General features: G+C 31.8%; 1 protein-coding gene across 1 annotated transcript; it reads right to left on the bottom strand.

The window, feature by feature from the left end:
- Positions 1-15,767: 15,767 nt before the first annotated feature.
- LOC127701865 (neuronal acetylcholine receptor subunit alpha-2-like) lies at positions 15,768-30,193 on the bottom strand. The gene is made up of 5 exons (XM_052205838.1): positions 30,017-30,193; positions 27,474-27,518; positions 20,165-20,274; positions 17,930-18,474; positions 15,768-16,219 (listed from the first exon to the last, which is right to left on the bottom strand). Exons 1-5 carry the CDS (start codon positions 30,191-30,193, stop codon positions 15,768-15,770), a joined length of 1,329 nt encoding a protein of 442 aa, XP_052061798.1.
- Positions 30,194-72,089: the final 41,896 nt, after the last annotated feature.

Below are 72,089 nucleotides of genomic sequence, written 5' to 3'. Positions count from 1 at the left end.
CATCTGATGCTTTAAATAACAACACTAAACATTTATATATCGACCAAAGCCATACATGAATTTTCATCACCAGTTTTGATAGACTTCCTATGTTTGTTTTAGTTCTAACGTTGATTAAGGTTAATTGATTGTGCTATGATTACATTTATAGTCATGAATACTAACAAGAATTGCTAACCTCGTACTAAATGATTGTCTAAGTCATTGAATTAATTTATCATTCCTGTCATATTAAATGCGTCGAAAAACTACAAAATGAAATAAGTTGAGAAAGTTGCTACTGAAGTATAAATTAGACATGCAAACTCGTTATTGAATAAAAAAAATTATATAACATAATGAGACGTAGTACGATTGCCATTGAGACAACTATCTCACAGAGTTCAATTGAAGCAGATTTAAACAATTATAGTCTGCAACAATGAGCAAAACCCATACCGTATAGTCAACTGTATAAAATGTGAAACAATTCACACGAAAAAACAACCGACTTGATTTATGATAATACAATAAATGAAAAACAAACCAACGACAACTAATGAATTATAGGTTCCTGATTTAGGACGGGCACAAATAGAATGAGACGGGTTCATTTCTAGAATGTTTGACATTGTGAGCCATTGATAGCTGCATTATACTTCTATATCATTCTGTTAAAATTATCATTTTTTTAAAAATTTCTCTCATAAGAAATAACCGCTTTACACTATAACATATACTATTATTCTTGTAAAAAATAATAGTTTATGAGGACAAATATTGAAATAACCCCCGAATGATATATTCTGTAAACTGTATATTATGTAAATATTCGTCTAGAATGGAATTATAATAAACAATAGATCAGCCGATTTACTCGTATATTTTCATTTAACAAGACTGGATTATCTGTCGTTAAATTGTCTTACAAGTCAAAGTACCCTGACCTGAAAGTTTCGTTATACTCGACCGCCACTGTACATCTTGTACTGTGATACAGAGCTTACTAAAGGGTTATTTAGCAAATGGTCATCATTATTTTATGCCACAGGGTTTGATACATGAATTATCTTCTTCATATCGTATGAATATGCCCTTATATAAGCGCAAGATTTTAGGTGAATGTCGATTCGATGAACCAAAGTCAACAGGTATGATGCCATAAAGTTCAGTTCTATTAGTAATTGCATTCAAAATGTTCTTAACTAGAGGGAAAGTATCCATGAAGAGCTCGAGGTTTGTTTTAATCATAAGAATGAATTGAAGAATTTTAATGAAGATGATTCCTTAATAATCATATCAGTACAGAGGAACATTATATAGGATGAATGACAAATATATATATATATTTTTTTGGGATAACAGCATACAAAGTAGATGGTATGTTTTGGGTATAAAATGATTCAGGGTGGGTGGTATATTTCGGGGATAAGATTTCATAAATTAGTGTATAGGAATAATTCTATAATATTTGATCGATTTGTGGTCAACATTTATTTCCAAAGTAACCGAAGTATCCTCGACTAGGCTCAACCAATTCAATAGTTTGAAATAGCAAACACTGAATACTACCATAAAATTGAGAATGGAAATGGGGAATGTGTCAAAGAGACAACAACCCGACCAAAGAGCAGAAAACAGCCGAAGGCCACCAATGGGTCTTCAATACAGCGAGAAAATCCCGCACCCGGAAGCGGGCCTCAGCTGGCCCCTAAAAAAAACTGTATACTAGTTCAATGAAAATGAACGTCACACTAAACTCCAAAATATATAAATGAACTAAAATTAAAAAAACATACAAGATTAACAAAGGCCATAGGATCCTGACTTGGGACAGGCGCAAAAATGCGGTTGGGTTAAACATGTTTTGTGAGATTTCAACCCTCCCCTATACCTCTAGCCAATGTAGAATAAACAAACACACAGCAAAACGCACAATAAAACTCAGTTTAAAAGAAGACCGAGCCTAATGTCAGAATAGGTAACAAAAGAAACTAAGCAAAATGACAATGATACATAAATTAACAAAGGACTACTAGCAGTTACTGACATGCCAGCTCCAGACCTCAATTAAACTGATCGAAAGATTATGTCTTCATTATATGAAAATCAAGCACAATCCCTCCCGTTTTAGTATCATACCATCATAAAATATATGAGAAGAACATAACCCGTATCATGCCAACAACTGGTTTTAGAATAAATGTGTTTATTTCCGATGCAAAGACCCTATGAGTGAATCAATATTAATACCAAAAAATGTCATCTTTAATAATCTGACAACAGTATCGTAACTATATCCCTTCTGAATAAGTCTGTTTAAAGGTTTGGTTAACTTTTGAGGTGAATGTCGACATTTTTGTGCTTTGTATAGAATATACCTGAACGTATAAGATGTCTGCATGTTGATTTATATTTACGAATGATGTCCTTCTACCGATGATAAAATTTAGTAAATGTTTTGACTAGTTTGTGATATCGAAAACCCAAGTGTAATAATTTTTCAGTAATACAGATGTTTCTTTCGTTAAAATCAAATACGTTGTTACATACACGAGCGAATCGAACAAGTTGAGATATATAAACACCAAGATGGTGATAAGGGAACGTCACCATCTAAAAATGGATAATTAACAATAGGAAATGAAAAATCATCTCTTTTATCATAAATTTTGGTATTAAGCTTCCCGTTAAAGATATATATATCAAGATCCAGGAAAGGACAGTGTTCATTGTTAGTATTAGCTTTATTTAAAGTCCGTTCAGCAGGATAAATATCTTAAATGTACACACTGAAGTCGTCGTTATTGAGAGCCAATATATCATCCAAATATCTTAAAGTGTTATTAAAAGTTTGTATCAGATGTTGTTTCGATGGGACTTTGCTGATTTTAGTCATAACACTCATAACAATACATAAACAGGTCCGCAATAAGTGGTGCACAGTAAGTCCCCATTGGAATTCCGATAACTTAACGATATACGGAATCTCCATAGCGAACAAAAATGTTATCTAGTAAAAATTCAAGGGCAGTTATCGTATCAAAGCAGGTCCAATTGACATAGTTCTTTTGTCTGTTGTTACTGAAAAATGACCTAAAAGAGTTAGAACATATATATTCGCATTCTGACTTCTTTTTAAATGTCCATTTAATTGGGTGTGTGAATTTTCTTAATAAGATTATGAGACAAAGTGGTATGTAGGGTAGAAAAATAAAACTTTGAACAGAATCGAAATCACCAATATAAGCATGCAATTTATTAAGTACTTCCAACGAATTTTTGACACTAAAAGTAATTAATTCCACTATTTTCAAAGGCCTTATTTGAACAATTTATTACCAGGTTTTTGATTGTACCAAGTGTACTAGTACGTAGAATAGACAGTTTAGTAGTGGAACAATGGCATGAGGACGAAATAAATCTATATTTGTAAGGTGTTTTGTCCATGTTTGGTAAATTCAAATGATTGAACCTAGTGATATATCTAATGAGTATACTAATTGTTATGAACCATTAATAGAAAACATTGATACATGTTTTAGCTTGCATGTGCTTTTGAAATTACCTTTATCTAGTACTGGATAAAAAAATAAGCATTTAAGTGCATACAACGTTCTTGGATCATTTAACACGAACAGTGTCTAATCTAAACACCACCCAAAATCGTTAAAAATTGACTTTGTTTGAAGCAGTAGCACCTAACTTTTATTGAAATTAAATATTATGAATAACGAGAAGCGCGAAACCACATGCAATATAGAGGTCGCCGTACAGTTTTTAAAAAAAATAACGATATTTTTGAACATTGAAGTTTTCTGTGAAAATAAATATCTTTTATTTCCAAGATTTATTTTGGTTTTCGGTTTTACCAGCTCTCCATCGTTTGTATTAAGTTTTGAATTTTCTGAGGACACATTAATTGTCGAAATACACATCAGATGCAGTGACATTAGTATCGTGAATGTTATTCGTGGTACTCTAGAAGACTAAAACATCAAATTTGATTTAAAGTAAGATAATGAAAATAAACAAAAGAAGTCATTGATGGTTGTGACCTTGGCGGATTTTCTACCTTAGTTTGTTTAAAATACAAAGCAAATCAAAAAGGAAAGGAAAACAAGATAAATAAAAGTGTACAAAGTGATAGCTATTCTTGATATATTACAAATCGTATTAACAAGTAAGTGCTCCAAATAGATAAACAACTTCATCATATTAATAACAAAAGAAGTTATATTGCGTGTAATATGATATTTCTGTAGAAACACATTCATTTTCATACACGGACGAAAATAAATATTGTCATGTTAATCGCTTTACTGCAGTTTAAATTCATTAATTTCTCTGTTACGGTCTGTTTGTAAATCACTTTCTTCTTTCCTACAAAGATCTTGCAATGCAATATAAATGCAATGTTTGTGTGTTACAGTCAGTTGGTTGAATTTATAGACACAAATGAAATGACTTTTTATGTCCTTTGATATACGACCTTTTATCAATGATATATTAATTCAAAGACACAAAGACCCAAAAGACATATAGAAGTCAAAATCCATTCTTCATCAATAGACATATATCTTTCTATAATACATGTACGTCATGCTTAAATATTCCCCATTTCCATTCTCAATTTTATTAATATAGCGTAAGGCTTCAGTCTTACAAACTTACCTGTGAATAAACTTTTCCTTAGACATCTAATATACGCCATTGTATAAATAGTGTACTGCTGTTTGCTCAGTTTGACTTAATATATCAACTGAATCTAGTAATTAACACATAAGACCCTGTTTTACTTTGACCGAAAAATCAAAGCAGTTGTTCTATACTCTCTATCTATATACATATGTGAGGCCAATGTTGAAATAATATAGATACATACTACTGAACATAGTGCTTCACCTCTACCAATTGTAACGCCTACCGACTTTGACTCATTGCCACATTTGAACACTGGGCACTAAGTCGGACTTTGCATGAACACTAGAATGCTTATCCTTCCAAAGCACCTTATATCAATCCCAATACACTATTAGAATGAGTCATACATGTTTTGTCCGCTCATATACTTTTTATATGTCTCTTTCTGGTATTGACATTTTAATCATTTTAAAGAAATTAAAAAAACTTTCAATTGAAAACAATATAGAATGAAGTTGTTCTATTTTCTTTACCTGATTCTTTTTTTTGGAAAAACTGCAGATACATTGTACCAGGCGTATAATTTGGTACTCCAGCAGCGCATTTTGGCTATATGAATACTCGTCAGTGGTCTTCAAATTAACAGTTATATAAAAGGCCAAATCAAATACGAAGCTGAAGAGCATTAAAAACCAAAAAGTCCGAAGTTTTGTGTCATATACAACATAGGCAATCTATGCATGGGTAGAATAGCCTTAATGTTTCAGTGAACAGTTTCATTCATTGTGAATCATTTTTCTAACTTGAGATAATAAGATTATATATTATATGTCTGAATTGTTTCCCATTGCTGAAACAAAGAAGTGCTTGAACTGTTATGATAAAATCATTAATAACAATAGCTCTTTAGAATGACAATAAAGAAACATCATTATGAGCTAAGCAACGCAACATTTATCACTGCTTCGATTAATGAATTTTGATTGTTCCCTCGGTGCTTTCCTATCTTAGCGACATTCCAATTCTATACGCTTATCTATTGTTTTTTTGTATAATTTTATTTATATCAATACAATGTCTATTACTTTCTAAATTGTTGTGTGTTGCTAATAGTTCATCTTCGAACAGGATTCTTTCATTTTCCTATGATTCAAACACATGATAATTGATTTTCTTTTGGAAAATAACAAAAAAATGAAGTTAATCTTTAAATTGAAATATGGGTTTCTGAAAGAAATTTTTGTTTAATTAATATTGTTCCTGTGTATACGATTCCCTTGGAAGTATTTTGGAATTATTTACGGCTTATGTATAAAATAAAAATATTTCATATAACACATTAGACAAAATTATTCAAGTAAGGTGAACAATTGAACCATAAGTTGCAGTACAACCCTTTATTTATTTTCAGGACAATATCAACTTGAAAAAAGTCTTATTTTTAGTAATATTAAGTTCAAGTTTAACGTTATTTATCTCACAGATAAACACATTATTTATATCATAACATTTAAAGGTTACTCACCGATTTCCAGTAAATATTTACTTGATAAAATTTATGTGTATTTTGGAGATAGAGTATAAGAAAAGGTGTAAGTATTCCGATGCAGACCACCTGTGCTCTTTATATATAAAAATAAGAAGATGTGGTATGATTGCCATTGAGTCATCTGAAACCAAATTACGTAGAATTTAGAAACTAATTGTTACCGTAAGGCCTTCAACAATGAGCAAAACCCATACCGAAAAGCAAGCTATAAAAGGTCTAGAAATGACAAATGTAAAACATTTCAAACTAGAAAACTAACAGCCTGATTTATGTCCAAAACAATAAACAAAAACGAAAGTAAACAAAACACATATATGATATACAGCAACAAATGACAACCACAGAATTACAGGCTCCTGATTTGGGACAGACACAAACAGAATGTGGCGGGGTTATACTTGTTCCTTTTACCTTGCCGATTTACATTTTATGGGTTCACCTCCTTTTGTTTAAATGAACAATTCGCTGATCTAGTTTACATTATTGTTTAGGGGCCAGCTGAAGCCCGCCTCCGGGTGCTGGATTTTTTCGCTTCTTTGAGAAGCCATTGTTCTCTGCTCTTTGTTTATGTTGTTGTCTCTTTGACAAATTCCCCGTTTCCATTCTTAATTCTAATCATATCATGGATATTCTCAAACATACATGAAAATATATTTACGACAGTCCAGATATATCTTGATATACAGACAAAATTTATCACACTTGATTTACAAAAAAGTATTAACAAAAATACCGAACTCCGAGACAAATTTAAGAAGGGGAAGTCCATAAAAAATGACAAAAACTATTTAGTTCGTGTTAAGTCTTTAGTTTTCTATGTTGTGTTTTGTAGACTCAGAAGAAGAGAAAAATAGAATTATTTGACTGAATGCAGATACTCCTTGTATTGTAACGTCGTAAATACAATCTTAACACTGAAAAAGGATATATCTGACACCGGGAAAGTTTGTACATCTTTCAACAGCAAGGGCTATACAGGCGTGATATAGTAGATAATTCAATTGAAACAGTTTTTTCTGCAGATGATCTGACGATTTTAAATACTTACTGACCACTCAAAAATACTGCAGATTTCAATAAAATTTTGTGATGAGATTTCACGAAAGCTGTCAGAATTGTTGTATTTGTTTTTGTTTTATTTTCTGGAGCAACAGTATTCAACCAACAGCTGTGGCTACCCTAGCTAGTGTTCTGTAGTAGCGAGCTTCCCCGCCAAGTAATTAATATATTCTGTTGTGCGTTTTTTATTTCCTCGATTAAGGAAGTGGTCATTATGTTGGTAGATGCGTGAAGGTAAGTTTTACTTTTACGTCATATGATCTAGATAGATAACCAAAGTTAGTATTATAAGGCTACTAAGACATTACGTAATTTTAAATGGATTATTGTTATATTAAAGTAAAAATTAATGATGTTATTTTACATCATAAACTAGAAAATTCATATTATATAATAGTTAATTACATCAGATGTAACTATTTTGAAAAATACAAGTAAAATGATACCAAAAGGAGCAATCGAAAAGTTTTTGTCGAAGAAAGAAATTTAACTCATGGCAAAAAAGAAAAAAAAACCAAATAGACAAACAACGCAGTATACAAAGCACTAAACAGAGAACACACTCGGAGTGAATTCAGGTGCTGCAAAATGTTAAGCGCTTCTTGCTCCACTGCGGACCACCGTCGTGTAAAGCATGACAAATATTAACCTGGTGGTAAGTTTCATTGGGTAAAATAGTGAATAATGAAAGGATGACTTAATTAATATGACGAAAAATAAAACATGGCCTATGCCAACCATGATTTAAACGGGTACTCATTGTGCACTTTTTATGTTTTTGTACTCATTAAAAAAAAACAAAATTCACACAGAACCTTTACAAAGTCAAACAGACAAATCATCGGGCAATGTATTTAATTCACATTCAGGTATATTGATGATGTCCTGTCACTCAATAACCCACATTTCAACGAGAGCTCACTTCTCATATATCACAGCTAAAGGACAAAACTGAAAGTAGAATATATGTTTTACGTTTATTGACAAAGATGAACTAGAATCTATGACACAAGAGATGATTTCATTTCTCCACAGTAACATACCCTCCACCCCTTCGTATAAAGCTTACATATCTCTACTTAAAAGTTACGTTCATTCATATTCACACTATATAGACTTTATTGGCAGGGGTGTGCTCCATACACAAAAACTGCGCAAAAAGAGTTATGAGGAAGAACGATTGAATTTGACACTATTTCAGTTTTATGGTCACCATAATAAATTGGTTAACCGATACGATTAGCTTGTGTCTCAACTCACTAGCGACATGTTTTAGTGGTGTTATATATTGGGATACCAGTCGTCTAATCTGTAATGTTACCAATTGCGTTTTATCCCTGTTTATTGCATTTGACCTTCCATGCTGGGTCATGCATGTATACATTTGTAGTGAGGGACACGTACCCTATCGTCGCTAACGTTTTCGCTCTTTTTTTCCCCTTCGGTTTTTGATTGTTTCCTTGATTTGTATCTTCTAAATCGATTAACTACTGTTGCGACAATTTATCTGTGACACACATTCCAGAACGGTTAACCAAATCAATATGACGTCTATAAAACTTTTTGGGCTGTTGTTTAGACGAATTATATATATATATATATATACACAGCTGAATGCAATGTTAGCGGATAATGATATTTTCAATACATTCTTCTTGCAAAGCGCCTGAATTGTATCTACCTAACGAATATAGGAACAAGTCGATGACAATAGGAGCCAATTTTGTTTTGAAATATTGAGTAAGTTGTTTGAAAACAAATTTACCAAACGTAACCGTTACAAATATTGTGTTCACAAATGAAAATCAAATATTATGACGATGTCATTTTGCAGGATTATGTTCCCTCACTTTAACAAGATACATGCTTCTACAATGGTCTTTTTAAGAAACGATTGTGTTGATTCTTGTAGTCAGGATTTAAGTGTAGGATCATGAATACTTATTAAAAAGGTGGACAGTAAAGCTGATTTTTTAACCAATGCTAGCGATAAAAGTATACCAAAAATACCGAACTCTAAGGATAAATTAAAAAAGGACAAGTCCATAAAAACTGACAAAAATCAAAAAAATATCAACCAACAGAACGAGTGGAGAATAACTGTCATATACCTGACTTGGTTAAGGTATTTTCCAACAAAAATTGTGAGTTAAACCTAGCTTTATAGCTAGCTAAATCTCCCACTTGTATGATAGTTGTTTATAGTCACATACATCACAGACATACAACACAACTGACTAATAAATTCGAACAAACATACAAATAAACCTAACGAAGACGCCAATAAAAATGATGTAGTTGATAGTTAATTTGACAATGGCGTCAACAAAAAAGTTTTTTTGTCGTTGGTAGTATATTGACAAAGACACCGAAAAAAAGTTTTTGTAGTTGATAGTACATACCATATATAGTATACACTTTCTTCGTAAAGTACAAAATAAGTAAAATATAAATACAAGGGTGAACAAAATGGAAACAACACTGTAAAAACCTTTTCATCCGAATCACACCCAGGACCCATCTGCACAAGGAACGCCCAAAGTAAAAAACACGATAGCGGGATGCATAAATACCCTATCACGTCAAAAGTTATACGACAAAAAGTAACATTATAGCACAAAGACAAATAAAGGGAAAACTGTAAAGAAAAATAAAAGATGTACAACTTCCGCACCTAGAATCTATAACTCAAGACCATCTTGTATTATTTGTGAAGTAGATACTGTAAAATTATCTATAAGGGCTTGGTACTCTTCGATAAGCTTTTTGAGAAAAAGGACGAGATGTTCTTAGAAAAGCCCCTGGCTCATTAATTTTTATTATGTATTGTAACAGATCTTCGGATCAAAAAATAAATAAATCTTATCGGCATCGCCTGACGAAGGGTGAAACATCACGTTGTTTAATTACCACTATGACTTTGTGATTTTTTTTATGTAATAATGATTATTATCCTAAAATACAATTGAATTTTAAAAACGTACGATACAGTTTTATGCGCGCGCGAAAAGTATTTCTTAAAAATCCTTGGTTCGAGACGAAATGTTTGGAAAAAAAGAATGTTTGTTACATGAACAGAAATAAGACACTAAATATTCAGCTAAACTATTTCAAGGAAAGTTTTGGAAGAGTGATTTGCAAATTCAAATTAGCTATAATAACACAATTTATCAACTGAATATTTAACATTGCAATTGAACAATTTAGTTCATGCAAATCCGATTCAATTTGAATATTTGAGCATTTAAATATTGTTACAGCAGATTAATGATAATGAACGACTGGAATCAACACTAAGCATGATTTACTGTTACTAACACGAATTGGTTGACCGATAAGATGTGTCTGTGTCTCAACCAACGAGAAACGCAGAAAAGTCGTCTGATCTGTAAATTTACCGATTGTTTTCTATTCTCTATCTTGAAAGTTTGAGTTTGGATTCGCATGACGGTTGGTGCATGCGAAGCAGAAGATATTTATTATGTCGACGCACACTATCTGGTTCCTTCTGGAGTTCATGAAATCCCTTCAGTTGTTTTCCATTGTTCTATATATTCAAAAGATTTTTTAATTTCTTAGAAGAAGACAAAAATAAACAAATTTAAATCGCATTAATACTGATATACAACTATAATAATGTAACCTCTGATAAACTAAAGAAAGGAATGCATTTGAATACTTTTATATTTACTTTTGGATTTGTTAAACAAATGCACACGTTAAGATGGTTTCATACAAATGCACACGTTAAGATGGTTTCATACATTTTACTTACTCATAGTTTACATTGTCATTTTGTAATGACGTCATCGAAGTATTTAATGAGGTTTGAATAATTTCTCCTCTAAAATATCAATAGGATATATTTTGATAGTTGTCATTTTATGAAAATCATCATCTTAATTGAAAAGTGATAAATAATATACTTATGAAATATAAATACCTTAATTTGATTTACGGATAAAACCAACTAATTCAATTTTACAAAGTATCTGCATGTGCGCTTTTTACGATCGATATATAAATAAAAGTTATCTAGATAGTGTTTTCGACCTACGCCGTCATTAATGATTCCCAACCTAATAGGTATTTTCAATTTCCAAAGACTTATACAATCTTACATAATCACTATTTCCATAAACGTAATGAGTTCCATCCTTAAACGTTGGATATAACGGTCGTGTATGCCACCGTTATGAATGAATAGTTGTCAGTGTACTATGTCCAGACAACAATCGGAATCAATCATATTGTTTATCAGTAGTTTCGACATGTTATACATTGGAATTTGTTGATGAATTGCACTTCTGGGAATTACTGTATGCATTGAAAGCAAAAGAAAAACCTACACAATTTGAACTTAATTTGTAAACATGGTTCTCTGTAGATGCTACAATAACAACTAAAGAATAAGACTTGGAATAAATGAGAAGCAATAAAATAAAAACCTATCAATAAAAAATATTCTGATCTACTTTTCTAAAATCGTCAATTTCTTGGCACATAGTCATTTCATTACAAACCTGTGAGTTATTGTTTGCTTACAAACCGATTTTGTAATGATGCAGGTTAATAAATTTAAAACACTTATATTTTGAAGTTTTTATTTTCCAAATATGAATTTTGTAAATATTTCTATAAGTAATTAACAGTTTACCTTCGATTGACTTATTGTGAGCATATAATGATGATATACCAAATAAACTCATCATAGATACTAGGAAAAGACCAAAATAACGCTCGATTAAAAAAAGTCGAAAAGGCATAATAAAGTACGAAATTGAAGAGCACTGAGGAACCGAATTCCGAAAGGTTTTGTCCAATACACCTAAGGTAATCTATTCCTTTTTCTGGGCTATAAACGCTCTATATTCTAACTGACTGATCGATTTGACACATATTGACGTTATGAATATTGTCTGCGGTAGGGTTAAATAGATGCTAGTTGAAAACGAGACTTTTGGTATATATTTATGAAGGACCAAACAAGACATTCCATTCTCAATTTGATAACTTTTGGTTAGTCATTCAGTCAATTTTCAAACTTTGTAACTTTTGGATTGTTTTCTCATTGGCAATCATACCACAATTCCTTACTTTTATATATCATAAATTATAGTCTTTGTATAAATTCGACTCTTGGATTTATCGAAACGAAAAAAGTATATCGACTGAGGACGGAGTTCGTTGATATACTTCTTTCGATCGATATTTTATCATTTCATCATGCTGATCTCATGGAAAGGCTATTGTTATATTATTACGCAGGAAATAGAGGAGAAATTCATTTGAATGGTTTTTACGATTGTGTCACAATGTATTGCAGTTTTTATGTTTCTATTTTTAGATGTTTTATAAAAATAACTATGCAATATCACATTAACACAGTAGATGGTAAAATAACTTTATTTACGAAAGATTATTCAAAAGTAAAATATGATTTAACGTCTCCATAATTAAAACATTTGTGAATTTATTCAAGACAACAATCTACCAACATTTAATACAGATTAAATATACACACATGTGAAAAAAAAATACTATGCGATTTTCGCATTAATCTTTAGCTGAAAATTATCATATTTTGATTAATGTTTTATACTAGTTTGGTTGAAAATATACAATATAAATTAAGCATTTTCTACAACAAATGGAAGTCTCGGTGTAGATAAACCGTGCTACACTTAACTTTATTCTATAGATATTGATGAAATAAATCTTATTGTTATAGTCCCGAATATATTGATTTAAAACCTTACCATAACATCATAAAGATCTCATAGATCTCGTTCCGTTTTTTTTTTGTGTGTGTTTTATTTTATTTTCACACAAGCGATATCTTTTCAAACGTAACGGTAGTCTTTTTTTGCCTCCCACAATGTAAGGACCAAAATAGTGATAATATATTTATTGATCAGAAAACGCTCAGTCTATTAGTTATAAATACTGCCAACGGATGCGAAGTGATATACAGAATTATTCAATGTTTCGTATAATTTGTACGGAAAGGATAGAATGACCATCATACAAGGCAAATAAAAACAAGGTAATTGGCAAATGATAAGTTTGGCTATGTATGACTCGGGGAGGCAGCTTCGAAGCGACGAAAAAACGATCGAGGTAAAGATAAGTTTACAACTGTTTTATTTACTATTGTTAGTAACGAATCCTTCATTGCACGAAAGGTACCGACCAATTATATATCCTCCTGAATCAAAAGCAGATGTCAGCAGTGCTACGCATGCTCATATAATTCTTCTCAATTGCTATAGTCACAGATTCGAAGACCTTTGGGTGCAAGTTTCAGGATAAAGACTCACATTAAGAGACTTGATATGTATTTTTTAAAGAACTGAATTTATGTTATTGTATAGGACCTATTGTCAGTATTCCAGATAACGCTACTTGGTTTTAAAAATAATTTTGCCTCAAAATATTATGTGTCATACGGGATGGCAGATTTCAAAAAGGTTGCATACTATACACGTAACAAGAATTCATTTCTATTAACATTTACAAAATCAGATATATAAAAGTGAGTAGTTATCCAGATATTTGCCTCCATAGCCTCAGAATCTGTAACCATAAAGACTGAGACAAAGTGTTTGAGCATACGGAGGATAGGGAGTTTGATAATTGTTCTGTACCTGGAGTGAAAAATACGATTCGGTACTTACAAAAGAAAATTATACGCTTTTATTTACCTCGATAGTTGGTTTGTTTGTCAAGAAGCTACTACCATGTGTTTCAATTTCTAATTCATGCATGTTGGGTTCTTCACGAGGATTATTAATCCAGTGGAAACATACATTTATTTCCCTTGACGTTGGGTGATAGAAAGATTTGTTTTCCCAAGAAAATTCATAATTCCCGCATGCATCTCACAAGGAAAATATGACTTTTCGATTGTTAACCAATCTTCATATATATCCCAAAGCCAAGGGAAGTGCACGTCTTATTCCAATGCTAATTTCGTTTACTTTCTGAACATAAAATGATAATTCACATACATGTTTTCTATCTGCTATCTCATATAACTATAAATAGCGTTGACAGAACATCAAAATTATTCATTTTGTGACATGTTTTTTTCTTTTATTTTACGTATGAGATAGGTTTAAACACGATGTTGAAAATAGTAAGAAAATTACTATGTGAAAGCGTTGAAACTTTACATAAACCGCGCGTAATGTTGCACAAATTGCAACGATGTGTAGATGGGAATATGAAGTTTTGTTTAATGCCACGTGGGAAATTCTCAACCAATCAAATATCGATTAAGCTATTAAAGGTCGACAAAAGTATTTCATACCTGAAAAAACATTATGCCATTGATTTCCATGCGAACGGCAATATCCCTAATCATGTACAGGACCAAACGTTTACTTGAAAAAAAGGTCGAAAGTTTTCTTTGTCAACGTTCACTTTTAGTACAATTACATACTAGTTAGACTGTAAATCAGACTAACTGTTTATCATCTAAGCATGCTAATACCAAAACAAGCTGGTAAATGTATAATGTAAATAATAATGTTAATGGCAGATAAAACACATATTAAGCTATAACTACTTCAAAATGATAACTAGGATCAAATTCGAATTCAAGTTTGCTATAAAAGAGAGGCGAAACATACCAAAGGGATATTCAAACTCATAAGTAGAAAAAAAATTGACAACGCCATGGCAAGAAACGAAAAACGACAAAAAGACAAACAACAGTATACAAAACACAACAAAGAAAACACAGATATATCAGATTTCCTTTACATTTATACTTATTTATTTATTTTACAACAGCTGCAGGTACAAAATAAAGCTGATCGAAAGTGAGAACAAGTAAAGAGATAGTAAGATGAATAGTACACATATGAACTAGTATTTCGCATTGTTTATGATTAAAACCAAATAATCAGATTAAAAAAAGGGATTCGACGTATTATAAATATACCTTGTTAACAATATCAAACATAAGGATCCCTAAATAACTAGCGAGCATGATAATAGATTTATTTACGGTAGACTTTTTTTTCATACCCCAAAATAAGTACAGATAATGAAAATGAAAATAATATATATATATTAGATTGTACCTTATAAACAAGAAAATGTAATAAATGAAATGTGTGACGATGGAAATGATTTATATCGTCATATGTATATCGGTCAGAAATTATGATATTAATAATAATATTAAGTTTCTTTAATACAAGTTTTATTTTTGAAATAACTAATTGATATGCTTTGGAAACTTCAACTTTTTAGTTGAAATAGCTTGAGGAAAAAAAAAACTGTAGAAAATGTATCAAATTATAAATTCCAATTTTCTTCTATATCATTACCTATTATCCCATACGCTTCAGGTTCACATCAAAACACTCGCAACGATACAAAAAGACAAAGGCTTGAAATTAATAACATCATTATATAATAATGATTGGTTAAATTTTGAGACTATGATTCTAAATATTCACATATCAGCAATTTCTTAATTCCCAAATGATTGTCGACCTTGATAATCACACATTGACAATGTAGACTACCAGTATACTAGTAGTATCATCGCTATGGCTGTCGATAAAACCGTGAGAATAGTTACAACTAAGAACATGCCTCTATCTAATCGGTCGGCAAAGGTACTACTAGACGTGTGACATTGACAGGGAGTAGTGCGTCTTTTAATCTTCTTCCTTATAGCTTTACAACATGAATCTTTTTCATCTAAACTGAAGTTTTCAGAGGAGTCTGCTATATCCATATAATCATCAAGAAGTCTTTCAGTTGACGGTTTCATTCCATTCTTGCTCAAACTTTTTTGGCGGTTATTATTTTCTGGTCGATTGATACGATATAGCCTAGAAGTATGGATTTCATTAGTGCGATCTGGATATCGATTTCCTCGACTTCTATTCCGATGATGAAAATACAGAACAAGTACAGTTGATGCAACAGAAAGTCCACTTAGTGACAATAACATGGTAAGATAGACGGCTGAAAATAAACGTTTACATGATATATTGTGAATTTATCTAACTTTTATTTCATGAGTTCATGTGTACATCGTTTCTTTATATTTTTAACTTTATCTTTACCTTGTCTTATCTTTAATTGATCAAATGAAGCTACATTGACAATAATGAAAATCATGCGGAATAAATATTGTAAATGGACATAGTTTTGAATTCTCAAATGAGTTAAAACAGAAATACCTGAACTGTCTGTGCATTTTGTCGTACATTGTTTGCAGGACTTTTTATCTTTATCTGTATTTACGAAAATAAATGCTAAGACTTTCCTTACTCAATAGTTCCTATGCTTAATAGTTTTTGTTATTTAATCGTATTTCAATGACTAGGGAAATACTCCATTTATCGTAAGCGCTATTCACTTACCCATATCTTGTCAACAAATACAAAAGATTTACATGAATTGAGCAGCACGACGGGACGAGGCTGTAGAAAATAGATAACTTAATATCATGAAATTTCTTAAACGTGTTGTTCAATTTCAAGGCCTCTGTATTGCGTTGTGTGAATTATTGTTTGTTTTTCCGTCTTTTTGTCATTATGTTGACGGTCTTTCGTAGACTAATGATTCTATTAATTCCCTTTTTATGATTAAATTAGGAAACAAACGATTCTCATATCCCCTTTTTATCATTAAATTGGGTTAAGATAAATAAAAAACAAAACAAAATCAAGGACTGATGGCATAATTTGGTTTTGTGTAACTTTTTTTATATAATTTGCTTTTCATCCCTGGACTGAATAAATACTCATTTAATATCCATTAAAGGTTACAACGAAACAGCACACTATCTTGCACTTTACAAGTACATGTTCACAATTTACCCAGTTCTACCTATTTACTTGGTACATGTGTATCTATAGCTGGATAGGTCTGATGATATTTTTATAGCAACAACATTTCGTAAACACAAGTTTTTTCTTTCTTTCAGTAATTGCAGACAGTAATTGAACTTTAAAGATGATATTTGTTTGTAATTCTAATTCATTTCAATTCTATACCCCCTCGTACCTATTCGTCACCAAACCCGTGAGTATCTATCGCCAAGAATCCTACTCAGGAAAAGAAGATCGTCTTTGGAGAGTTGTGACTAGATTGATATAATGTTATGTTTAAATTACTTGATGAGTAACTGCAGGGAGCATATTTACAATATAAATTTTGAAACACAAGGAAATATATTTTGGGAGAATTTTTCGAAAATGCATCTGAGTTATATTAGATTTATATTTAAATTAAAATTACTTTCACGACGTCTGATATCGCTTTTATTCACATTCTTTACAATACTAACACTTTTATGATGGGGATGATGAACTTGTTTTTCGACATTTGTTTTCTGTACGAATTTTTATACCACAGTTTATAATGGATCAATCGCTTCGTCACTTTCTTCTTGTAAATGCTTGTGTAAAGGAAGACAGATGATGGTCATTCACCTTTATGATGAATAGTTCCTGTATTAGCATTTTTGTTTTGCATTATTGATCCCCTTTTGGCCTTTGGCCACTAATAAACACTAGTATAAATGAGTTTATTGAAGTGTAAATTTAAAATAATGTCTTTTGTATGTCTGTTTCGGTAGTCATTTGATACGTTGTCCCTGACTGGTAATTGCTTCTATATGATTATACTAAGTAATTTTATTTTTCTATCTATGTAATATAGGCTTACCGAGTATGGAAACACTATTAGATGTCTTTGGCATCACCTCGTTAACAACACTCATAAAAACAGTAAAGGACAGTAATACTGTTACAGCTAATGTCATTTTCTCACCCGTGCTTGTCGGTAGTAGAAAAACTAACACATTTAACAAAGACAACATTGATATTGGAAGTATAGTGGATATGATATAGTAAACAGGCCTTCTACGTAAACGCAATACAGCTTCAGCTCCAGGAAGAATTTCCCCATGATTGTATGAGCCGTCATCAGGGGAAAATGCTGAAACGGAAGTAGAGGCTAAGTCCCATTCTCCATTTGGGTAATAATTTTGTACATCAACAGTATCTCTTTCCACTACAACGTTCAAGGACCTGTTTGTGTGCATCCATGACATGACACGAATTCCACAAAACTGATGATCAAACGGATATTTAGCTATATCAACCTCGCATATCGTTTGCATAACGACTCCTGGCTCCCATATCATAAGACCTGTGTAATCAAGGTTGATATACATTCCATCAATACCCAATTCCCTGTATCCATAAGCCCTGAAAAAAGACCACCAATTAAACTGAACAAACAAATGCCAGATTTAGAAATAGACATTTCCTAAAAAGCAATCACAGCATTTCGTAGTCAATAACGAAAAATATGTTGTATAAATTAAAAATATGTATTCTCTATCCAAACAGCCTTTGTCTTGCAATCATATTCTGCAATTTATCAAACTCTTTTAGCTGTGTCTATTTAATATATTGTATATCTTCTGCCTATATATTATATTATGCATAAAATGTGTATAACTCACTATTATGTTCATGTGCAAATAAAAAAAAATCATTATAAAAAAACGAACAAACAAATGCACATATTTAGAAATAGACCTTGCCACAGCATTTCGTAGTCAAACCCACCCACATCTGATCACTTTAGAACAACGTTGAACTAAAAAAAAAGTATAAGAAAGAAACACTTATTTTTAAAAATTTGTTTATTAAGTTTAAAACATAGATAACCTTACAACTGTTTGTATACTGATCAGCATGGAATATGTAAACTTTAAACAATATAGGTCTACTGCTTACCAGACAATGGAGACACTCAAAATAAGACTTTATATATGCTTCACGTAGGTCTATGGTTTTTCTCGGCTTTTTATTGAATTGAATGTGCTCTCTTCGCAATGTCAGAGACAAGCCTCTAGAATTTTTGTAACATTTGAGAAAATAATTATAAAAAATCGAAATTGATGTGTTCCGTAGGTGCTGTTGTTGAAACGCATTTTCTAAATAAATTCATATGTCTCATGCTACGACCATTTTGCTCTTATTTTCACTTGTCAGAGCATATGCAAACATCAATGATGTTTATGATATTAATCGTTAAAGACTAAAGTACTTTCGATACTTTTAATGATGAACGAAACCTTAAAAATTCATAAGCGTTATGATTTTAACAAGATTTGGATTTTCAAATCTAAATTGTCATCAGCATACTACCTCCTTATTCAATTGTTTAGCTGGAATTTTTTACATAAATATTGTTTGAATTTCTATTGGTATGACTTCATCGTGTAACTTTCAGTATTCCAAATTATCTGATGAAAAAAAATATTAAAGCTGTCTACATTCCTTAACAGACGAACGAAAATTAAATGACCGAACTTTAATTCATGCACTTTCTCCTACATGTCGGAACAATATACAAAAAAGGCTACAATTTAAAAAAGTGTTGAGTGTCGTATAACAAAAATAACTTTTCGCATGTATCCGTAAAGATTAATCTAACGACACTCATAGGATTATCGTATTTTTCATTGTAAAAGGTCACCATACCAGGATAGTGTTTTATTGAATAATATGGAAGGAAATTTAAAACAAAAACTGAATTCTAAGCAAACTATTTAGTTACACATATGCGAAAGTGATATGCCATTTCATTTAACTTAAATATAATAACTGAAAATTCCTATTCCTTTTTTATGTCAGGTTCTCGATTGTGACCAGGTTGAAAATTCATTAAGATGTAAACAATTGCAATTATGTGACAATGAAATTTGAATAAACTTAATTTGACAAAATGCTTATTTTTTATCAGAATCTTTTTTCTTTAAAAGTGGCGATTTGGGAGGGTTTATATAAAAAAAGATGCGGTATGTTAAGCAAATATGTATACACCTATATAATGTACTTAAAGTTCACGAAAATAACCATTGAAATACTATATCTTTAGACTTACGTATTTTCTACGAGTAAATCAGGTGTCCAGACGTCATTACGTGAGACAAGAATTTCCGTCAGGTTATTGTATTGACTTTTATTCCAATGCAAGAATTGGTCTTTCCATGCCTGAAATAGGTATTATATATTTATTACTTGGTATAATTAACATGATATATCCGACAGATTCATTCAGATGGCATAGGACTATCAATTAAAGCAGTAAACTTGTCGGGACAGAAAGCAGCTGAGCCCAATTAGGATGAAATATATATTCTTAGGGAAGACAAATATGGCAGGTCTGTGACGTTTATTGGTTTATGACATGGCTTAAGAACTCTTAATCGTAAAATGGTGTAACCTTGGGTTGAAGTATGTGATCAGAATTTTTGAAAAATGAACTGTTGTTTTCATTTAAAAGAGGCGCGATGTAATAAACCTTTATCATCTAAATCTCAACCGACAATTGATAGTCGGATATTTTGAGATCAAGAATTTTCAATATACGACAATATCAAATTTGTAAATCTACTTTCTAGAATTAATCTGTTAATTACAGCGTATACTACTGATACATTAAAAATCATTTTAATAAATTGTGTTTTTATTAACTTTTATGAGTGCTAATTTTTGTCAATTAGTAAGAATCGTATTTTCGTGGATATTTGATTTCGTATTATACCAAATTTTGCTAATATCCTATAGCAAATTTATACTTCGTTGAACATTTTAATTTGTGATTTATTTATACCCACGAAATTCTGGAAAACTAGTACACCATGAATAATAATGAATCCACAGTAATTAAAAAAGAAGTAGTAATTCGTCAATCAGACAAAAAAGCCAACTAATAGCAAGAGGAATGGTGCCTATGTATTCGACAAGATGCAAAGACTAGGAAGGTACGCGTCTTTAGGGTTAACAAGGCCTCTTTGTTTAGTATTGAAATGGCTTCGTTGACCATTATGTCGTGTTTTCCTATATTCACGCTAATGATAATTTTTTCGTTGTCAAACTCAACTTCCGGCGCTTCGGACGCACCACATGTACATTTATAGAAAGTTATTTTCTTTTTTGTATCATTTGTCACTCTCCTTTTCAAAATTCTCCATATATGACGGAGGTATTTCAATGTATAAGATATATTTACTTTAAGATTGGTTGCGAAATTTATATATGCAAATGTTATTTTCGTATTGTTCTAACGAATTCTATTTGTTTGTGTCATACTTGTTGAAAATAGTTTCGATTCTTTTTCCAATTTGCTTCCTTAGATTTTCGTGCTTTTGTTTCAATTTCCAAAGGATTTGATCAGAATTGATTCGTCAGATAAATTGTTGATAAATCAGAATTTTGTGTACCATTAAAACAAAAGAAAAAATGGGTCATATAAGATTAAAAATTCAAAATATTCAATACTTACAAAAATACATTCACGAAATCACTGGTATATTCATTGAATGAAATTTTTTTTTCAAATTTCAAAATATTTTTTTAACTATTACTGTTATTAATTACTAATTACTAGAATCATGAAATAATTTTTTTTATTTTTATCATTTTATAACTTCTTATATACAGCAGAGAGAGAGAGAGAGAGAGAGAGAGAGAGAGAGAGAGAGAGAGAAATATTTATTTTAGACAAGATCTATTGTTTGTAAGTTGGATATTATTTGTCTTTTCCATGGAAAATATTGGTGCGTTTTTGTATGAAATTATTTTGTTGGTTATTGTGTATAAAACTAACTAATGACATTTTTACCACTGCTTAGATTGTGGTTTAACATCTATGTCGTCTGTATGATAAGTACCGAACGTGACCTATTCCCGAATATGACTGTTATACCGAGTGTGAATTTGCATTGCTATACGACGTGTCTCGGTGGTAGGAAATCCAACATTCATGTATTTATTTTTGATGTTTCTATTATGGTTTCGGTTGGATAATGTGTTATGTCTTATCGTTTGGAGTCCAAATAATTATATAACAGCCTTTCTATACCATCATTGTCATGAAAATTGTTTGGACTGGTATTGGGAAAATAATTGTATAAAGTTCGAGATTGCATGTACGTTACGTAAGTGCGTCACTGTTTGTGATGTCCTGTGGTGTCTTTCGTTGATGGAAGATGTTCGTTGTTCTTCTGCGGTTTGCATGTTGTGTCCACTATTATATTATTTGTTTGTACGTTTCTCTGTAATGTGTGTTCTTGCGTGTGTTTATGTTGTATTTCTGTCACGTAGTGTGGTCATTTAAGCGATATTTTTTTACATTGTCATATAAGCGGGAGGTTTGGCTAGCCATTAAACCAGGTTCAACCCCACATTTTTTCTTAAAATGTCCTGTACCAAGTCAGGAATATGGCAGATGTTATCAAATAGTTCGTTCCTATGTATGTTGGCGTTTGTTTTTGTTGCACTTCAGTGTTCCTGTTGTTTTCATCCTATAGTTGATGTGTTTCCCTTGGTTTGAGTTTGTAACCCGGATTTGTTTCTCTTAATCGATTTATGACTTTTGAACACCAGTATACTTCTGTTGCGTTTATTTATTGGATCAAGCTAGATTTGTTTAGGTACGTTATGGTAAGCTGTTATTTTGATATGTTTTCTGAGTTTAGTCAGATCTTTACTAAAATGGCATCAAATTACAATTTATACCCTTTGTTCGTGGTCAGACGTATTTTTTGAAGTATTGTAAAGGACTCTAACAGCTGCCTATGTATTCCAATAAGTCAAAAGATGTGAAAAACACACTTGTTTTAAAGGAAAATTATTAAATTGGCCATAGTGAAAGTAACATTAAAATGCAATTGTTGACATAAAATTGAATCCAATGACAGAAAGGCAATAAGGTTTTCTCCTGGAGTCACCCTAAGATAATCTACACTTAATAATGAAGCGTGGGAATATATAACAACTTATCAAGTTTAGGTATGCAAAAATGTAATTAAAAAAAATACCGAACTTCAAGGTAAATTCAACTAGAGGCTCTTAAGAGCCTGTGTCGCTCACCTAGGTCTATGTGCATAATAAAAAATATACCCTATTCAACATTGTAGCAAAGAATAGAATTCATGACAAAAAACAAATTTGTTGATCTTGTATTGCTAATATTTTTTTTCCGTTTAGTTTCTCTCTATCTTCTTCAATGTTTGCTCAAAACACAAAAGAGGGTAAAAAAATCCTCAAATCCTCATTTAGGGGCAATCACCCCTATGAAGAGTGACAGTCTTCTAACTATCTCGGCAAAATTTGACTTCTTTCTGGATCTTGCCTTGCTGATCTTTGGTGTTTTTTAAGTTTCTGTTTATTTATTATATTTTTTATCATATAAGGCAAAACACAAAAAAATGGTAAAAATCGTCATTAAAGGGCAATAACTCAAATAAGGATTGGTCGGAAAATTTCCTCCATATTGTCTTAAATGTAGATCTTGTCTTGCAGATCATTTTTACTTATTTAAGTTTCTATCTGTCTATTATAATTTTAAGATAAATAACAAAAATGAAACAAAATGGCAAAATTTGTCATTTATAGGCAATAACTCTTATAAGAAGTCGCCTGACAGTTTTGACGTCATCAACAATAGGTAGAGCCCAACATTCTGAACATTTTTGGCCTGTCAGAATTTCTCTGTTTATAACGGTTTTCAAAATAATCGACAAAACTTCCATTTTACCCCCTATGCTCTGTTTTTAGCCAGGTCGGCCATCTTGGTACGCGGGCGGGGTCATCTGATACTTTTTTTAAACGATATACCACAATGATCATTGTGTCCAAGTTTGGTTAAATTTTGTTCAGTAGTTTCAGAGGAGAAGATTTTTATAAAAGATAACGGCCGACGCCAAGTGATGAGAAAAGTCCACTTGGCCCTTTGGGCCAGGTGAGCTAAAAAGGGGAAGTCCATGAAAAAGGGTTGGTACATGACTTGTAGTTTATGGTTATTTTTCTAATTATTTTGGAGAAATAACCGTCATTCGCTTCAATTTTCTTAGTGAATTTTCAAACTGCACACGGGAAACTTTATAATGATATCAACGACTAAATATTTCCAATTGTTATTCCTTTCTCCTTTTCACTACGATGTTTCTTTAACCAATTCTTACGTATATGATATCGAACTCATTCGTTATGCACATGCTTGTATTGTTTGGCTGAATATGTTGAAATTTTATTGCAAACGGAATTTCACGATGATGTTGTGTATTAGAATGTAAGGTAATTATTAATAGTTAAACCACATCTTATACTGGCATTTACGCAGAAGTTATATAACTAAAAGTTGTCGAGTTTATAAAAAATAGTTTTGATTACGTGTATTTTTGTTATCATGATCCTGAAATTGTCCATAGCCATTTAATGTTTGAAATGATGAATATTTTGTAGAAATTACCCTATCATAAACATGCAATGTATTGAAAGTTTTGCATGCATGATTTATTTGAGAGCCTGCATCAAAGTAATCAAAACCGAACCTTATCATCAACAAAAAATATAACGTATATATGTACTGGACAGTATACAATTACTATAAAATCGTAATCCATTTGGCGCATTTTTAGATATTAGGATGAGTAGTTTCAGTCGTATAATTGACATACTCTCAAGCTATTAGTTAATCACAAAAACCATTATCACATACCATATATTTAACAACAAGACTGAATTACATTGAGGTGTGATTGATGCACTGAATGATGCACTCTGCATTTGCTTTCAATAATTCTTAGATTGGATAAATTTATATCACATGATTCATTGTTCAAAGAGGAGTGGCAACGAAAAAAAAATCTTTTTGGACCTCCGCTATTGATGGGAATAAGCAAAAACAAAGAGGTATTAAGTTCCAATGGGTATAGTCATGTTTGATATTTTCTTATGAATATTTAGGTCAGAAACATTTCGTATGATTATAGAAAAATGTGATGTATGCCCCAATGATACAGAACCAGACACAATGAGAAACAAAAAGGACATATATATAGGCCAAAATATGTTCCGTCAACAATATACAGTTTGTCCAGCTCACATTTTGTTGGACATTGTGCAATTGTTTAATCGAAAGTATCAAAACTCCGCACAAAAAACTCCGCACAAATTTCTCATAAAAAAACAAAATATACACAATCTTATCATATATACTATGATTAAAATTGTGTACATCAGACGCATAAAAATTTAACAAACGCCAACATCTAACGAGGTTTCTAAGTTGTAACAGGCACAAAAACAGGTAGACAATTATAATAGTTGTTTAGCACTCGACCCTACTTTCTTTAGCATCGATCAATGAAGTAACAAGATATATGTATATAAAAAAAACACGTAAATATATATCAGCTCCAAAACGTACATGCATATAAAGCTTTAGGTTTGATACCGATGCTTACTTAGCGTCATTGGTCCAGGTATACAACAGTTAAAAAGAGGGAAAAATCTAGTATCATCTGGTTTGTACCTTCCACCCAGTAGCCTTAGCTTTGTTACTGACATGATTCATTGAAATTTTTATTGGGCATTACTTATTGCCTTGGTCAAAGGCAATACAATAGAACACTTAGAACAGTAAATGCATCGGTTGTACCTTAAAAAACTCATCAAAGATACCAGGCTTATAGTTTGTACGCCAGAAGAGTGTTTCGTCTACAAAAGACTCACCAGTGACGTTGGTATAGATAAAATCAGAAATTTGTATAAAGTACCAACTAAACGCATTTGTTTCACTGCTTTACCTCCCCTTTTACGGTATAAAGTGGCAATAAGTCTTCCGGTTTATGTGTACATCTGTCAATCTTTCCGTTTGTTCAAAACATATTTTACCCGGATTCTACGGTACACGGGTTCCACTAATGTAAAAGCGTCAGATGAGCATGTTGACCTATTGACACATATTCAATATTGGGTTAACTTTATTCACACTTTGTTTTAAATTTTAATTTTGTAAACTTCCGTTTTGTCCTGTTTTTATGATTCTTCTATTACTTCCACTATTAATTGTTTGGTAATGCAATTTTTATTATAAAAAACATTGACTTATTATTATTATCATTATTATGATTATGATTATTTTGTTATTATTATTTTTAAACATATTATTATTATTATTATTATTATTATTACTTAATGTTATAAGATGTGGGTGGGCGGAAGAAAAATAGACAGTTTGTGCTGAGACCTAAACTATAATACAACCACATGCATACGGCATATTATTAGATTCTATATCCAACCTTGCTACATGTACTCCTATATCATATAGCGTTTGTAAGCGTTCTTCATAATGTTTGAGACTGAAAAACATGGTTCAATGATACTTATTTCAAATATCAAACCAGTATTTCTGTTTTGTCTTAACTAATAACTGCAGCTCTGTAATTATTGACTGAAAATAACATACTGTGAATCAAAAATCAGATTCAAAGGTAAGTAATAGATCGTTGGCGTTATTTGATGTAAAATATGTTATTTTGTCTAATTAGATTCTAAGATAAGAGTAAAATTAAGTAGGATCTAAGATTTACAACGACAATATTATATATCATGTGATTAAATGATCAAATTACACGATTATAAATCTTGTGTCAAATTTAAAGAATCAATGAAACTTTAATCGCAGCTTTGCAACCGAATGTTGCCGTCCTGATTTTTTTATCCTCATTGCGCTATGGTTCTAGAAAGTAATGTTACACTTGAGAAAGAAAAATGTAGTAATGTAATAATTTATTGCCATTAGTTTACATGCCTACATATTTAACACTCATTCAATCACACTACATATTGAATTTCTCTTTTAGACATTTTTATGCATCTTTTATTGTATTTTACGTCTGAGTTTATTAGATTACACTTTCTACTGTTTCAAGTTAATGTCTTATTAGAATAAATGAGTTTCCTTTGTTCTTAGCCACAACTGAAACTGAAATTAAATTATCCAAAGGCAAAGCATATACAAATGTCACACATCTGTATTCAATGTACCTCTCGTGAATGAATAACAGGATATTTTAGTTATATTCCTAGGATTAACGAAAACTACTTATACTGAAATGATATTTGCAGCAAACGAGCAAAGAATATCAATCACCAAAAAGATAGTCCTCATCAATGGTGGTATATTTTCTTATCAACCTATTTTTAAAGATGTTGATATCTTATGCTATTTTATTAAAAAATTTCATTTATAACATTGTAAACAAACAAACAAAAAAACGAGAAAAATGCACATAGATATATTAGAATCGTAGTTGTACTAGAACAGTCCACAAACATTGATCACTATTAAAGACTTGTACGAGTACGGATTATGGTAAAATATATTCATGACTTACGATTCTGAGCCACGTATTGGATGACAAGACTTGATTTTTCAGATCCTGAAAATAGAATAATATGTAAAAGTAATAATAAAATTTCTGACAAACTGTATTACAGTCGTGAGTCTTCAATCTTAACGTACTAATGAAATGTCAGTCACAGAAGTTTTGCTACGATTTTTATCTATACAAATAGAATTAGTATGTGACATGACGAAGGGTAATTTATCCGGTGCAATTTTAGAGATGAAATAAGAGAAGATATAACGAAGTGGTTTCTATCTCTCTGGAATGATTTTACCAATTAAATTACATGTAGACATAACAAATCAACTAGTGGAAAACACATGTGAAAGAATCAAAATCTTCCTAAAATCATTTGAGTTTCTGTATACGAAGTATTGATGGGGTGATATTTAATCAAATGTTTGCCAAATACAGATTTACAATAAAGCCTATGGGACATTAGCATATAAATGTATACAAATCTAGCTTTAGGTTGGTTATTTTCCTTTTTGTTGTTTATAAAGGCAACACATAAGACTTTGTAGATTAAAACTTTTTTGTTTGGTGTTTAGTAGTATTTTAATTTTTTTAATAGTCTCGATGCAAAAGATGACGGATGAACAATAAGCCAACACTTGAAAAATGCTAAATCCGAGTTGTCATTCAACACTTAGAACCGTGAAAATTCGATTTGTTTTCTTCACGGTCTTACAAATATTATTCCCACTGATCAACCATATGTACTTAATGTTTAATAATTTCATATTGATTGACTGATTTATTGCTGTTTGCTTTAAAAGTACTATAGTGAAACGTTATATGCATTGACAAGAGTATAATTTCATTCGTATCCCGGTCTATAACACGTTGTTTATATTGATGCAATAATTAAATAAACTTAATCAATAATTAAGTGGACTATTATTTCTAAAGATATATATATATGTTTTTTAATTTCCTTTTTATTCAATATAATTAGAAATAAAATGTTGATTTATTTGATTTTTTGTGATTTTGAAGGATTTGTTCCATTATTTGTAAGCCTCAAAAATTATGAATTAAAAAGTTATTTAATGAAAATATCATTCCGTAATAATGAAACTTTTAAAATAACAGTATATCAACAACATAGATCTATTCACTCAAATTAACAAATTGAATGATTTGTGTGACTGCATCATGTTGATTCTTGACCGTATAAATAAAGAGAAGTTAACTGTGTAAAACATAAGTAATTGTAGAGAAACACCACACTATTCTCATTTACATAGTCTGTGATGAAAACCATTAGGTTTGTTATTGCTTTTCTAACAATCATATTGCTGTTTTATGAACAGTTTTTATACGCCCGTCAAAATTTTGACGGGACGTATTATGGTATACAAATGTCTTCTGTCCGTCTGTCCGTCTATCCGTCTGTCCGTCTGTCCGTCTGTCTGTCCGGTGTAAACATGTCGCACCGTAACTTGAGAAAGACTTATCCAAATTTCATGAAACTTAACATAGTTGTTTCGTATGATGGTCAAACGATCCGTATAGTTTTTGGTGAAAATAAGATCAAAACGTTTTGAGTTACGGGACTTAGTAACTAAAACAGGTGTATGTTTTTTTTCACATGTCGCGCCGTATCTCAAAAACAATTTATGATTATTGCTTAAAACTTAACACACTTCTTAATTATATTAATCTTAAGATCTGTATACTTTTTGGTGATGATTCAAAATTTTATTTCAGAGATATTGAGTATTTTTTTTAAAAAGAGGGAGGGGTTTTTCACATGTCGCACCGTATCTCAAAAACAGTTTATGATTATTGCTTAAAACTTTACACATTTCTTAGTTATATTAATCTTAAGATCTGTATACTTTTTGGTGATGATTCAAAATTTTATTTTTGAGTTATTGAGTATTTTGTAAAAAAAGGGGGAGGGGTTTTTCACATGTCGCGCCGTATCTCAAAAACGATTTATGATTATTACTTATAATTTTACACACTTCTTACTTATATTAATCTAAAGATCTGTATACTTTTTGGATTTGATTCAACTTTTTGGTGATGATTCAAAATCTTATTTCAGAGATATTGAGTATTTTTTTTAAAAAGAGGGAGGGGTTTTTCACATGTCGCACCGTATCTCAAAAACAGTTTATGATTATTGCTTAAAACTTTACACATTTCTTAGTTATATTAATCTTAAGATCTGTATACTTTTTGGTGATGATTCAAAATTTTATTTTAGAGATAATGAGTTTTTTGTAAAAAAAGGGGGGTTTTCGCATGTCAGGCCGTATGTCAGAAACTGTTTATGATTATTGCATAAAAATTCACACAAGACGACGGGCGTATCATGCGCTCATGGCGCAGCTGTTTATTATATTTTGCCTTTATATTTTGGCTTGCTACCAATAAAGCTAGGTGTTTGTTTTCGAAAGCCATTAATCTATTTTTAAAGGATCAAACCCTTTCAACTTTACTTTGAATTGGAAATAAGGGCCTTTTTTTTACTACTATACGAAATCTTTAGGCTTCTTAAAAAAATAATCAATATTTACCAAATCATGTATCATTATAATAAAAAATGATATGTTGACTTGAATAGCGTCATGTTGATTTTCGACTGGACGTATACTCTTCCTATAGTCCTTAAAGAGGTTATCCTGAAGCCTGGCGACATCATCGGCAGAAGCTGTTTGACAGAGGGTTGGCACTGAAAATACATCAATTGACATGTATACCTGGCATAGCATTTTTTGTTTCCTTTATTTCGATTTCATGACATTTGCGAGCGTGTAGACAGTGCAGTAATAATCTGATCTATGCAATAAGAGAGATTTAAAGATGAGAGGAACATTTGCAAAAACCTTAAGAAATATACATATTTTGATTGGTTTTATATATGCAAGTTTTTTGGTAATCACCTATTTTGCAATTCCTTTTTGACTTGAAAGTGTGATGCACATACAAATAACGTAAACTGAGCAATGTAGCATGCTCATTCCACTTTAATAAACAGGGATACAGATGGTTCTACCAAGGTGTTGTATCCCTTTGCAAAACATTAAGTTAAATGTACTATATTGTATATATAATAAACAGTAAGATTGAATTTAGTTCAGACACATCTTAAAATGACTTAAATCAAATTTTTTAACTGGATGGATTTGTCTCAGATGATCTTTAAAAAAGTATATTTATTTCTACACGCTTCCATTTGAATTTCTGTATTTTTCGCTTTAAATGAATACCGGTACATTTCAATTTTTAATTGTTAGTCGCGATAAATTATTCACTTACAAGATTAATAAGGTAAAGTTTAATGTCTTTATTGATATATACCTTAAGTTCTTCATACAATATATAGTTACTGTAAAAGTGTTATGATAAAACTAAGACACGCACTCCTGTTTAGTTAGTACCAAACGTTAATCGTATGAATATCAATATTTAAATCTTTGTTGGACCATCGTTCATTCGGAAATAAAAGACAAATCGAACAATTAATCTATATTTGATTATTTGATTACGACTACATATATCACTAGTGTATTTTCTTCATGAACCTTACGCATTGAGGTTAATTTTTCGAAGTGAACATATATATTGTTACCATCAATTATTTTTTTCACTGACGTGTAATTCAAAATACCCTGTAATACGTGAAAATGCGAATTGACTTACTTTTAATATCAACAAGTAGAAGACATTTAAAAAAATGACCGCGAAAACAATATTACATTTATACGACAGATTGTTCTAAGTTAATCTTGAGAAGATTAGAATAACTCTAAACATTGATTTACTATCGTTAAAAAAGATATTGTCTTATAATTGGGTACATATGTTTTTTTCGGTTCAACCTTTACACACATATGTATTTGCCAAAGGTATATAATTCAAGAAATGTTTTTTTTTTAATAGAAATAAAATAAGTCCACCAAAAATGAATAACGGCAAGACCAAAAGATGGAACATGAAAAGACAAACCACAGTTGATGAAACCCTAGAGAGAAAACTAATAAAAAAACATGAACAAACCGAATAATAATCATGGGATGAACTCGAGTTCTTCGAAAGGGTAAGTGGTTATTGCCCCATAACTGGTATGATCAGTCGTATTATATGAAATGACATAAAAAGTAAAATATCCAAAATACCGAATTCCAGGGAAAATTCCAGTCGGAAAGTCCCTTAAAAATGGCAAAATCAAAAACTCAAACATACCAAACGATTAAAAGTTATGGGGTAAAAGGCAGGGCAAATGGAGTATATCCATGTTTTGACTCCGTAAAACCTTTGAGACTATTACTTTAACATGAAGAACACTTGCTTCAAAAGCTTCAATCAATAATTTTTAAACTGCAACCTTCTTTCAAATAAATACTTATATGCACCATCTATTTCATATTGATTGAATATCAATTCGATTTATTTAAAAATTATATTGTTAAAACGGATTCGATAGTTCCCTGTGTGCACTTGTTTTTATTACAATTTAGTACTAGATAAATCAAACTTTATTTCATAAGTTTATCGTAACTCTTCGTTGTTTGTCAAAAAGAATGGTATGGATTTACATATTCATGAGATGATTGCATCATACATTTTGATATATATCTAACTTGAAGAATATTTTGATATATCTGATAATTAGACGCTACATTTTTGACACAAGCGGTTTAAAGTTTTGGAAACGGATTATATTTCTGATATCATTATCAACTACCAAATGTGTCTTATTTATGACCTGATATTGTTTGGAAGTCAAAATTTTGCTGTGTTGTATCTATGTGTTTTGTAATAAGTTGTCATTATAAATCATGTGCCATTTATAAACTTCATAAGTGTAACGCGGCTTTTCAGTAGTCATGCGTAATACATTGTGACCGGCTTTTTTTAAGAACACGACAGACAAGAATTCATCGATTTATATGTAGCAATGAAATATTTCCAAACAAAATTGAAGTGTTCTATAGAAAGTTTTTTTGTCATGTTGTTGGCTTTGTTCGTAGATTTGTGATTTTGATAGCCACTAGTTACATGTATCTCCATCTTTTTACAACAATATACGAATGAAAATGTTTACGTAAAAAACGTATTTTGAATTAAACGTATTTCATTAAGTAGAATACAGAGACTTCTTAAATGTTAACACTTGCTTTCAAATCTTTACCAATACCTGTAAACACGTATCTTAATTGGAAAAACAATACTTCCAGAAACACCGGTAAAACATATTAATTAGACGACATTTTCCTGGTGATGCATGCGGAGCAGGGGACGTTTACCATGACGTTGTATCGGTTATAGCTCCGTTTTGAGTTTATGCTATTATCTCAGATTTTTAAATTGACTTGTACATTATAAATGAAGTTGTAAATTTTCATCATCGGTAAACTACTGTTGCCTTTAACTGAAATTAGACCTGGATATGACTGTAAATAAAGGTTTGCAGTTAGAATACCATTAACGATACCAATTTTACTACACCAGATGCGCAATTTGAAAAGGAATGTCTCTTCAATAATGCTAAAGGCCAGCATATGTGATATTCCAAAACTTATTAAAAAGATGAAAAACTTATAAACCGAAAAAGAAAATGGCATAGCCAAAGACTAACAAGGAGTCAGAGCTTTGCATGGGAGGAGATATATTACTTGATTTTAAATAATTGCACAAATTTTGTACTGGCTTCTAGGTTAGTAATACCATCGGGGACTTACAGTCCACCAGCAGAGATATATTCAAATAAAGCTATGGAACACTTTACAAGTAACATGTTTTATTGTTGAAGATATATGCCTTTAAAAAAATTGATAAGTTAGTATACCGAAGTTCAATTTATCTCATATAAGTCATTGTATCAAGCAAACAAAACGAGAGTGAAACACAATTGGAATCGCATGTATTATGAACGGAGTAAAATTAGTAGCTGATTTCACAAAAAATCTTACGAGTAAAACTCGTAAGTCCTGTCCATTTCGGTAAAACTTGCGATACATTTTTATCGTGAACATAGTCGCAGGTACGTTGTCAAGGGGTGCTTCACCTGAATTTTATATATTAACTGCAATACAATCAACGATTTCATACTGTGTAACTGTGAATGAGAATCAAAAATCTAAATCCAGAGAACAACGCCCTTTAGACAAACAACAGTACACAAAACACAACATAGAAAACTAAAGACTCCCATCCTTCTTCTATATTTAAAGGACGGTGCATTTACCAGCACTTATAATTAAATTTTATACTGAAGCAGGTTAGGCAATATGAATGCAATCTAAAATGTCTGAACATAAAAACAATTGGGGGATTCCGGGTTGGACGTAGAGGGTGTATGCCCCTTTCAAACAAATTTCCACTCGTTACATTCGGCGATTTTTTACCATGATGGAAAAATTACGACCCCTGTTCATCGAACCCTTGATGCGCTCCTGAATCGTAAAATCTCTTAATTAAGCGAATCAAGTACCTTTTAGAAACTTTGCCCGCTGTCAATTTAGTAGTGGGCAGTCAGGACATTCAGTATTCATTGTTCAGCACAAATCCAGACTACTTCTTCTTCTTCATTTTGTCATTAGTCATATCAGTGAATTAATTCATTAGATATTCTGCTCGAGAAAGCTATTACTTACACACCGTAAATGTATAACTATATACAAGTTTCAAGTGTATAAAAATATTAACCAATTATTATCATATCGGTATAATGGCTAATGTTTTAATTGTTTTCATAAATTTTACCCATGAATGATTAGACTAGATAATATATTATTAGTTGCGTTCATCGGGTTTCCTGTTTTGTCATTCATTTATGAACTTTTATAGTGTTTCTCAAGGTTGAATATGTATGTAGGAATATACGATTTAGAATACCATTTGTCCAAATATATATTAATTTATACAAATCGCAAAGACTAATACATTCAAATATAAATACATTTGTTTTTTTAGAATTTTAAAGTCCATATTCCATGATAGGAAACATGTTTAAACCAGCTTATTACTTGTCGTTTAGTTCCAAATGACAAGAGATAAAGCCACCTACTATCTGAACTATAACATATATATTGAAAGACTAAATAGGCTGGTTGGGTAAAACAATAATGGCAAACACATATCTCTAAAGATTAAGAAACTGAGCTATTACAAATAACAAAATCTTGATTGTCAATTTTGTGAATTGTAGACATAAGATTACTGTTTGCTTTTGTAGCAGTTCAGTATTTCTTTTGTTCCGTTTTGTTTCCTCTTATAGTTGATGTGTTTCCCTCAGTTTTGGTTTGTTACCCGGACTTGTTTCAGTTAAATCGATTAATGACTATTGAACAGCGGTATATTACTATTGCCTTTATTTACATTAATTACTTTTAGTTTGAAGTTCACAAAATCGGTGGCAATAATCTCTTGATATAACTGATGTTATGATATTCTATGCTTGTTATTTTGTGGTTAAACGTTGATGGAGATGTATTGAAAAAAAAGGTGAAAAATGGATTAGATTATGAAATGTCTTTTTAAAATTTTAACAGAAAGTATTTTTATTGGATCTTTGCTTATATATAATACTGTAAAATATTTTGGTATTTTGTATAAAATGTTACTTGTAGAAATTATGTAATTAGAATTGATAACAACTTAAGTACAATACAAAAGTCATTTATGGGGAAAAAACTGTGTAATACACGTATATAAAAGGATTTTTGTGTTGCCTAAACTATAATACAATGTGGTCGAAAAAATTTGTATCTGAATTTTGTTTTTTAAACTGTTTTGTTGATAAATTTTAGTTTTCTGTGACCTTACATAAATGAGGACATTGACCTTAAAGACTTTCTAGTTCATAAGACTGTCATACCAATAGTGGAAAATACAAAATGCCCGCGGATCGAACCTTATCTGCTCACAGAAACACTACAAATTCTGTAATAACGAGCAAGTTGAAAACCAACAACAAACATGTCGAACATCAAATCACTCATGAGCACAAACCTTTACAAAATAGTTTTCTACTTGAATGATTTTTATAGTAGTGTCTTAGGAATGTGTTATTTGTTTACTTAATATTTTGTATCACCTCTTGCTTTCTCCTAGGCTATGTACTATCAGGTTTTTTTTTCTCGTGATCTCTATATTTTTCACTTTAAAGACTTACATTCCACATACTGTTAATGTCTACACAATTTGATATATTATAAATCATTTCTTTGAAAAGACTTAAACAACGAAAATTCTGATCTGGCAAAACAAACAAACGCCTATGGGTAATATTTATTTCAAATGATTCGTCTCTCGAAAGATGAACTGCACGTTACTCACCGATGGCTAACATACTGAAGTACCAATGACAGATAATTTGCTTTTACGTATATAATCTACTCAAGTAAATTCTTATTAAGTAATTACACGACATCTTCTATCATTAGCACCAATAAGAGCTTACTTAATTAAACTAATAGGTTTCGCGTTATATCCGTTACAACATTGTAAATTGATTTAAGTATCAAATTTAATTGTACAGCAGCAAATATTTAGCCAAAACTGCAAATGTAGATAATAGAATGGTTCATGCCAGGCAAGGAAAATTGGTTGCATGTAAAATCGTATATTTGACTGTTTTCAAATCGAAACTTCACAGTTTAATTATGTTAAAGCTTTAATGATTTCCCCTCAATTTTCACTGAACATGAAAACTTATTGTTTCCTTAATATAAAATGGACTTACAGAGGAAATCTACAAATCCTGCATTGTGCCATTCAGATATGTCTTAATGAATGTTTACATGTTTGTTGTACATGTCATACTGTGCAATGTTGTACTTCATTCTGAATTCTGTTTATTTTTTGGAATTTTTAAAAAAGTATATTATTTTTTAAATCCCAACTATTTAAGAATTGTATCTTACTCAAATTATGAACCGCCCTTTATTGTTTTATAGAATTTTGTGTTACCCAGTAGCTTGAAGCTTTTATTTTTTTTCATATTTCATTTATGAAGTACACAGGTAATATGATCGACATTTATAGGAAGAGTCAACCAGATTTTCAACAGAAGTCAATTGTAGAATACCATCAAATACTAATCGCTTGCAGTTAGAAGGAAAACATATCTAGATATTTACTGCGACAATATTAAACACAGTTTTACGACTTTAAATAAGCGTTAAACTGTTAAATCAAATACACATTTTTATGTGGTTTTATACAGTCTGAGTAAGCTCTCTACTTACACATTAAAAAGGGATGCCATAGCTTTAGAGAAATGCAAGTTTATTTTTTAAATATTTTTATTTGCAAGTCAAAAGTTGACTGACGCATTCAACAGATTTCAAACATGACAGCAATACCACCAAAGTGTCAATAATTCAAGCTTGTAGGAGTTTAACTCATAACTAATATTTCTTAATCTTGAAACCATACATTTTAACACTTCGAGACGGTTTAAACAGCATAATTGTTAATTCAATAAAAATAAGAAATAGAGTTTGGTAAAGGTTTCCTGATTTATTGTATTGTACTATTCTAAAATTAGGTACTCCTAACTCAGAGAAATTCACCAAAATTATAAAAACCAATCAGAGGTAAGTAGCTCTAGCCCGAGATAACTGTTGTTTGAAGTGCATTTCTGTACAACAATAAATGCACATTAAAGTATTTGAACCTGCACTTTCTCAATAAGATTTTAACAGTATATCGTTCAACGTTTAGGACAATTTATATCAAATCAATTGAACAGCTTTAACTGAAATTGTGAGCATAAAACATGAAGAAATAAATTGGGATGTTGTATGAATTTTACTAATTCACTGTCCACAGGGAAAAAGTTTGAAGACAACGCAAATCTAAATCAAAGACTTAAATTGTGTTCCCGAACACAATAGAATAGAAAAACTTTCCCACTTTTTATGAACAAAAATCACAAGCTATATAGGCACTTAATGCCTCGAAAACAAAATTCTAAGAACGAAACCTTTGTTCCCGGATCCTCTTATTCAGTAAATGTGCCGTCAGTGAAAATTGGTTTCAATCTATTTTTCTATGGTAGAAAGTGTAGATACAAATTTTTGAGTCATACTCTCAACAATACTTTACTTATAATTCAAAAACTGTTTTTGGTTTTTTTTTGGCCTTCTAACTATTATGATTCGAGCGCCACCAATGATTCTTATGTAAATGAAACGCGTTTCTGATCCACCAAATTATTATCTGGTATCTTTGATGAGTTTTACTATTCAAGCACAAAGTACATGTAATAACAGTGATAATTGCATTTCATAGAAAACTGTTAAGGAAATGCAAAAAGATAATACGGCAGACACTCTCCATCAAAACACAATATTATGCAGCACTCACACCACAAATTACATATCCATCGACTAAAATGTAGCTCAACCATGTAAATAATGAATATTTTCTGTACCAATATTGTTCCTTCCTAAATGGGATTTTCAATCATGCTTTTGTGATATCGCAACACTTCGCTTGCGTAGTGTCGAGCCCCTATAGAATGTATTGCTTTGAACAATTACGGTACTATGATCTGTCAATAACTATATTTTAGCATTGCAAACATCAGGTTTTTCTCGGAATGTTTAGTACGAATTTACACTAAATCTAGTGGATGTGTACTGATTGATATTTGAGTGTTATCAACATGATGTTTTTTGAGTTATTTGCTTTGAACTACATTTCAGTAACTGTGAGTACTCAAATCTCTAGATTGTGGTAAAGTCCTTTTAGAAACTGTCTTTGTGTGTTTTGACTTTTGTTCTGTGTTCTTATGTTGATTGTTAGATAAGGCCGTTAGTTTCCTCTTTTGGATTGTTTTCAATTTTTCATGTCGGGCCTTTAATAGCTTGTTATACGGTATAAGCATTGATCTTTTTTGAAGGCCTTACGGTGACTTATAGTTGCTAACTTCTCCATCAATTGATATAAATTTATATTGTACGGTCACTAACATATATGTTGACTGATACGATATGTCAGTTTTTCAACTCACTAGAGACATGCCTTTGCGGTCTTGATCTTAGATAGTCGTCTGATGTATATATTTACCTATGATGACATATTCCCGATTGTGATATTTAAACGATTGTTGATTCGAATGGCGGTTGACACATAAATATCGGGAGACGCGTATTATGTGACACACCCCGTCTCGCTTCTTTTTGTGATAGTGTCAGTCCCGCAGTTTTTTATGTTTTGCTTTATAGATATATTTATATTTTCTTAAAAGATTGACGAGATTTGATCATGAGTCAACAACTGTTGTTTTTTAATTTGTCCACATCTAGAATAAAATACTAAGATAATATTTCACAACTCACACATAATAAATTAGGAAATAGGAAATCGACAAATCTGACCATTGTTGGATATCTAGACGTAAACTGTTGACTTTTTAGCAATTCAAGATCAACAAAAATTATTTATTCCTTACAAGTGTGACAAAAATAATATGCACAGCGATAAAAACTAAAGATTCAATTTTTACATACACCGTCTTTGTATATCATAAAATCTCTGAAACGATCAAATTGGATAGATTTTTTTAATTGAATTTTGCATCTGTCAGTTAATTTTGTTCACTGTAATTGGAAATATAGCCATATAATTTCTATAGCTCTTTGCTCAATAAACTAATGACAACGGAGAATCATTTTCATATAGATACATGCATGTTAAATTTTTGCATTTTGTGTGCTTTCATCATTCATATGGATACATACCAATCAAGAAAAAAAACTAGACTCCACGTAACACTGCTTGCACATTTTTTACTATAATAACGTTTTTGTGTCTATTATTATAAAAATTGAAGAAGATTCGAATACAAACATACAACGCAGTGGTCAAACGAAGAACTACAAAAGGACAAACAACAGTCGTCACATCACTACACAGAAAACAAAGGAAAGAGAGACACGAGCCCTAACATTCTTCACAAGCGAACATACTAATTGTTGTGCTTTTTTGTTATTGAATGTTAATCAGGGCTATATCTGGTCTATATACTAGCTTTGATAAGTGTTTGGTATTACTATAAATTTTCACTTCTTCGGACTATGAACATCAAAATTATTTATTTTATAAAAATATTTCCTTTCTCCATTTGAACTGTACACGTATACCTAACAACAAAATTATTTTCATTTACCTATGTTTTGAATAATTGCAAATGTCTGATATTTTTGTTCAAGCATATTGTTTTTCTTAAATTATTTAACATTTCACAGCGGTTTAACATGTTACTTTAATTATTCTTCCCTTAGTTTCTTTATTTTGTATTTACATTGTATGATAGATCAAATTTATTTGTTCAGTGTATGTTCACAGATGTTAATATGTCTTTTGATTGAGTTAAGCCATTTCAATTGATATTTTATAGTGTGTCTTTCTATGTTGTGATGTTACATTATTGTTTCAGATAAGGGTGAAGGTTTGGTACCATTAAAACGTTTAAACCCGCTACAGTTGTTTGGACCTGTCCTAAGTCAAGAATCTGATGTTCAGTAGTTGTCGCTTGTTGATGTGGTTCATAAGTGTTTCTCGTTTCTCGTTTTTATATAGATTAGACCGTTGGTTTTCCCGTTTGAATGGTTTTACACTAGTAATTTTTGGGGCCCTTTATAGCTTGCCGTTCGGTGTGAGCCAAGGCTCCGTGTTGAAGACCGTACTTTGACCTATAATGGTTTACTTTTATAAATTTTGACTTGGATGGAGAGTTGTCTCATTGGCACTCATACCACATCTTCTTAAATCTATGTTAAAGTTGTGATGATTATTTTATCAAATATTTGAAACAAGTTTTAATCCACAATTCTTTAAAGGCATTCCAAGTAATTAATTTCGGTACTGGCATGAATATACGGATATTGTCCAATTGAAATTTGATGTTAAAAGAATTGGAAATAATTATAAGTTAAGGATTGCATCTCCCTCATGCATAGTTAATTCCTTGTCATTTGGCATTACCTTTGGTCCCCTTTTGTTTTAGTAGCTCTTTAACCTTTGAATAAAGTTTTTGTAACTATGTTGGTCTCGAGCATTTGACAAAACTTTTTGGAATTAAGTGTCCTTAATGCTCTTTACCTTTTGTTTAGCCTTTTAACGAGTTAATTTAGTGCCATTGATGAGTGTTTTGTAGACATAACGCGCGTCTGGGTAAAAATTATAAAACTGGTATCGCTGATAAGTTTTGTTTCTTAGTTGTCACAGACAGACGATATATGTGGACACAATAGTAACATTATGAGAGAGGAATATATGTGTTTTACATCCGTATGAACGACTGAATTGTTTTATTTGTAATGTTGGTTCCCAATGAGGAAACGTACTAATTAAATGTAAAATGATAACCTTTATCGATATATACAAAACTCAAAAAGTTATCGAAATGACAACTCATGATTTTTTTTCTGTTTTATAAACAACAAAATCCAAATAAAAGAGAGGCGAAAAATACCAAAGGGACATTCAAACTCATAAGTCGAAAATAACCTGACAACGCCATGGCAAAAAAAAAAAGAAAAAGACCAAAAGACAAACAACAGTATACAAAACAGAACATAAAAAACCGAAAACCGAGCAACACAAATCCCACCAAAAACAGGGGGTGAACTCAGGTGCTTCAGAAGGGTAAGCAGATCCTGCTCCAAATGTGGCACCCGTCGTGTTACTCACGTAAGTACAAACCCGGTGATAAGTCTAATTCGGTAGGTCACATTCGGGGAAAAGGAGGACGGGAGTGTGGTTACGACGATTTAAACATATCCTTCGTCATTTGTGAAACAAAAATAGCATAACGGTCAACCAACTCGTGAAGCGTCCGTAAAATTTTCGAAGGGATGATTTTTCAACTTCACCACGTGGAACTCTTGGTTTAACAGCTTCCTTGTGAGCAACAAGCTGAGATCTGATGAACAGTTGTCTTATCGGCAATCATACCACATCTTCTTATTTTTATTTTGACATGATGTATCAATTCGTCATTCATTCAAACGTAATCTTACTTCAACGTAAACTATCTAGTATATAAAAGCATAAATAAACCCTTCTTAAGAAGATTAATGAAATAATCATTTTATGTCAACCACGTCAATCATGTTTATTTCAAAACACTTTTATTTTTTTATCTGTGTCCCTTTAATGATGGAAACGTCATTCCGATTGATTTAGGAGTGCCCAGTGCCTGTATATTATATTTTTGTATCAAAGTATTTGTTGTAAAATAAAATCGGTCGTTCTCTTGTAATAGATAGACTAATTATATTCTAATTGACGTCTCTTAACTTTCTTCATGTCTATTTTACCGAGAAAAATCCCAAAAAGGTCACGCATGCCACAACAGTATATCAGACGAACAGAAACAACACTGCATTATCTAGCCTTGTTTTTATGTGTTGTATTTACGAAATTGCAAACAAAAAAACTGTTATACTGCAAAGATAATAATTTGTCAACCTTTTTGCTTCATATCACATTTTTATAACATGTCATATTAAACAATCAATAAGCAATATCTTAATAAGCCAGCTATATTCTCAATTAATTTGCCGATATCGGTAATCATGAAATGAAGCATAGGAATGAGTCTAAAAGTCCTCCTTCACATACTTTTATAGTATTATCGTTCATCTTATATTATTTATTTTTACCTATATACCAGGACAATAACAATATTGATAATATATTTTTTCGATGCAAAATAGTTTTTAGATAGAATAGTTGGCACTATCCTTATGCAAATATGAAATGACAATATATGATGAGTTTATTTACCCATTTGCACAAATAAATAAATTATTGCGACGTCTTTCAAGTTTCGGTCTAAGTGTTGATTAGCGTACGATTTATTGAAACGCTTTTACTAAATGCATCCCCCTCCTTCTTATCGGGAAGCCTGAATATGTTTCATCGTAATGAACCACTGACAGCTAGACCTTATAATGTTCGCTTGCAAATATTAACACAATGCACAATCGACCCTGTCATATACAATATTATAATACATTTCATTTTCTTTTGACACGTTTAGTGTTGTATAAGATTTGTCTTTATACAAATGATACGAAACGTCAACAATAAACAACACATGTATTTGTATCACCTAACTATTGTTTATTAGATCGTCAAGTGGTGTCGACGTTATCAATAGACCACAAGTAATAATGTGATAAGAAAAACTCACAAACCCCAGGCTTGATTGAAAAGTCAAATAAAATATTTGTACCCCTCTTGCGACCCCAAAATTCACTTAAATCCCATTCGAAGCCCAAATCAAACGAACTGTTGGCAGGAGTTGCACCCCTATTGCACTTAAAATGGAGTTCCCTTCATTTCGCCTACTGTGTTTAGTCTAGGAGGCATTAGCCCAATAAAACAATTGAAAATTAAACGTTTGGTTAAAATATTAATGTTAAGAAAAACAAGAAGAATCTGAACCCGGGTAACCATTTTATTTGACAAAAGATATTCATACTGTGACAATTTAAGTATTACCAATTTTCTTGTTTATTTAAAATGATTAGAATAATTAGGAACGGCCAATATAAAATAATTTTTTTTCTGAATCGGCCCTTTTGAATATATTCTGTCTACAAAATCTGACCACAAAAGGTTTTTCATTTTTAAGAGGCATATGGTTATTCTTTCGACACTTCCCTCATGGTGCATCCGGTTCTTTTGAGACATGTCGATCCAGACAATGTTTCCGGAAATATGTTCAGATTATTCTTTTTAACAAGTAAATAACAGCTAATTAACATTCTTTTAATAATCTGAATAGAACCTTTAACTGCAAGGTACCAGAACAGTACTGAAAAAAGTAAAATAACAAAAATACCGAACTCCAAGGAAAATTCAAAACGGAAAGGCATTTATCAAATGGCAAAATCAAAAGCTCAAACGCACCGAATAGCTCACTTAATTAACCGTAGTGAATATGTCTAAAAACTGATTGAAAGTCGAACATGATTTATTAAAACATATTATTCTATCTTTAAATATCAAAATGACCGTTTCAGCAAACAATATATTCACTGATTGTCATGTGAGAGTTAAAAATCATTCATCTGACGTTTTTAATTTTGTTAAGATTTTCATTTCTTGATTCCTCATTGTTCAGTATCTTCCAGCCTTTATTTTCTTCCCACCAAATAAAAAATCAGCTAACCTAGGTCGTTTGCTTTAATGCGAAAAACAATCACCTTTACAATTTAAGTTAATATAAGGGTGCAAAGTTTTAACTAAGGAGCAAAAAAAAAAAACATTTTTTTAAAAAGGCAATTAAGAAAAGAGAAGAAAATAAATGCAAAAAAAGCCTAGTTTTTTTTCAATAAAAGAAAGACGAATATAGATGAAAGAAAATTGAAGATGGATGTTTTGTAACTTTTCTAAATGCAAGCAATTTTGTAAAATAATACTTGGTAGAGAGCTATATTGCAAACTAACTAAATCTTACATACCTTAACGTGCTCTTTCTATAACATTTAAATCAATTTTTGTAACGTGCGAAATATATCTCTATGCTTTAGCTTTAGTTATGGCTAACACATGGTGTTTAGTGTAAGTCAAGAGAATAAGCATGGCAATTAGTATAGATTAAGGTAAAATGCAGCTAGCCACATTTATCTTGACATCTTCTCCACAGTAAAACACAACACAATTCAGAAACCAAATTAACGGCACTATACAATTCGACAAAAAAAAATATTTTATTAGGATGTGACTATACGGCTGATCTGAAAATCGTATATATTACACAGTTATATGTTAGGCAACTCCTATCCCCGTAACAGTGTTACGTTGTTAAATATATAGTTATCTTTTATAAAAACAATACACTGAAAAATAACAGGTTCATAAAACTATGCTTTAATTCTGATATGCATGGACATTCATATGGGTAATTGACACAGTCTGCAATTTGATAAAGAAAACTCCCCGAACACTCATTTTAAAACTACAAAATATATTACAAAATGACATTATTTGAATTTAGATTCTGCAAACTAAATTAGATAAACTTCAATCAACACTGGGTGTAAAAAGGCAAAGCACATAATTAGTATTTGATATCAAAGTAAGATAAATGAAAATGACGAAGCGTAGAGTGTAAGTATCAATGACATTATTGAGTGAATTTTGTTACACAACCTTATCGACATTCTTATGGTAGTTTGTCAGAAGTCCAGGATGTAAACTACTGACCCAATTATAATGATCATTTCAAAGGTTTGTAATTAGTATATACCTACATATATTGCAGATATTTGATTTCAGATGAGATGTGATATGGCGATATATTTCAGTACGACGGACAGACAAACATATATAAAATAAGGATATAACGAATATTTTGCTGTCTTTATCATAATGTGTAACAACATCAATGTCGATCTGTTTCCGAGTGTCTGAAATTGGTAAATCTCTGGTCTAGTACCTCCCAAATCAGGCTGAATTGATGCAAATATTTTGACTAATTAATTTTTGATATAATATTGGATTTGATAAAGATCAAACCTTGTTAAAATTATAACCTTAAGGTCAATTGCTATCCCCCATCAATATAAATAAATTTAAAACACTTTACATCAATACATTACAGCAGAAAAAATCCCTAAATATTTTGGTTATAAAATACTAGTATTCTATGTAAACCGTAGTTCAACATAACACCAATCTTTTATAGAAGAAAGAAGGTAAAACTGTTGTAACTCGAAAGCTAGGACGATGATCCCAGAATGGTTTAAAGGGTATTAAGATAGGTTTGATGTGAAACACCATACTTTTTACATAAGATTACCTTGCTGAATCTTTATTCAAAAAAAGACGAACTGTTTTTTTGTATGAACATCGTCATGGTAATGTCTGTCTTTCTACGATTTATGGTTTTAATATTGTTCTTTAGTATTTTCTTCATTCTTTTATTAACCTTTGCTTTTTGGCCGTCTCAACTTTACATTTGTGAAAAATATTAATGTCCAATTATGTGGTATTGTGATTTTTATCATCGTATGTAGTTTGTATTGCCTTTTCCAGATGTAATACCAATTTCGGCATCTCCCAATTATTTGCAGGATAAAAATGTCTTGTCTGTGGTCAATTATTATTAATAGAATAATGGAACACGTAAACAAGGATCAGGCTGTGATGGCAATCTGTTTTATCATATTTCCTAATTTATATTTCAATATCAAGCGGGATCAGGCATTCTTAGGAATGAATAAAATTTCGATGTGTAGATGATCATACTAGGCAAATAAATAAATTTTTTTTAATAAAGGCAACGGTAGTATACCGCTGTTCAAATGTCATAAATCGATTAAGCGAAAACAAATCCGGGTCACAAACCAAAATCGAGGGAAACACATCAACTGTAAGAGGAAAACAACGAAACAACAGAAACACTGAACTGCAACAAAAACAAACGCCAACATACATATAAATGGACTATTTGATAACAACTACCATATTCCTGAATTGATGCAGGAAATTTTAAGAAAAAAATGGTGGGTTGAACCTGGTTTTATGGCTAGCCAAACCTCCCGCTTAAATGGCAATGTTAAAAATACCGCTAAAATGACAACATTACGTGACAGGAATATAGTAAAATAAACGCAAGAACACTCAGGACAGAGAAATACATAAATAAATAATATAATAGTACATTACAACATGTAAACCACAGAATAACAACGGACATCTCTCATGAATTTAAGACAGTCCACCAGGACACGACAAGAGAATTATAAACAGTGCGCCACACGAATGTATCAACGCTACAAAAAGTGTCGTATTTTTGTGACGTTTATTTTATCACAGGTAAATTTCAAAAAATAGAATATAAAATTGAGATTGAGTTTGTAATGGTGTTATTTTATGTATTTTCTAACCATGACAAGAATATTAAAATGGAATTGTGTTTGTAATGGTGTAATTATTTGTATTTTCAAACCATGTCGGTTGTTCTTCTAAATCAAAACTGTGTATTAACAAAAAAAATCCTGTGCATAAAGTTGCTTTTAACTAAAAATCATATAAATGAAATAGCTGAGTAATTATCTAAACTTGACATACCTACAGAAAAAATAAAAATAGAGTTGAAACCACAAACAATTAGACATAAAATAATATCGAATCAGACTTACAAAAGAATAATCATAACTAAATACATGAATGTTGGATGTATAAATACAGAGACACGCTTGAATTGATTATGCTTCGTGACGATCTGATGAGTCAATCCCTTCCCAAATTAAAAGCCGAAATGCGCATCTGGTGCTGCAAACGTGCATGCTGTTCCAAATGATTTTTACATTTTGTCTTTTATATGTTGTGCTGTTACACCTTTTTCTTAGGTTGGAGGAGTGTTGAGCGCTTACAAACAGTTTTATTCTCGCAACATTCTGTATGAGCTTCATCACACACTTAAGTTAACAGGTAAACAAAATTGTCCTTAAAAGCGTGTAATAATTACTTATAAATTGTGAACGACACATCCATTGATATGCACCTGGGAAACGTATGTTCTGTAATCAATATGATTCATGCAAACATTATAATCAAACAACTTCACTGTTGACTTCTAAGAAAGTTGTATGGGTTAAACGTGAAACATTTTAGTATAGAAGATGCTCGCAATTACGTTGAAGTTAGTGACATTCGTATATATACAGTTGGTGCTCCGTTTATTACATGAATGTGTATATTTTTTAATGGTAGATATCTGTACAATTACTAAACATAAAAATTGTATCGCAAGAGAAAATAATATATTACTGCAAGCAACTGATCCTATTTCTGTGTTTGTCTTGATTTTTAAAATTTTTGTGAAAAAAATCATGATTCCCCGCCTACTTTTGTTGATATAAGATAACTGTAGTTCCCTTTCTCACGTATTATCATATATATAAAAGGAAAATAAAGGATATATATGTCACGAGTTTTTTTTTGGTTTTTTTTGGTTACTGAATATAACTGCTTTCAGTTTTTTCCTCAAGAACATACATAAAAAGCATAGTTTTTGAATTTGCATTTCATGAAATTTACCAAATTCAAATTATATTTGGTTTATATCATTCTGATAGTAATATTATATAATTTAAGTAGGCTGATTTATAGTTCAAATGCACTAGTGTTCTCTAAAAAGGATTTGATAGTATTTCCGTACAAATTTATGAGCCATTTCTTTTTTTACTTTCAAGATAAAAGCTCTATAAGAAGGTGCCAGGGGAATATCTGGTGTATTTTGTGTAATTATTCTTGGAATAAAAACTTCTTTATATTCAGTCGTAGAAGAGGATATAGGTCAACTTTGACTCAAGATCCAGAAAAGAAATCTGCAACTTACCGATTACAAAGGGAAATCATTTCATCGTAGGTTAAGATCTTATAAATACATCTCAAAGGTTTTGGTGACACAGTTAATACTTAATCATCAATATCAATACCTTGCGTATGAATTTAAATCTCAAAGAAAGGACAGAAAAAGAAAACACAAACCAATATTAAAACAAAACAAAACCCCGTCACATTCTATATGTGCATGTCCTAGGCATGTAGTTCAGTGGTTGTCGTTGGTTCATGTTTGTCATATTTGTTTTGCGTAAATTGTTTTGTTTTAAATTAGACCGTATGTTTTCTCAATTGAATTGTTTCAAATTTTAATGTCGGGGCCTTTTATAGTCGATTATACGGTATGGGTTTTTTCTCATTGTTGAAGGCCGTACGGTTGCATATAATTGCTTACATCCACTTCATTTGAACTATATTTTATGGATAGTTGTCTCATTGGTAATTATACTACATTTCCTTATTTTTCTTATAAAAATACCACCACATTTTGTTGAAAATCAGTCATGTATTATCAATCTGCACAACTATCCCGACCTTTGTTCTAGGTTATAAAAAGGGGAGCAAAAAATATTGAGAGGGCAATTAAAACCTGCGTCGAAGAAAAACTGACCACACTATGGCCAAAAAAAAAATAAGAAAAACAACAGTCCATTAAAATACTGCAACATAAATCTAAAATTTGATCAACACGAGCTTTAATCGATGAAGCAGGGGTGTGAAATTTTATGTAATGTGACTCATCACGTGAATGTTACATACCATGAACAAGATTACTGACCCCGATAGTTCAGCATGCACCCAGATGCGCATGATATGGTTACATCCCCGTATTTTTGTAGAGTTAGTTTTACTCTATCTTTAATTTTTTGTGTGTTGAATTTGGTTTTTTTTCCTTTGATGGTTTTTATTCTATGTTTTTCCAATCGTTATGTGAATAACGATCATAACAATTGCTACCAAAGTCAAATTCAATTTCATAAGAAATATTTCTTCAGATTTTGCACCAATTCAGTAACCACTTTGTATTTAACATAGTTCTATTGTACACCGTACGGATATTGATGCGAAATAAAAGTAAAACTCTTACTCTTTTTGTTTTTTTATATATCATTTTACACATTCGTTTTTTTCTTTTCATCTGACAAATTTGATACATAACTTTTCTTCGGAAAAAGCCTGTACCAAGTCAGGAATATGGCAGCTGTTTTTCACTCGTTCCGTTGACTGATAACGTTTGATTGTGTTTTATTTATGCTGGATAGTTATCTCATTGTCAATCAAACCAATATTCTTATTTTTATATATATACATACATGTACTGAATGAAAGGAAATGTAAGGTAAAATACATCAACGACAGAACAAACCAAAGACGTACACTAGTAATCACAAAAAAATACGTATTTTTTTAATCCTTCATTTACAAAGGCTAAAGGGTATACAGAACAGCGATGATTGAATGTTTGCTTAGAATTAAAAATATAATGAACCAACAAAAAATTGTATCTAAAGACATATAAGTATATTGTTCATTATTAATATAAAGGTTTTGTGAAATCGAATTGATTAATTCATAAACCTTTTACCATATTCAGGATTTCTGAATTGCCGACCGGCAAAAATTCATGCGAAATGAGAAAAATTAAAAAAATAATTATTCGTACTTACGATGAAACTTATATTTATCGGAAGGCCAGAGCACTTATATTTACTTTTTAAGCGTAAGATTTCAATTCATATACATGTATGGTTTACTTTTATAAATTGTAACTTGGATGAAGAGTTGTCTCATTGGCACTCATACCACATCTTCCTATATCTATATATGTCAATTCGCTTTTCACAGTTTGGAACACGATTACATTCTTCCCTACAAAAATTTACATTATATGGTATATGGTTAAAGTATGAATTGGACATGAAAGTTCAAGGGCCAATATTAGAGATGACAGTTTTCATATTATCTGATTTAACACTTTCATCAAGTGTAAATTTCTTTAATGCTATATAAATATTTTTGCAATACCTATATTATGGAGGCAGTGCCTCTCTAACTGACTTCGTTCTACAATCATAAAATTACATTTTACTATTGAAAAGATTGATATAACAAGTTAGAGTGAGGACATTAAAGGGATCATGATATTGATGATAAAGATTTAAAATTATCTAATTTCGATATTTCTAAAATCGTATTTTCCACCATAAAAATGATGTCATCAACTGGAGTGATTTTTTTAAACATTTCTCTTTTCATATACCAAAAATCAAAATATTTTGTGATTTCTTCAATCAAACAGATGTTTATCCTTTTTCTCCGAAAACCCCCAATTATTTACGGAAAAGATCGCCATTTTTTTCGGGCGTCATTTAAAATGAAGTTAGACAAATCGTATCTTTATTGCAATGGAATATATGTCTTCATGATACTTTTAATTTATTTTGTTAGGAATATGATTTAAATTTGTTCTGTTAAACATGTGAAAAATATTATCAAAGTCTTGAAATTGATCTATTACATTCTTTAATGAATAGATTCCAATTTATTACTGAATTCATAATGCATCTGGTGGTCAAGTGTGGATTTGAGTCTCGTCATTTCTTTTAAAATATCTAAATAGGATCCGAGCATACAGTTTTTAACTTAGAAATCACTTGTTTTTTGACACGTAAAACGGTCAAATGTCTTAATTTAGTTATAGAGTGTTGATAAGAAAGCATTACAATATAACAATGATACTCTTGTCATTTTATAAATGTTTTGATACCATTACAATTCCTGGCGAGTTTCGCTTCCTTTGAAACAAATGCAAACAAAATTCTACATCTTTTACACGCATTTTATATTTTCACTTTATAAAATTGTTTCAGTGCATGAAAAGATTAACATAAATGTTTTGAAGTATTTGGCATAATTTATATTAACCAAAACATACAGTCATACATTTTCATTTAACAAATTTCAACTCAACTCACCTTCAATAAGAAAAATGTAAGCAATGCACAAAACGAGAATCCACAAATATCCAACAAACTCCATTTCATATCAGACGGTTGATTTCACTTTCTTCTTGCTAAGCAAATGTTTAAATTGTCAAATATCTCAGGATTCTACGTTTAATATTTAAAACTATTTTCTTTTAAAAAAACTAATTATCACAATACATGTAACAATATAACTACATTCAGAGAAGAAACAATGACAAATATACTCTTTTTTTGCGTATCCTGATAATGATATCTTCTTAAAATTAAATAATATACGCTCTGATGGATAATATTAACAATAGCTAGACACCTTTCAAGAAATGACTGGCATCGAACCGATCGATACCGGAATGATATTACGGAATCTACAGATAAAAAAAACACTAATAATTATCCTAATTACTACAAATTGATACACGTGAAACCTTAAGAAATAAATCAAAAACCAAACAGTTATGTGGCTTTGATATTATGATTATTTACTTCAGTAATTACAAGAAGTAATCACTTTTAATCATTTTCGATTGAAATTTAAATCTCTAAGACTTTCTACATTTTTCCTGTTTGAAAACTGAATAATCAGTCATAATTTGCTGTTTGTTATTAATTTTTGTCTTTTCCTGTTTTGTAACTGTCTAAGACCACCAAAAATGAAACGAGATTTTCGAGTTTATTAGTAAGTATATAACAGTTTATTTCGTTGAATATCAATTTTTAAAATGGCAGTATTTACGAAATTCATTTCGTGAAAACTAAAAAGCCGCGTAATTTATAGATATCAATGGCCATATGTTTCCTGTCATTTTCAAGATTCTTACGAACGTGATTAAGGGCAAATACCAATTGTTCGTCATCTGGTATGCAAAAAATGTGTTCCACGTTACAAGCGATAACTTATAGACCTTCTTAAGGCACATCTTTACAAATACCAAATTTAGTATAAGCAATTTTATGTTTACTTCTGTATTTGAATTGTATTCATTTCATTTGCCTGACACACTCTTTAAATGGTGATTTTTAATAATCAATTAGTAGAATACACTTTAAATAATATCTTATGTAAATAGATCAAGATTTCAATTTGGTGTTGATGAGGCACATAAGCGGTAATTGTTATTATAGAACTATTTGAAATTTCTCGCAAATATTCAACACCGCCAACAAACCCATTGATAGATGAATAAATAATATATCAATAAACTAACAATAAAATCATGTTATACATTTGTATGGCTGTTGTGGCAGTTTCTTATTTTCATTTTCTTAGTTTGTTTCGTCGTTTCTACGTTTTATTTTAGTTTGCACCCTTTATTGGACCTCTATAGGCAGACCACATCTGATTTTCCAGTTAGGCCTTTACAACGTCGTTACAAATTTAATTTCATTGGTGCCTTAAAACCCATATACCGGTTACAATATAATCATATATGAATCGTGGTTTCTGGCATATCTCGCTAAATCTTCTATACGATTTTATGAATTCATGAAAGTTGTCGGTCTACCAAGATTCAATGTTGTCTTGGTAAACAGATCTTATTATTAAATATAAATGTGTATGCCTGAGGATTTTTCTAAGAATTAAATGCTTCTTTTTATACTTTTAGGGGTGTAAAAGCGTTGACCGAAGCGCAATTTGTCTAAATATTTTAAATATGTCCGCATGGTCAACGCTTTTACAACCCTATAAGATTATATAAAGAATCATTAAAGTCTCATAATTACATTTGTATGCTACAACCATCAAATTACCGCTTAAAATTTTCAACAAAGGAATACCTATGATGTGAAATGAAAAACACCTACCTGTTTTTAAATCACATAATAACGAGAATATCGAGTGTAAAAAGTCAAATATTCGACTCGTATTGCAACGATGTTCTCCGTCACCAGTGGAATTATATATATAGTCAGGAACCTGATGTTCAGTGGTTGTCATTTGTTGATGTGGTTCATGAGTGTTTCTCGTTTCTCGTTTTTTATATAGATTAGACCGTTGGTTTTCCTGTTTGAATGGTTTTACACTAGTCATTGTTGGGCCCCTTTATAGCTTGCTATACGGTGTAAGCGAAAGCTCCGTGTTGAAGGCCGTACTTTGACCTATAATGGTTTACTTTTACAAATTGAGACTTGGATGGAGAGTTGTCTCATTGGCACTCATACCATATCTTCTTATATCTATATATGTGTGTGTGTGAAACAAAATTATCACGGTACCTTTCTATCCCAAATTCATGTATTTAATTTTTATGTTATATTTGTTATTCTCGTCGGATTTTGTCAAATGTCTTAACGTCTTTTCTGTTATATTCGTGTGTTATGGTAAAGATAATTAATCACCCCCTTCATTTATTAGATTTTAGTTTGGTTCAACGAAATTTATACGATATATTTGGTTTACAGTTTGATTCAGAAGAAACACCCACATAGCTAGATAATACAATTAATTACTACCGCAATTTGATATTAATAAGTATTGTAATTTTCATTGTTATTTATAAATGTAATGTCAGTATTACAAATCTAATCTTGAATCAATCCTAATCCTATCTTATTTTTGGGAAATATTTTTACAAACTCAAATGTGACGTCACTTTGTGTGTTTTTTTAGAATTTCAAATGTGACGTCACTTTGTGCGTTGATGCTTTGGCTAACTCGGCTGTGTATTTTTATATGTTAGATTAAGTTGTTTTATGTAATGTATCCGTTTTTATTCTGTAGTTAGTCCCCACTTCGGTTTTATCATGTATATCTATTATATGGTCATTTTATAAAAGTCACTGTTTGCAAAATTATAATTATTCTAAATAATAAGAATGTTCTTGTCCCAGGCAGAAAACCCTGGCCGTGTTAGGCGCAACTTTTTGGAAGTTTTGGTCCTTGGTGCTCTTCGGCTTTGTACTTGTTTTGGCTTTCAAGCTTTTTTCATCTGAGCGTCACTGGATGGTCTTGTGTGGACGAGACGCACGTCTGGCGTATTGAATTTTAAGCCTAGTACCTTTTGTTAGCTATTATTCGTGTGTTTCTTTGTCCTATATGTTCCCCCATTCATTTGTATTGTGGTACTGTCATGTGATGTTGTCGTTTTGGTGTTGTATTTGACGTTGCCATTAAAGCGGGAGGTTTGGCATGCCACAAAACCAGGTTCAACCCACCATGTTTTTCTTAAAATGTCCTGTATCATGTCAGGAAAATGGCCATTTTTATATTATAGTTCGTTTCTGTGTGTGTTACTTTTTTAATGTTGTGTTTTTGTTGTGTCGTTGTTCTCCTCTTATATTTGATGCGTTTCCCTCAGTTTTAGTTTGTAACCCGGATTTGTTTTTATCTTATCGATTTATGAGTTTCGAACAGTGGTATACTACTGTTGCCTTTATTTACATATCCCGGTTCAAAAAGTTGGAAAGACAATTTGAAAGACAGTTTTTGCACAAAACGAAAAACATTCGAATGAACAAAAGACGATGCAAGAATGGTGAACTACGTAAACTAAAAGACAACCTCTATTCAAGTGACCAATGTGATTTTTGGCGTTCAATCGGTTAAAATGAATATTAATAAGACGATAAAAAGACGATAGAAACTCGTGTATACTTATGGTAAATACTGATGGAACGATTGAAACGGACAATTGTTCAGATCGTGGGACAAAAGACTTTAAACAATTGTTTATCTCTGATGAAAACAGCGAGGAACTAATTTCGTGATTTGCAAATTGCCAAAATGATGTACGGGATATAATGGACTCAATTGAACCGATCACTGCAGAGAAGTCATATCGGCCGTGACAAGTGCGAAAGTTTGAAAAGCAACAGGAATCGATCGTATTCCCGAGGAAGTATCGAAACACGAAAATGCAGAGAACTTCTGTAGCAGATATTTGATTTACTTGTTCAGCTCGGAAACATTACATTAGAATGGACAAGAGGAATAATTATCCAAATATAAGAACCGAACGCAGACGATGAACGTTAAACACTAAACTACCATGGAATTACATTGATAGCGTTACTATATTAAAAATATTGCATTATCCGTAATCAACGGCTAATTAGCAAATGGTCAACACATGTATACATTATCGACATGAGGCAAGCGTTTGATACCGTGAATAGAACAATTTTCTGTCATAAATTGGAATTCTTAGGAATATATACATTTAGGAACGTTTTCTTACAGCAGTACAGTCACTTAACAATGACGTCAAATGCACTGTTCGACTGAATATCGACTGAATAATCTGGCAGAAAATATCAATGCGGTAAACCATAGTGTACGTAAATATGATATAATGTTGAGAAATTTGCTATGTGGTTTGATATAGTAACAGATGAAAACAGTCTGCAGCAAATGTTGAAAGTTGTAATGGAATGGTGATAAATATGAAAACTTTCTGTGAACGAAGATATAATGAAAGTTGTTAAATTCCGTCCTCGGTCCATATACATCTCTGAGATTTTTTTTGAATCTAGTGGACAAAAATTATGAAAATAGATTAATATAAGTATATTGGAATATGACTAGACGAATATCAGACATTTCGGAAGAACGCGAAAGATTTGTCAAAATTAGTCACTAAACTTGGAATAAAGATCACGTGGTATATTGTGTGATAAAGTTGTGTCTGCTAGTGGAATGACACATAACTTCTATACAAAGCTTTATTAAAAAATAATCGAATAGGTATGTTTGTATGGAAGCGGAATATGAAAAACAAAGATATTCAGTGAAATATCAACCGTTCATGCATATAGTTCCTGATTGTTTGAAAAATCTTCTTGATTTGGGATGGGCATCATCTGAAACTAAACATGGAAAATCGCTCATACGTCTTTTGTGCTGAGTATATATTGATTCTGTACGTCGACGTAAATAATAGATATTCTTGAGCAAAAAGATTCTACGATTTTCAATGAATTTATAATGAGCTAAGCAAATGAAAAACTCTCAAAAATTGACAATCAAGAGTGGCGAAATGACATATTCAATGATAACGCCAACGAGATCAACTGCAACACGATGTACACATCAGACTCTATAAAACAATGTAACTGTTGAATCATATGTTTACCGAAAACGCAAAGAAGTCTTATCGCTATGTTCCTAGCTAGTTTGCTACCATAAGTCCTTGAAACAGGACTTTACTCCAAGCCATAATACCAATAAAATACACACTTTGTTAATTTAAACGAAGTGACATGTAACTGATATAGTAGTCAAAGATTTGACATTTGTTTCAAACTTCAATACATAAGTATGGACCAAAATGTTGTTGCAAATGTAAAATGTGAAACGGTTTGGTACTTTTTATGGAGAATACAAACAATTGTCAATCGAAGGAAATTGAAATTAGATGTCTGATTTAAAACTTTTTAAAGAAACTTTTATTGAAGAAATTCAGTTTAAAAGTGAACAACGTATTTTTTTTATACATCAGAACATTTTACAATGTAAAAGTTTGTTACAAGTGATTTAACTGCCAAATTCGTTATAGTTAATCAAACTCTCATATTTGATCTAATATATATTCAAACGTAATTTAGAACTAGAAAAGTTCCGTAGAAAGAAATACACAGTGTACGGAATCGTATGTAATCCTGACTGGAAGCAATCTACTTACCCAAGAGTATATATGTTCAAAAATCAAATCATACTCTTGTGATCATCAGTGCATGTTTACTAAGTACATAGAAAAGTATGTTCTTTAAAACTTAGAAGGGAAATTCAAGCATTTTGATTGGGTGAGGAGCTGTACATATGTGATCAATTAGTATTCATAGTAACTGACATAGTATACAACTAACCAGCATAGAACTGAGACAAAAACTTAGAACTAGTCACCCGCGCTTCAAATTATTGGTGTAATTTGAATACAACTTTTCAAAGGAATTTGACAGCAAATATATATCAATTAAGAGGGAAATTTGAAATCGTATAACCAGTCTAATGGCCTAACAAAAGTAAAGAATGATTATGAAAAATAATTATACCTCAATAAAGGTAATAGAAGTCCATAATGATAAAGTTATTGGTTCTGAAAGAAGGTCTATGGATGCATATTGAATGACTTATATTGTTTATGATAATGAAGTATTTTCTCGCAAGAATATGGGAATTCTTATCTGTGAAATACTTCTCAGATCCGACAGCAGCTGTCAAATATGACTCCAACGATTTGTCATGAATGACCACAGCTGCCAAAAATGACTCCAAGCGATTTGTCAGGACCGACTTTAGCTGTCAAACATGACTATCGGCGATTTATGAGAACCGATTACAGCTTTAAAACATGACTACAAGCCATTTGTCAGGAACGACTTCCGCAGTCAAATATGAGTACAACATATGTGTCAGGACTACTACAACAGTCAAAAATGACTACACGTATTTTGTCAGGATCAATCACAGCTTTCAAACATGACTTCATGCAATTTGTCAGGGCTGACAACAGCAGTTAAACATAACTCCAAGCTATTTTTCAGGACTGACTACAGTTGACAAACATAACTAAAAGCTATTTTTCAGGATCGACCACATAGGTAAAACATGACTCTAAGCGACTTGCCAGGATCGACGACCAAAGTAAAACATGACTTCTAGCGATAAGTCAGGACCCACTACAGTCGTGGATGACTCCAAGCGTTTGTCAGGATCGACAGCATCAGCAGCCAAACATTACTACACTCAATTTGTCAGGACCGACTTTACCAGTCAAATATGATTCCAAGCAATTCCTCGGAACAAACTACAGCTATGACTACAAGTCCAGGACCGACCACAACTATAAAACATAACTTTAAGCTAATTTCCAGGACCAACTACAGCTGTAAAAATGACTCCAAGCAATATGTCAGGGAAGACTACAGCTGTCAAACATGTCTCCATGCGATTTATCAGAACCGACTACAGCTATCAAACACGACTTCAAGCGAAAAATCAGAAGAGACAACAGCAGATACACACAGTTTCAAGCAGGGGCCTCGGTGGCCGAGTGGTCTAAGTAGTTACTACTGTAATCTCTAGCCAGTCAACACTGAGATTGTGAGTTCGAACCCCGCTCGTGCGGGTGCACTCGACTCCAATCTTAATTGACTAGGATTGTCAGTTTTCCTATCGAAGGTCGGTGGTTTTCTCCGGGCGCTCCGGCTTCTTCCACCAATAAAAACTGGCCGCCACGAAATAGCCCAAAAGCGGTGCTTAAAAGTGGCGTTAAAACACCAAAAATCAAAAAAAAAAATCACAGTTTCAAGCAAATGTAGAACACCTACAACATTAAAACATTACTCCCAACTCTTCACAGTTCTTTGCTAATTAATGAATAAATTTGGAGTAGTACTAAGGCGTTTCATTTGGTTAACAGAATTTAAATCTATTGATAATATATGGATAAAAGAAGATGTGGGGTATGCCTAAATCATACTGTAAACCAACAACAAAAATTAAAAAAAAGATGGCAAAAATCAGTCCTCATCTATAAACAGGTGTCTATGCAATATGTTAAGCTCTTACTTGTCTCCAGGTTTATAAACATGGTAAGTATATAAGATTTCATACGATCATGTCTTCCTGCATACCGTACGACATTGTTTTATGATGTCTACTATGAAACACATTAAACACGGATTGAAGAGTGTATGACGGCATAATGTCTTAACAACAGTTTTAACACTTTCAGCTTATTGTCCGTAACTGCAACCATTCTTTAATAACAAACATTAGGTGCCTCATTATTTTCTTTTTTCTGTTCAAGGAAAGACAATTCGAATGGTTTTCCATTACTTATTCATTATAGCTTGTCGCATACGTATGACATTATTGATTGATTGTTTGTTGTTGGTTGCTAAAGCTCCAGTGGCATGCATGTTCAGGACGAGTACAAATTAACAATAAATAGAAGAGGAAGGTCCTGTTTTAGTGGCCGTCCGGGATGAAGGTCATTGCTATTTAGACTGCCACTGGAAAATGAGGGTAGAATGGATAGGGACAGAAATTTTGCCTTTTAACAGGCCACTTACGGATCACTCAAAGAGTTGTTACAAGGGTTCGTGGCACTCTCTCTACACGAGGCATCGGATCTTACGTCCTCATTTCTAGGACTAAAGTTAAACAGTTTTCAGGACTTCTCTTATACTGAGTTTTACTGTGCGTACTGTTGTGCGTTTGTTTTTACTACATTGGCTAGAGGTATAGGGGGAGGGTTGAGATCTCAAAAAACATGTTAAACCCCGCCGCATTTTTGCGCCTGTCCCAAGTCAGGAGCCTCTGGCCTTTGTTAGTCTTGTATCATTTTTAATTTTAGTTTCCTGTGTATAATTTGGAGTTTAGTATGACGTCCATTATCACTGAACTAGTATACATATTTGTTTAGGGGCCAGCTGAAGGACGCCTCCGGGTGCGGGAGTTTCTCTCTGCATTGAAGACCCATTGGTAGTCTTCGGCTGTTGTCTGCTCTATGGTCGGGTCGTTGTCTCTTTGACACATTCCCCATTTCCATTCTCAATTTTATTCAAGTAGCTATAAACATGCACTAGCGCTACGTATCAATTGAGATAAGTAAAGTTCATACGATTGAGCGTATGGTATGTTACTGCTGAAAAATGGGAAATCGACATTTGGAAAAGTTGAAATAATCACGTTTGACTTAGATTTTTGTTTGAAGGCGTCCATTTGTGTCAATATCGAGGAAAATAATATTAAGATCTGAAGCAGGCCTTCTAGCATAGTACCCTTAATCTTAAGTTCCATGGAATATATGAGAACAACACCGTATTTGTATTGAAGAGGGAATATAGCATCCATAACCTCTGGGTTCTTGAAGTGTAAGAAACCCGTGTGCTCATTGCACGTCGTAGATTTTAAATGCACTCCTGGAAGCATAATCGTATAGTTTTGATCTATTTATATAAAATTTCCAGTTTTGGTTTATTTGGCTCTTGCTTTACCCATTTTCTGGCATATTCCTCATTTGCATCCATCAGTAATCTGTAGTTCTTCTTCCGTTGATAAGGTAGGTAATTCGATATGTCGGACCTTTGGCTGACAACTCTCTAAGATGTACACTATTTTTTTACGATGTCAAGGTCTACAGAAATAGCATAACCAGCGAGATAATATTTGTATGGGGACTATGGACAATAGCGGTCGTGAGATATGGATGTTATATCAATGTGGGCAAAGGTCTTTAATATTACTTCTTGTGGTTGAAAATCTTGGATGCAATATGTTTAGTAATAAGTTATGCCTTCTTCGGTTATTGAAACGATACATACATATGCTAAATATACTATCGGCAGGTTGTAGGTAATCCTATTGGCACTAACTGGAATTCCTTAGTAGCAGATTTGTTCCTGTTTTATTTAGAATAATAGTGAATGGTCAAATGCAATATAGCAAAATTAACAACACGTACCTCCATTTGTTTGCTTAAAATAGTCAGGATTTTTCTATCTATTACTGCAGAAAGTTACCCAATGGAACCGATCCTAAATTAGTCAGATATGAACAACAACAAGTATAGGGGAAGGTTGAGATCTCACAAACATGTTTAGCTCCGCTGCATTTATGCGCCTGTCCCAAGTCAGGAAATTCAAGCCTTTGTAAGTCATGTGTGTTTTTTAATTTTAGTTCATTTTTGTGTTTCTGAGTTTAGTGTGGCGTCCATTTCGCAGTAGTATACATTATTATTTTAAAGGCAACTGAAGCCCGCTTCCAGGTGCGGGATTTTCTCGCTGCGTTGACGCCCCATTGGCCTTAGGCTGTTTCTGCTCTTTGAGCGGGTTGTTGTCTCTTTGACAGATTACCCCTTACCATTCTCAATACTATTGTCTTGATTTTGATATGTCTGTATCATACGGGAACCTAAAATGTACGAAATATGTGTCTATCCCAGGTCAGGAAATCCTCATTAATAGTTGAACTGTCCAAAACTGTTCTAGGGTAGAAATGTCCTAAACTGTGAATATGATCAAAAATGTAAATTAACAGACTTCTTTTCTGCTAAGACGTGAAAAAAGATGGTATACATAGTGTGTAAAGCGGGTAAATATGTGTTTTTTTAACAGAAAATATATCGGAAATGTTCAGTTACTATTTGTCTTGATGGTAATATGTTTTATCGTTCTAGAAACGGAAATCAAGAACGATGTTAAATTGCTCCTACTGCAAAGAGAAGTTTGATCAAGCGTATGCTATGATCGGTCACACAGTAATAAAGCTCCATCATAGCTCGATTTCCGTCAGAAATTAAAAGAATAAAAATTGACAATGTATATTTGTGAGGTGAACACATATTATATACACATTTTTTTTCTTTCTATTATTTCAAAAGAATCGTATTAAAGCTTACAGATTATTTATTTCGTTGTTTATTAAATACATTGGATAAGTCCCCGCGTTTATCATCAGCTCAGTAGTCAGGTACTACGGTACTGACATGATTTATTACAAACCTTTCTAAAATTGTTAACCTCCAAGGGGGATAGGGAATAGAAATATGGTCACTTAGGTCCTCTTCCGACCGCCAGTAAAACCCTTGCCAAAGTTGGACGTCCGTTTGGCTGTGCGGGATATTCCATTACGCAGCCACGTCCGGTTAGAATGGTGGGTATAGAGAGAGTGCGACCACGACAAAGAGGGTTTAGAACCTTGACTACCCATGAGGGTTTTACACGGTCGGTGAAAAATGTCTGTCAAAAACCAATATACCCTCATTTTCAGTAGAAGTCTAAATTTCCCGACCTTTATCGCAAACGTCCTCTGTTATAGGACCTACTTATTGGATTTATTGTTAATTTGTTCTCGTCCTGAACATGCATGACACATTTGCCACTAAGACTTAAGCAACCAACAATCAATCAGTTAAAATTGTTCGTTTATAAATTTAAAAATTATGAAGAAACTAAGGTTTCAACTCCATCAGGCACCGGACGTTTTAAATGTTGTTCTCGAAAAAAAACCGGACAATATAAAACACTGAATTGTAAGTGAACTCGAGGAAATTATGCGTCGTTTGTGACGTCATCATAGGAAATTTAAAGGAAATCAAGAAAATTTGACGTCCTTATTCGATTTTAACCAATCAAGAACTACACGCTGATTAAAAATGACAATCAACGGTCGGGAAAAGTACACATCGGGTAAAATTTAGAGAACAATTTATATCTATATAGTTAGTTAACAGAGCAATTTCATACAATAACAAGAACTATATAAACACTTATGGACAAGTGGAAGTGTTCTTCGCATGACACACATAATTGTGGATTGTTTTGTTGGTTCTTACATGTGGTCTTTATTGACTAATCCGAAAAAAGTCAGAGTATTGAAAGTAGACCTCTGATAGGTACAATTCAATTTGATAACAACTTTTGTGACTTAGAACATTTAGAGCTTGACGTAATGTTAAGAACACAGTCTTTTGACCTATGTTTATTTGGTTCAATTGCTGAATATTTTTTTATGTATATCCCACATCATTTTTAGTTCATACAGTAAGAAGATAATGTTTCGACATGCCCAAATGAACCAATTTAAACGATTGTGCATTCATAAAATGGTCATGTGTTGGTGTAGGTATTGGAGTTTCTTAGAAGTATCAGGCAAAGGTTGTTAATACGCATGCACACTTTATTCTGGGAAGCAACAAAGATTACCAAATGATAAAGATACGGATTCATATTTTATGTTAACAATAAATGAACTGAACATAAAACATCTAACGCATATATATTGATATATATCAATCCTATGACATACATTCCTTTCAATTTAAAAGACAAATGGTATGACGTAGCAACGCATGTCATATCGTATGTCAGAAAATCATATTGACGAAATTGACATTGCACAATGTATTGAAGAATGGCGTAAATGTTACGTTCATTTATACAGTTAGGGGAAGTGTCAAATATAAAATCTCATATCGTTTCGAGTGCGCAACAATTTATCACAAATCAATAGTTATCTTTTTTTCAAATTTTATTTTAATATGCATTCGAACTTTATATAGCATGTGCAAACATACAATTTTAGCCATCGAGATAATATCAATATCGGGAAAAATAAAAAAAAAGAAAAAGAAATTGCTTAGTTCTCCTGCTAATGTTCATCAACACTGTGATCGGATAGGACAACAATAGTGTTGTTGTGTTCCTTTTCTATACATAGAATCTCTACAAATCACACACATTTTTGATTAGAAGAAGAAACCATTATTGGTTATAAAGGGAATCGTACATGAATCATTCCACGTACAAACTTGCTGGAGAATCAAGCTTATTGATATTAATGTGTACCTTGCTTCAACATGTTTATCATAAATCTAAACATTGTCTTGGAATGAATGTGACTAAAATGTGGTGCATTTTAGAATTGGTTATCTGCATCCCGAAAAATAGAAAATGTACAACTGAAAGATACCTAATCAATTTGCCATTTTTTATCACATTTTTTGCAAAGAGTTCAAAATACAAATGTGATGGAGGGTAAAAATATTTAAAACATTTTTCGTGTGTTCATTGTTCATACAACATGTGCGTACTTGGGGATGTTGAATTGCTTCCTACAATTTCTTTCTATTTGTTTAGCTCCTAACAAAGTGTGTTTACATTTTATTCTTCTTGTGATACAACATTCAAGTTGTATGCCCATGTGTATATATTATTTGTGATCTTTCTAGTCAATAAAGTCATTCATTATAAAGAAAAGAAAAAACATAACAAACAGATTTTTTTTAATTTGAGTTACATCAAAATATGATACATGAACAAAAATAAGATACACAAACATAATCATATTAAAGTATCAATCAGTACACATCCAACGACTTTATCAACAGTCTTAAGAAATGCATGACCTGGTACAATGCCAAAATAGAAATAAACAGTAAAAAGGATGTATGATAATGAGTAATAATAATGTACATTTATCAATATTTATTTAGTTATGTTCTGGTTTTTTTTTTCAAAATCAAAATCAATGTTAGTACCAATCAGAACAATATTTAAAGATTTTACAACTGAGTAAATTCATAGCCTTTAAGAATATATTTGTTCAAAGGATTGAATTTGCGGGCTTTATAAAAACTATCATTATAGATGTACTTTAAGTCTGATAATTTACCAGTAATACAAACGTTAAGTTCTTTTAAATCCAAAACATCATAACAGACACGGGTAAGATCATAATAATTCTTTTTTTACCTAAACCGTTTAAAGTACACAGAAAAGGGCATGAGCATTGTAATTTTTTTTTATTTATCTATATCTTTTAAAGGATATAATTGTGCAGATATTTTGGTCTCTTTTTTTTGTCCAAATCATGTTGCAAAATGTGTTTGTTGTCAAACTAGACACGGTAATAAGCAATCCATGTAAACCACAAAGTGTCGTGAACAAGTAGTTGAGCCACGCACATTTAAACAATGAGGCAAGAATTCCAGTAATCCAAAATCGATTTGTTAAACACAAGAGGCGGGCAAATATTTTTACATTAGAAATGTAGACGTTTTCGAAATACACTTTTTGATGTCGTTTGTAAGTGTAGTCAACTGAATTATAATTTTTAGCAGCAGTATAAAATTTATAGTGGGACCGAGCATAATAGGCCCCGAGAAGAAAATAAAATTTCCAGGAAACTGATTTGGAAAGCAAACGTTTTGTCCGTATTCAGGAGAAAACTTATCTGATCCGAAATTATCTACAAGAACGGCGGGGAAAACAAAGAAGAAAGGGAGAAATAAGCCTATCAGACTTAAAGTACATCTTTTGTACTTTATAGATGTGTCTTCGTTCTGTTTATGCGTCTTTGACTATAGTTTTGTTAAATTTTGGACAATATATGCAATAGGTATTGACATAAAAATAAAGACACTTAACCAGAGATAATGGAGAACTATGCTTAGTATATAGCAAACCATTTGATTGTCATTATTACCAATGCCAAGCATGAAAACAACATTTATTATTGATAAAGAAATTGACAAACTTTGTAAATTTAACCCTGCAATACAAGTGGTTAGCTTATATTTCCTGTTAATATAAATCAGTATGACCAGTGATATAGTAGATATCGTAAAAAACGAATACGTCAGAATGACGTCAGGTAAAACGTTCCCTTGATTACCAGCTGTTGTTTTTCTTAAAGATGAACAGTTACAGGTCAAACTTACATTGGCGTATCCAGATAGATTGCGTACAATCACCATGGAAACACTTCTACAACCATTTATTATCGTATCGCTTGGTAAAATAACCTTATATTCTAACAGAGCTACGGCGGCGTTTTTATTCTTCAACCCTTCAAAATTAAACATATGAACTAATTCATTGCTTTCAGGTAGACCCTCTATGTTTCGTTTCTCAATTTTGATAGATTTATCACTCATTTGATCAATGAATGTAGCATTCAAACTCAAATTATTGAGGTAATGTTTCAAGCTGCTTATCTGATGCAGAAACATTGTTCTGTGAATCTTTAGTCGTATTATTTCTTGAAGCATGGTGTTTTCTCGAATGGATAAGCGAGAAATGTACATTTCAGATGACTCTTGCTGGATAAACCAATCTATAATGAGACTTATCATTAGAAAGTCTTCTTTTGGCAAGGTCTAATTTGTTGTCACGTTAAAGGGTTCCAACTGAACAATAGGTGTATTATACGCCTCAAAGTCTGGACACATTCCCCTTTCTTGTATCTGCAACAATAGTAGAAAATACATACATTAATGAGAAAACATTTGTATCATCTTATATCATATTTATTGTATTAGCTGTAATAATATTTGAAAAAGCTGCGTATACTTTGAGAGTAACTTCGGGCATTCATTGAGACGTTATATTTAGTACTTGTATTTTGTTAGTTTTGCTTTTCTGTTTGTCATCTGTTATGCAAGTTTTTAAAGAGAGAAATTCTTATACGTTCAGGTATTTCACATCCAATTTTTTATGGAAATATTCTTTATAAAGCACAAACATGTCAGTATTCACCTCTGAAGCTAACAAAACCTTTAAATAGACTTATTAAGAAGGGATATAGTTACGATACTGTTGTCAGGTCATTAAAGATTGCATATTTTGGCGTTAATATTGATTCACTTATAGGGTCTTTGCATCGGCACTAAACACATTTATTTAAAAACCAGTTGTTGGCATGACACGGGTTATGTTCATCTCATATTTGTTATGATGGTATGATACTAAACCCCTAACGGGAAGGATTGTGCCTGATATTCATATGATGAAGACATAATCTTTCAATCAGTTTAATTGAAGTGTGGAGCTGGCATGTCAGTTAACTGCTAGTAGTCTGTTGTTATTTATGTATTATTGTCATTTTGTTTATTTTCTTTGGTTACATCTTCTGACATCAGACTCGGACTTCTCTTGAACTGAATTTTAATGTGCGTATTGTTATGCGTTTACTTTTCTACATTGGCTAGAGGTATAGGGGGAGGTTTGAGATCTCATAAACATGTTTAACCCCGCCGCATTTTTGCGCCTGTCCCAAGTCAGGAGCCTCTAGTCTTTGTCAGTCTTGTATTATTTTTAATTTTAGTTTCTTGTGTACAATTTGGAGTTTAGTATGGCGTTCATTATCACTGAACTAGTATATATATTTGTTTAGGGGCCAGCTGAAGGACGCCTCCGGGTGCGGGAATTTCTCGCTGCATTGAAGACCTGTTGGTGACCTTCTGCTGTTGTCTGTTCTATGGTCGGTTTGTTGTCTCTTTGACACATTCCCCATTTCCATTCTCAATTTTATTTCCTTTTATCTTGTCCATTCTAATGATCAAGACAAAAGAAAGGTTTAACACTTTAAGAACGAGCGACGAAAGATAACAAACGGATATTCAAACGCATAAGTCGAAAACGAACTGACAATGCAATGACAAGAATGGAGAACGACCGAAAGAAAAATAACAAAAACACAGGCCATTAGTTTCTCAATTGAATTGTTTCATATTCTTCATGCCGGGGCCTTTTATAGCGGACAATACGGTATGGGGTTTTCTAATTGTTGAAGGCCGTACAGTTGCCTATATTTGCTTACATTCACTTTATTTGAACTTTGGTGGATACCTCATCTCCTTATACTTATACAACATAGAAAACTAAAGACCGAGCAACATGAACACCACCAAGACAGATGGTGATCTCAGATGCTCCCGACGGTTTAGCAAATCCTGCTCTACATGTCAATTGTTGATATTCCGACAGCAGTAGATGACGAAGTACAAATTCGACGTAACATTAGTTTAACGATGTTGAAATCTCATAAATTCCATCAGAGAAGCTACAAATCAAAAGTGAGGGAATCGTATGAACACCACAGGAGTGATACCGGGTACGTCGGTACTGTAAACGTAGCCTGCTATGCATGCATCACCATGCATACGAATCCATGCACTAGAAATTTCACAATCGGGAATCGGGAAATTTACAGATCAGACGACTATTCTGGTACATTGTATCTAAATATTAATACGTGATGTTGGCCATAGCAATTATTTACTAGTGTCCGTTTTAGTTGATTTTGTTCATTACGCTGTTGAAGAAGTTTTGAAGTAATGACCAGATCCCTGTATATACAGTTCGTATAGTGTAAACATGCACGAGCGTAACGTATTAATTGAGATATGTAAAGCCATACGATGGGACAGCTGTTATTTTACAGCTGGGAAAAATTGAAGAATCATTTAGAATATACAGTAAAACATCAGAAATTTCTTTAAAAGATGTTTTCAGTGTTTTGTCATCTAAAAATATTGTCCGAATTATAAGGTACTTTCTGTTATCGTTTGCATAATTTGAATAGATTCGTGGCGATTTATAGTGGTGCATGGTATATACACCAGTCTTTTGTTGAAGTCTTGTCATGACCTATAGATAGCACGATCACAGGGTTAAGGGAATTATATAAACAGTAACAACAGCGCCTGCTAGCTGGAATCTGGTTAAATTTCAATTAAATTTCAATCAACTAACAATAAATATATAAGATCATAAAGATGCATTGTATTAATGTGTCGACAGAAAAGCCTGATTACCGCGACAGTGGCATAAGATTTGACATCGATTGAGGGTATGGGAAAGACGTAAACATAAAACAGACACTCAGAAACTGTTCTATTATTATTATTAGTATTACTAAAGACGCAACAGAAAGACTGACTGTGAAATGAATGTTGGTAGTTAAATGATAAGTTGATTAAAAAAATTTCAAAAATAGCAAGACATCTTAAACAGTGATATATATGTATATAGAAACATGAACTAATGAAAAAAATTGGGAATTATAACGCAGTAACTTAAAAGCTGTAATGAACAACACAGTCAGTGCAATTTTCAGCATAATCTAAAATGTTTGCCGTAAAATGTAAGTAGACAAACAAAATGTTCATGAAAGAACAAAAAGTACTAACTCATCAAAGAAACAAATAAGTAGAGAAATATTATTTTTTTCTTCATAATTATCGGAAATTCGACAAAGAAAATGCAACTTAGCACAAAAGTAATAAATAAATAATAGCAGCTTATCAAGATATGCTCGCAGTTACTGAAAAAAAGCTTCGAGTACTTGTTCTGGTCATATCACGTAATGACATCATATACTAGTATTCTAGGTTACTGGTTATACCGCACATTTGATTTCAGACAGAAACGTCAGGACGTTCCAATTATTAGCAAATTATATGTGTGTAACGTTAAGTAATATATGTAAAACGTTAAAAACATGAACATTTTTCTTTATTGAGAACTGAAAAAGTTAAAAAAAAAAAAAAAAAGATTAATAAACATTGTAAAATATCAAGCTTTACCCCGCAAAAATTATTTTATTCAATTATTTTTGTTTATGAATGTGAAAAAAGAAGATGTAGGGTAAGTCAATGAGAAAGTACACCAGCGAAAAATATAGCCAAAGGATATCTAGATCACACCAAAACATCTTTAACAATAGACACCAAATTTACTCCGGTCATGGCAAAAGATCTAGTCTTCCTGAATATTCAGTAAGAAAAACTCCAAAATACAGTCGTCGGTTTAAGTGTTGAGGATGCTTGACAGTTAAATCAACAAAGGTTTGATATCTTGATTTCAATTTCATAAATATAACTCTGAGCATTCTATTATTCATCTTGATTTTGAAAGCTATTTTACCGATATCATTTTGTCAGTTTGACTCCGAAAAATGTTAATATAGTAGGGATTTAGATTCAGACAAACCTTTTCCTTTTTAATATATTTAAGGTATGCTATAACCGAACATTTATGTTAGCAAGCAAATAAATATAGCTTTATGACCGCAATTAACATATTAAAAATGGCAACAATGAATGAATAGGGCTGTCCTCTCTTGAAATTTCATATGAAATTCCATTTTAGTATCTATTCTATTACGTAATACGTGTCAAAATAACATTTTAATATAAACAAAATCACACAAAAGATACCAGGCTTATAATTTGGTACGCCAGTCCCGCGTTTCATCTACATATGTCTCATCATTAGCGTTTGAACAAAACAGCTGGAAACAAATATCAAAAACGAAATTTCAGTGCATTCAAATCCAAAACTTATGAAAATTAGTACTAAATACAAATAACATATGTCATTTATGTGTGTCCGGTCGTCTGTTCGTTGTCAGTTTGTACGTCTTTTCGTTCAACAATTTGCGGCAAGCGTAGACAGACATAATTGCTTAAAGATTGTGACCATATTGAGACCTACCCAGAGTTGATGTAATTGGCAAATAATGAAAAAAAAATTAGATATAAAGGAGGCAAAAATCGGATATTGTTTGATTGAAATATACTGGTATAACACTTTGGTAAACAATTTAAATTAAGGAATATATATCCCTCATGCAAAGCTCTTGATTCCTAGGCCGGAGTCTATGTTTTGATTTTTAAATATTTTGGTCTCGTGCTTCACTGAAGAGACATTATTTATAATCGAAATGCACATCTGGTGCAGTAGCATTTATATTGTTCATGTTGTTACTTCTACTGGATTAATACCTCTGCTGGTAGACTGTTAGTACCCGAGGAAATCAACAGCCATTACTTTTGGACTGGCATGAATATACAAATATTGTATGATTGAAATTTGCTGGTATTGCATTTTGAAAACTATTTTTTATTAAGGAATGTAACTCCCTCATTCCCGTCTCTGATTCCTTGTCAGGATTTTGCTATACATAATTGCTTTTTGGTTTTATCGGCTCTTCAACGTTTATATTAGGTTTTGAATTTTAAATATTTTGATCTTTAACATCACTGAAGAACTGATGAATTAAACCAAAAGGATACAGACATTTGCCGGACAAAAAATCAGAGCCTTGCTCAACGAAGATATTTTCTCAAATTACAAATTATTTCCAAAGTTTTACAAGAGTCAATATCTATAAACAATTATCCATTTTCATGCTACTACCGAAGTACTGAGATTTAGGGCTTGTAATACCCTTGGAAATTAAGAGTTAATCAGAAGAGGTATCAACCATTTGGCAGTAATATCATCTGAGAATACAAACAATTTTCTGCACCAGAAGCACATTTCAACAACTTATATTTCTTTGGTGAATCTCAATCTCAAGGAAAATCAATAACTTAATTAATACAGTGTGTCAAAAGGGATGAGGGAGACACATTCCTTTTCCAATAAGACTTGTGATTGATCATTTGATGTATACTAACTGTGCAACCATCCAGATGTAATGCCTGGAATAAATGATGCAGTCCTTTTGTTCATTTAAAGGAAACAACATTAAACATAAGCATAGAATTATGTTAATGACGTCTTTACACTTGGATGTGAACTGATTCATATTATAATCTGGGAAATGTTATTTTTTTTAATAGTAAATATCTTGAATAATAACATTAACAGTACCAATGATACTGCAGCAGATGCAAATTTCAACGAGTAAAGTCTCCTTATTGGTGAACTAGGACAAAATATATGAAAATTGAAAATGTATAAAACTTGAAGAACTGATCAAAGCAAGAATGCCCTAAAGTATAGCTTAATCCTGACAGGGATTCAGAGTTTTGCCTGAGGGAGATATAAGCATTGATTGAAAATTATTTTCAATCTTCTACAACAGCTTATTTCTATCAAACAAAAATGTGTACGTCATGATAGCCCCGGACTAGCTTTCAGTAACAGTTATTATTGATAGAGGGATACTTTGTGTCTTTGTTTGTCGGCTTTAATATTTTGTTAAAGTTTAGTTACTAATAAAAAAAGTTATTCCAATTGCAACGTTTAATACATAGTACAAAATATAATAATAAATTGTAGGAAAGTAATAAAAAAGAGTAGTTAAACTTGTATTATATATGTTCCCTGGGTCAATAAACTGCATTAAGTGTTAAATACATATATAATTCAATGTGTTTTTATATTTTTCTTCCTTTCCGAACAAAATATATTACTATCTGGGTCTCGCCTCTTTTTGGAGATCTTGCAATTCCCTCAGATTTTGTTGGTCACCTTGATGTGTCTCTTTTTAATCGATTAGCGAGATTTGAACACCAGTAAACAACTGTCGCCTAAATTATCCAATTATATTTATATGTATTTGGATTAATAATCAAGTTCAGTAAGTGTGGCTTTAATGCCAACATGACATACAATCTGTGGCAAATGAAATTTTTTGAAACCATGAAAATCAGATTGTGAAGCAGCTAATAGTGGCCTTGTCAAAATAGATTTTTGAATGTGCATATTCAATTAAAATTCAAAATGTGTGACCCTGTCGTTGGTTTTATATAATTGTTCTTTGTAAATATGGAGCTTTTTACAAAATTAAAGAACCTGAACTCAGAGAAATCGCTGATAGTCTCTCCACCTTAATCATATTATAAACCTTCCTTGTTTGACTTTGGGGATTAGATATAGCAATATTAAATTTGTATACTAGCATTGTCGAAGACTATTTGGTGACCTTGAGATGATTTTCATGAATGCTGTCTCATTGACGTCTTCACACGTCTAGACCACCTCACATTTTATTCTTTTGTCCCTGTCTCATTGACGTCCCTACCAGTATTGACGTATGCACCACCTCACATACTTGTTTACGTCTTATTGACGTCTACATCAGTATTGACGTATACATCACCTCACATTTTATTCTTTTGTCCCTGTCTCATTGACGTCTCTTCCAGTATTGACGTATGCACCACCTCACATACTTGTTTATGTCTTATTGACGTCTACATTAGTATTAACGTATACACCACCTCACATTTTATTCTTGTGTTCCTGTCTCATTGAC

The sequence above is a fragment of the Mytilus californianus genome, unplaced genomic scaffold (assembly GCF_021869535.1).
Source record: "Mytilus californianus isolate M0D057914Y unplaced genomic scaffold, xbMytCali1.0.p SCAF_5, whole genome shotgun sequence".
NCBI lineage: Eukaryota > Metazoa > Mollusca > Bivalvia > Mytilida > Mytilidae > Mytilus > Mytilus californianus.
This window is presented reverse-complemented; position numbering and strand designations above follow the sequence as displayed.

Bases quoted from the DNA above. Each gene is read 5' to 3' on its own strand.
- LOC127701865 (XM_052205838.1), bottom strand. From the start codon at position 30,193: ATGTCAATTGATGTATTTTCAGTGCCAACCCTCTGTCAAACAGCTTCT. The intron at 27,519-30,016 runs GTAAATATTGAT...TTCTATTTTCAG, and splicing joins TTATAATGATACATGATTTG to GATCTGAAAAATCAAGTCTT. The intron at 20,275-27,473 runs GTAAGTCATGAA...TACCTATTTCAG, and splicing joins CCAATACGTGGCTCAGAATC to GCATGGAAAGACCAATTCTT.